This window comes from Gopherus evgoodei, chromosome 3 (genome assembly GCF_007399415.2).
Source record: "Gopherus evgoodei ecotype Sinaloan lineage chromosome 3, rGopEvg1_v1.p, whole genome shotgun sequence".
In the NCBI taxonomy this organism is placed as follows: Eukaryota; Metazoa; Chordata; order Testudines; family Testudinidae; genus Gopherus; species Gopherus evgoodei.
In genome coordinates, this window is record NC_044324.1 from 180,015 (window position 1) to 248,397 (window position 68,383).

Consider the following 68,383-nt stretch of genomic DNA (forward strand, 5'->3'; position numbering starts at 1 on the left):
CCAAAGGGGCTGGCATCCTGATTTGTTAGTGCAGGGTCTCCAGAGTGCACTGGGGCCCTGCATGCTGGGTTGTTATTGTAGCGTCGCCTGTGTGCACTGGGGCCCTTGCATGCTGGGTTGTTATTGTAGCGTCGCCTGTGTGCACTGGGGCCCTGCATGCTGGGTTATTATTGTAGGGTCACCTGTGTGCACTGGGGCCCTGCATGCTGGGTTGTTATTGTAGGGTCTCCTGTGTGCACTGAGGCCCTTGCATGCTGGGTTGTTATTGTAGAGTTGCCTGTGTGCACTGGGCCCTGCGTGCTGGGTTGTTATTGTAGGGTTGCCTGTGTGTACTGGGGCTCTGCATATTGGGTAGTTATTGTAGGGTCCCCTGTGTGCACTGGGCCCTGCGTGCTGGGTTGTTATTGTAGGGTTGCCTGTGTGCACTGAGGCCCTGAGTGCTGGGCTGTTATTGTAGGTTGCCTGTGGGGACTGGAGGTGTCAGGTTGGGTGCCTGTGCCATTTCCCTTCTTCTAACTCAGAACCGACTGGATTCCCCTGGAATTTCCCTGCAGCCAATATCACCACTGTGCTGTGAGTGGAGACATTCCAGCCTGTTGGCTGTTCTGGGGGAGTCCAGAGGTGGGGCTCACCCGCCAGCCGGGAAGCAATGGGGAAATGACTTCTAGCACAAGATTTCTGGCACTTCCTGTTTCCGAGGGGCAGGAAATAGCACAAAAGCAGCTCTGCTGCGGGCATGGTTCAGCCCTGCTGCCTCTGCCTCCCCGGCTCTGTGGGACTTTGGGGCGCATCCGGAAAGCCTGGGGCGCCTGCTCTGGGTTGTGGGTGCAAATCAGGGCAGCTTCCAGTAGCCCCAGCGTTTGGGCTCATTTTTCACCCAGCCAGCTCCCCTGATCCCTCCCAGGGTCCTTTCCCTCCCCTCCATACCCCCTGGGAGAGGCCATCATGGGCCCCTGGGTGAGGAATTCCCTTCCATTCAGCCCCTCCCAGGCTCCTGCCTTTGCTCCTTGTTCATGGGAACCAAGTGAGGGCAGGACAGGCTGCAGCTGCTGATTTCATCTGGACTGAGCCAGCATGAACAACCCTACAATAACACACCAGTGTGTGTACAAGTGACCCTGTGATAACACACCCATCTGTACAAAAACAATCCTGCAGTACCACACCTGTGGCTCCACAAGTGGCCCAACAATAACACAGCAGGAACTGACTCTTGGGTTCTTGTCCCAGTTATGAGAGAGGTGTGGGGTCCAGCAGGGCGGGCGGAACACCAGGACTCCTGGGTTCTGTTCCCAGCTCCTATTGCTGAGAATTCAAGCAATCACTGACATTAACTTTTGCATGTCTCCCACTTTGTTCTCCTCCCTGTTTCACACCCTCCTTCCCTGGCTGTGAGGGCTAATTGTTGTTTGTGCCAGTGGTGGAGCCTGGGGGGGAGGCAGGGGCTGGAGGGCTGGGCTCCCTGCCCCACACTGACTCAGGGCGGCTGGAGTGGGATGTCAGTGGAAAGCTAATGGGGTGGTGGAGGCCTGGCGAGCGCTGGCCTCAGGGCGTTTCTCACCCTGGCCTCCTGTACTGGGATATTGTGTGAGATTTCCAAGGCTTTTGCCTAAGCAAATGTTTTGCACATTGCAGGGTCACCTCTTTCCATGAGCTCAGCCGGGCCGGAGCCGCTAGGACGTGCCCCCAGTGGCCATTCCAGGGGGGCTGGCAAGTAGAGAGGCCACTGGGCTGGGAGCCAAGAGACCTGGCCTCTACCCTACTTCTGATGCGTGCAGTGGTGGGTGTGTAAGTGGCCCCCACGCTGCAGCTGTCTCTGGGCATCGCCCCAAACCTGGCTGGGGCAGATCCTTAGCCCCACACTACAGCTGGGAACTGAGGCCCAGAGAAATGCAGTGGCCTGCCCAGCGCACACAGGAGGCTGTTGTCTGCAATGTTGCTGTAGCAGGCTGGTCCCAGGATGAGAGAGAGGATGGGGCACGTAATTGCTTTTGTTGGACCCACTTCTGCTGAGGCCAGGGGCCAGCCTCTGAGCTACCCAGAGCTCTTTCTCGGGTACCCGGGAGGCTGTGGCAGAGCCGAGAATCGAGCCCCGTGCAGGGCCTCAGTTTCCCTGTCTGTGACATAGGATAATGACCCCAGGGGAGCCACCAGAGATAAAGTCAAGGGGCTTTTCCTCCTCTCTGCCTCCTGCCAGCCTCTTCCTGCCTTCTGCAAAGGGCCTTTCCAGGGAGCAGCCCTGGGAGGGGCCCAGCTAGCTGCAGAACCACCCCCAGTCCCAGACACGCTTCCGTGGGGCAGGGGGGTCAGGTTCTTGCTCACTGGGGGTGGCTGCTGTTCCCCACGAGTGTGAGTTCCCCCTTTTGTCTCTTGCATAGAAGCCCCGCTATTGCTGAACTCAAGAGCCCGAAGCCGGGCCCGCCGCTCTGACCCTCCCCGGCCCATCGCCGGGGTCTCGGGCTTGCCCCCGGCCCGGTCCGCGCCAGCGGTGTCGTGTTCTCCAAAACCGCCCCATCTTCGCTCCGCGAGATCCACCCCGCAGGCAGGGGGTGGGCGCAGCCGCGGCTGGTGACTCCTCCCTTTGTGGGGGGGTGGAAACACCCTGCGGGCGCTTCCAGGAGGGGTCTCGGAGCCCTGCTCCCGCAAGGTCCTGCCTGCGCGTCGGGAGCGGGGCAGCCAGCGCGCCGGGCTCCGCCATGCCGCCCCCCGGGACCCTGCTGCCGCTGCTGCTGCTCGCCCTGCCGCCCGCCCGCGCCTTCAACCTGGACGTGGCCGAGCCGGCGCTGTTCCGCGGAGCCCCGGGCAGCCTCTTCGGCTTCGCCGTGGATTTCTACCTCCCGGAGCCCCAGAGGTGAGCGAGCGGCGGGGCCGCCCCCCACCCCCGGGCTTCAGAGTCTTGGCACCTTGTTGAAGAACAAATTGTATCAAAGGGTCGGTGGAGAGGGGGGTGTTCGCGGCCCCCTGTGGGCGGGGGATATGGGGGGGGGGTGTCACGGCCCCCTGTTAGCGCCGGAGCGGGGAGTGGGGGCTTCGCGGCCCCCTGTTAGCTCCGGGGCGGGGGTGTTCGCGGCCCCCTGTTAGCGCCGGGGGGGGGAGTGGAGGCTTCGCGGCCCCCTGTGGGCAGGGAATATGGGGGGGATCGCGGCCCCCTGTTAGCGCCGGGGGGGGACTGGGGGCTTCGCGGCCCCCTGTGGGCGGGGTATATGGGGGGTCACGGCCCCCTGTTGCCCCGTGTGTGTTGGAGGGGGGACGTTTGCTCTTAGCCCAGCTCTGACTTTCCGGGCTCTGCTCCCAGTCCCCTCGGCGGGACCCCGCCTCTTTCCGCCGGTCTGGACACGCGGCTCCGGCGCTGTTTGCACCGTTATCCGTCCGGTCCCGGCTAGTTCCTTGGAGCCACGGCCGCGGCGCTTTGGTCCCCCCGAGCTCCCCGCCTGCATTCCTCGCGCTCCCGGGCCCGATCCCGTTCGCGGGATCCCCCCACGAGAAGGGCGCGCGTGGGGACCCGGGGCCGGGTGGGCGACGCTGCAGCCCGAGCCCCGCGCTCCGGTGGGATCCCCCGCCCCTCGGCCCCGCACAAAACAGGCTAGGAACGGAGCGTTTCCTGTAATCGGAGCTGGAGATCGGCTCCTTCCCTTGTAACTCGGAGCAGGCGGAATTCCAGCGCTGGAGGCGCAGGGACCGGTGTGTGTGTGTGTGTATGCGGGGGGGCTCCTGGGAGAGGGCAGCTGGGCGGAACATGGTTGGGCTGGGGAGGTCATTCGTGCCCCCCCCACGTGGCAGCCCCGAGGGGGGCATAGGAGCTGCGAACACTCGGGGGGCTGAAGTCCCTGGCCGAGCTGCTAACACGCAGCGATGGGGGGGGGGGGCTGGAGGTGGCGTCTCCCGGACCAGGGCTGAACCGCCCCTGCATTTCCCCATCCCCCTCCTGAGCTGGCCCGTGGTCCACGCCCATCAGAGTGGGGGCGAATCTGTCTCCCCTGAGGTCCTGCTGGGCTGCGTGCGGAGGAAGCAACCAAGGGCTGAAAGTGCCAGGGATCGGGGCCCTCCTGCCAGTGAACGTGGCAGGATTGAAGGCAGGACCCCTCCAGAGCAGGACTGCCGGGGGGGGGCAAGTGGGGCAATTTTCCCCAGGCCCCAAAGAGCCCCTCACAATAACATAGTATTCTATGTATTGCAACTTTTTTTTAATGGAAGGGGCCCCTGAAACTGCCTTGCCCCAGGCCCCCTGAATCCTCTGGGTGGCCCTGTTCCAGAGCTCAGTCGGCTCTGGTTCATGGTGCTGTGGAATCAGGGCCCAGGGGAGTGGGTGACACTGGGTGTCTTGACACCTAGCCGTGTGGGGTGAGCCACAGCCAGAGCAGTGTTCCCAGGTTAAGGGAGTTAGGGTTTGTCTACACTGGCACTTTACGGCGCTGCTACTTTGTTGCTCAGGGGTGTGAAAAAACACCCCCCTAAGCACTGCAAGTTTCAGCGCTGTAACATGCCAGTGTAGATGGTACACCAGTGCTGGGAGCTACGCCCCTTGTAGAGATGGGTTTTTTAGAGCGCTGTGAGACTCCTACACAAGTCACGTTAAAGCACCGGTGTGCTTAATGTTGCCACTGTAGACAAGCCCTTAGTCAGTTCTTCTCAATGCCAGTCAGCTCTGACTAGAACCCAGGCGTCCTGGCTCCCACCCCCACTAGACAGGGGATAGACCTGTCCTCCTCCAGAGACAAGAACAGAACCCAGGAGTCCTGCCTCACAACTCTGCTGCTTCAACCCTGAGACCCCACTCCCCTCCTAGAGCTGGGGAGAGAACCCAGGAGTCCTGACTCCCATGCCCCTGCTCTAACCCCCAGACCACACTCCCCTCCCAAAACTGGGGATAGAACCCAGGAGTCCTGCTTCCAAGATGCTGCTCCTGGGAATACCACTTATCAAAGCCCCTTTCTTTTCTGCCCTGGCGGTGCTGAGTGGGTGTGGGGCCTGGTGGCTCTGATCCAGTGGGGAGGGTGGAGTTGGGGAGAACTGTGTCCCGTGGCCTGTGGCAGGCAGCCAACCCAGGGAGGTTTCTTGTGGAGATGCCCCTTGTGAGTGTGCTCTGTTCCATTCATGGTCCCTACTTGCTCTGACTCCAGGAGCTCCCAGCACCGGTCAGGCTGAGCTTGCTAAAGCCCCAGCATGCATGAGCCAAGGGGCAGCTGAGAGGGTAAAGCCCAACCCCCCTTCCCAAAAAGGCAGTTGTTGCCATTTGATCCTATCGGCTTAACCACCCTGTCCCCTCCCCCCCCATCTATTGGCCAGGAAAGTGCCTCCAGCCCCTGGTTTCACTGGGTGATTGGCCTGAGGATCTGCCCTGTCCAGCCCTGCCCTGGTGGCTCATCCCCTGTAGCAGGGGCTGGGGCTGTAAGAGCCACTTCCCCTCTTGCGTGGTGTTCACCTTTTCAGCTGCCAAGCAAACTGCTTGGAACCCACAGTGCGATTACTGGGATGGGGCATGTTGGGACACCAGGCGCAGACCTCGGGGTGCTGTCAGGGCGAGTAGCAGTCTAGCCCCCATTGTCTTCAGCCGAAATCCCTGCCCAGTGGCTGGCAGGTGTGCTGGCTATTGTGCTCTACTCCAGAGGTGGCTGCATTAGAATGGTGCTGGGTGGGTTCCTTTTGGGCCTTGTCCCAGCATTCTGCGATGAGAGAGCAGCCCCCAGCATGACCTGAATTTGCAGGCTGCTGTGCACCTAACTCCCCGTCTGCTCATGGGGTCAGAGGGCCCAATCCAACACCCCACCTCTGAAACAGCCAACACTCACAGGCTAAAATCACATCCACCTCTGATCATTCCCAGAGACGGTGCTTGGTTCCTTAGGAGCACATGATCTGGTAGCTAAAAGTACAGTGGGCTGGGAGTCAGGACTCCTGGGTTTGTTTCTGCGTCTGGGTGGAGTGGGGTCTAGCAGGTAGATTAGAGCAGGGGGGCTGGGAGTGGTGTCTAGTGGGTTAGAGCAGGGGACTGGGACTCAGGACTTCTGGGTTTGTTTCTGGCTCGGGGTGAGTGTGTGTCTAGTGGGTTAGAGCAGGGGGCCTGGGAGTCAGGATGCCAGGGTTCTGTCCCCAGCTCAGCTCCTGACTCCCTGTGTAAATCATTCTTCTGGGCATGTTTTCCTCCTCTGTGCTGTGGGGCTATTGGTACTGGCTGAGGTAGGGGGCTGGCTGATTGTGAGGCTCAGTTCTTCCTGGCTGATGCGCCTTGGGTGGCAAGCGCATTGTCATCCTGAGGTCTGGTTTGTGGATTCCAGGGTTCTGTGATTTTTTTTTTTGGGTGGGTCCCATGTCCGGTGCAGCCAATTCTCCACCCCCTTTGTACGCAGTGCCACTGTTTCCCAACCCCCTTACAGCCAAATTGGTGCATCCTGTAATGAAACCTCACAAATGTCACTGATTTCCTTTCCTCGCTCAACACGTCATCTCTTTCCTGGCCTGGACGTCCTGGTCCCTTACGCAGCGCTGATCTGGGCACCGCCTGATACAGGGGAGGCAGAACTGTCACCTGGCTCGCTATTTTCCCCTCCTCCTATTGAAGGGGCTGCCAGAGGCTGCCCGTGGCACTAGGTCTGGGGGAGGGTGTGGGGCTGGAAGCGACTGGCAAGGGGATGCTCTGTCCCGGGCGCTGGTTTCCAGAGAGGGGGGAGGTCTCTGGTAGCATTTCTGCTTCACAGCCCTGGGTAATTGTCCCACTTAACAGAAGAGGAAAGTGAATCACAGAGCTGGGAAGGGACTCGTTCAGGGTTACCCAGCAAGGCAGTGCCAGAGCTGGGAGCAGAACCCAGGAGTCCTGGTTCCCAGTCCTGCTTTGCTCTAACTAGAGCTCGCTGCAGAAAGCAGCAACCAGCTCTGTTAGGTCCCAGCAGCTCTGCCAGGGGAGGGCCTCTGCGTGGGGATCCCAGGAAGAGGCCTTGTCGGGCTTGGCTGCAGCAGACATTAGTGCTCCTGACAGCAGGGAACAGATTTCACAAGGTTGGTCTGCTGGATTAGCTGGGAGGCAGAACTCCTTGGTTCTGTCCCCTGCTCTGCCAGTGACCCCACCCCATGCCTCAGTTTCCTCATCTATTATGGGGGATAATGGTACTGCCCAGTGCAGTGAAATTGTGGCCTCCCAACCTTGCTGTCCTTCCTGTGTTCCCTGGGGGTGGCGGCAGCAAGCAACGCACCCTGCCCCCTTGGAATGGGGGGGCATCAGCTGGCTATGCCGGGGGGGGGGGGGTTAGCCCACAGCTCCCTGCTACAGAAAGGGGCTGCCCACTTAGCACAGCTCTGGGCACCAAAGGGTTACATACACAACCATAAATAAGCCATTAGCTGATTGCCCAAGAGCTCTGCCTGGCCACGGGCCAGTCCATGCCAGTCAGATTTCATAATCCATGTGGCCGTCCAGCCTGACCTGCACAGCACAGGCTGCTGGACTGTGTGGGCCTAGCTCCTGCTTGAGCTAGTCCAAACGATTTAAAATGGCCAGTGATGGAGAATCCACCATTCACACTTTATTGCCAGTCTGAGCTGATCTGGCTTCAGCGGCCAGGCACTGCCATCCGTTAGACTTTCTCTGCCAGACTGCAGAGGCCATTGTAGAGACCGGGACCGTCAGCCCTGAACCTTCTCTTTGCTAGACTCATACATTGAGCTCCCAGAGCCTCTCGCTTTCGGGCCCCCGAGGCAGCCCAGAAATGGGGCCCTTGTCCAGGCTCCTGCAGGGAGAGGGACGCAGGGTCTGGGAACCCCCCAGGCAGAAAAGGCGGGTGCAGGACCCAGCTGCAGGCAGGGTGGGGGCTCTCCTTGATCTTCCAACCCAGAGCAGCTGAGCCCGGAGCTCAGCCAATCTCTGCTCTGGTGTTCGCACCCCCTCCCACGTGGGGGGTGCTTCCTGACTGACCATTACACCCCAGCAGAGCCTATTCTGAATCACTCACAGCCCCTCAGCTCCTGGCTGGAGAGCCCCTGTCTCTCTCCATGGACCATAGAGCCCCCATAGCCAGTGCTGGCCTCTCTGCTCTCTCCCAGGCAGGGTGGATACTCTGGCATCATTCCCAGCATGCCTTGCTGCCCTGCATGGTGCCCAGCTGATGGCAGCCTGCTCCTCCCCAGCACAATATGCCTCTGGACAGAGTGGGTTTACCTGCTGGCCCCTGCAGATGGGGAGAGCAGGTCAGTCTGCCAGCCCCTGTGGAAGAAGGGTTGGGATTAAGCTCAGCTGGTAACCCACAAGGTCCCAGCTGGGGACTGGGTCAGCTGATTCAGAGCAGAGGCTGTGCGGCATCCGGGCTGGGATTCTCCTGGGAAAGCAGCATTCGCTCACACAGTGCTCTTGCTCCATGGTTTGGGCCGGCTGGGAGCCAGGGCTCCGGCAACAGCCTGACTCACTGCGCGGCTTCTGCTGCCAGCCAGAGTGCACAGAGACGGGAAGAGGGAGAGACAGACAGGAAAGGGATTGCACTGGGGACCCGTGCCATGGGCAGTTCTGGCCGCTCGGCGATTCCTGTGGGCAGCAAGGAGAGAATCAGAATCCCCCTGCTCTGAAAGCCCCAGTCCCGAGAGCTGGACTAAGGGAGAATCCCACCCTAGGATGGAGTCAGGGTGAGCGGTGCCACGCCAGGCAGCGAGGGGCAGTGGCACACACAGGCACACCCAAGCGCTACAAGCCAGACTTTTCCTAAACCCAGGCAAGACCCTGATGGCTGCATCCTGGTCAGCTCTTTCCACCCCCACATGCCGGGATCAGCAGGCCCATCCCTAGATATCACAGCTTGCTCCACACAGCAATGCCCAGCGGCCATGGATAAGGAGCCCACCCCACTGGGCACACCCAAAGAGTGGAGGTGGAGGCAGGGTGGGGGGCGGGGGGCTGACAGCCACAACCCTGAAGCTGAATGAGCCAACATCAGCTCCCAATGCTGCCTCAGTCCCTGGGAAGCTCACCTCCCTGGAAGATTGGAGGTGGGGGATGTCAGGGGGACGTCACACAGGAGCTCTCTGGGGTCTCAACCCTCCCTGTGTTCTAGGGGGTGGGTGTGTATGTAAGGCAGGCCTGCACAACATGCTGCCCGTGTGGGCTCACGGGGAGTGAGTAGGCAAGTGGTGAGGGAGGGAGGGGGGCTGAAGAGGCAGGTGGGCAGTGGTGGGGGGTGAGGAGGCGAGCTGGGGGGGGGCAGGTGAGCCAGCGGTGGGGGAGAGGGGGCTGAGGAGGCGGGCAGGTGGGCAGTGGCCAGGGCTGAGGAGGCGAGCCGGAGGGGTGGGGGGCTGAGGAGGCGAGCGAGGGTCAGTGGCTGACCTGTTCTACTGATCTGGTCTTGCTCCCATCCCCTCTCCAAGGGGTGCCTGGAGGTGCTGCCTTCCCGCCTTCCTCAGTCACACTCAGTCATTCAACAGGGCCATTGATTACAAAGTGGGGGGGAAGATCTTATTCTACTTCTAGTAAAAAGACATTTTTCTTTTACCTTAATTATACTACCTTAGGGGCCCGCTATAACTTATTACCAAGGTTCAATACCGCTGTTTCAGTGGGGCAGCGCTGGGGAAGGAGGGTTTGTTTCCGCGGGGTGGGCGGTGCTGGGGGAGATGTGTTTGAGGGGGCTTAGCAGGGCCGGGGAGGTTCGGCCCTCAGCTGTTTTCTTTGCAGTAATATGGCCCTCGCCACTTTACGAGTTGTGCAGGCCTGATGTAGGGTCTGTTCTGGGGTCAGGGTGGGCGCTGTCTAGGGTCCCACTATTCAACATGCTGCTCCCATGGCCCAGCTGGTCTAAGCTGCCCCACATGGGATCCGGACCCTCTGCCCAGGTCTTGGCTGGTCATTTGCCCTCTGGGGCTTTCCACCCTCTACTGAGCTTCTGGCACCCCTGAGTGCTGTTGCCAACCCATGAAGCATTCTCTGGTCCCTTCCTGCCAGCTTTGTGTAGATGTAGATATTTCCCCAGTGCTGCTGGGGAGGGGAGGGGATCTGTGCCTGGGCATGAATGGGCTAATAGGCGGTAGGACTTGGAGCAGTGGAAGAGGCAGAGAGGCCAGCTGGTCTGATAAATAGTCTGGCAAGGAGGGGAAGTTGGGGTAGTAGCCCCACCCCACGGGGGCTGCCTGACAGGAGAGGTGCGTGCAGGGTTACCGTGATGCTCTGAGGGTATCTGGTGTGTCTTGTGTTCACATTGATCTTCCAGCTCTCATGAATCCTCCAGCCCATCAGGGAAGGGGAGGGTGAGGGTTATCAGCTCTACTTCAGAGAGGAAACTGAGGCATGGAGTGGCAGGGACTTTCCCAGGCTATGAGTTGATTCCGTGTCAAGAGTCAGGATCAGAACCCAGGAGTCCTAACACCCGCCCCCACCATTCTGCACTAGCCCACCAGACCTCACTTCCCTCTCTCTCCTCTCCACAAATGGGAGATCAGGCCCAAAGCAGAACCATGGTTCTGGTCCTGGATCTCCTGTAAGCTGGGATCCGTGACAGGCGCCTCCCAGGGTGCTGGGTCTGGTTGGGCTGGGGCTCCCCGTGTGTCAGCATGGGCAGAGCCTGGTTCTGGTGAGTCCCATTCCAGGCAGCTGAAGCCTGGATCCTGGGCTTGGTTTGGGCTGTGGGGCAGTCCTGGGCCCCTGTAGAGCCCCATGGTGAGGACATGCCCAGGGGCGGCTCTGTGGTTTTTGCTGCTCCAAGCACGGCAGTCAGGGAGCCTTTGGCGGCGTTTCTGTGGAAGGTCTGCCCCAGTCATGCAGATTTGGTGGCGGTTCTGCAGGTGATCTGCCGGTCTCATGCCTATGGCGTACCCGCTGCTGAATTGCCACTGAAACCGCGGGACCGGCAGACGTCCTGCAGAAACGCCGCCAAAGGCTGCCAGACTGCCATCCCCTGCGGTTTGCCGCTCTAGGTATGCCCCAGGCACGCGCTTGCTGTGCTGGTGCCTGGAGCCGCCCCTGGACGTGCTGCTTGTTAGCAGGGGACATGAGCTGGTGGGCAGAGAGAAGCGGGCCTGGGTAAGAGCCCAGATGGGGGGTGTAACATCCCCCCCACCCCCAGGCTGCAGCACAGGAGCCCAGCCTGGCGCCCATGGGTCGGCTGTAGGGTCCAGGCCCTGGAACTCTGCTCCCCAAACCCAAAGGTGCTGCACAATCTGGGCCTGAGCCCCCGACCCCCCCATCTGTGGGTGCTGGGGGGCAGCTCTGTCTCTCGCCCCCATGGTGCCCGTACCTCTCAGTTCAGGGATCCTGCCTCTTGCCCCTTCCACGTCCCCATCCCCTTGGCCTGCCTCTCTCCCACCAGTCCCTGGAGTGAGGATGTGGGGGCCAGCAAGAGCTTGGGCTGCCTTTGTTCTCCAGGCTAGCTCATTCCCGGGGGTGGGGGAGGGGGCTCCAGGGAAAGAAACAACAGGTGCCCCCTCCCCCTTCATAGACATGCGGAGGGCTCAGTCCGGGCCTTTGATGGCTTAGCCCCCCTGCCCCCGCCCCCTTGCTGTGCCCAGCCTCTGCTCTGCTGGAGCTCCTGCCTTGGCCAGGCCTCCGGGGCCTTCCCCTCCTTTCCCAGTCAGGGAGGCTCAGCCCAGCTCCCCTGGCTGGGGGAGAGTGGGGGGACAGGCTCCCCAACCCCTGCCTGTCCCGAGCCAGGTTCCAGAGCCGCTGTGCTGCCTGCAGCCACCCTGGGACAGCTGGGCTGAGCCCCCCGCAGGCTGCGGGGCAGGAGGGGCTGCGTCCCCCAACACAGTGCCACAAAGGTTCTGGCGCCCGTGGGTCGCCCTCTGTAACTTCCCCAAAGCCACTGCTGGGGGCCCCTGGCTGCTCTTTGAGAGGGTTTTACTCTGAGGGGGGCGGGTCTCAGTCCAGGTCCAATTCCCCCCGGGACCTGCAGAGCTGGTAGGGCTGGCGCCTGGGCTGGACTTGTGGCATCCTGGGCCAGGAAAGGCAGCAGAGGCCTCTCCCCTTCCCTTCTCAGCTTTGGTTCATTTTGTCACCTGTTGTCTCTCCCCCCACCCCCCAAACCCGCATCTGTCTCAACCCTGCTGTACCCTGTCTGCCCTGTGCATTGCAAACCCTCGGGCAGGGACTGTCTGTGCAGCCCTTGGCACCGTAACCCCGGTGCTGATAGCAATGCCAGGCAGTGTGTGTGCAGACTTGGGCACGTCCCTTTAGCTCCTTGGGTGACAAACGTTCTCTACGTGCATCACCTCAATTTGCTGCTTCCTGGTTACTGCGTGAGGCCCTGATCTGGAGGCTGGGGGAGTTAGGACTAAAGGGCATTGGCAGGGCTGTATTTTCGTAGCCAGCACAGGAACTCTGTCATGGGGCAGGATCCCTGTTGGCAGAGTGACCAGCTCCTGCGCTACTTGCCTTGGCTCTGTGCGGGAGGGACCCCTGTAAAGCACAGGAGGGCGTGGCAGGGCCTGTGGTCCATGTGCTGCCAGGAACTCTGCTGGGCCCTCCCTGTCTTGGAGGGACTAGCTGAGGGTGCAGCATGTGGCAGGGACATAGGGGAGAGTGGCTGGGGTGGGCTGGGCCTGGTTAGCTGCTGTGGACGGGAGCTGTTCTCCAGGGGCTGAGGGTCCTGTTTGCAGCGTGCTCAGGAAGGCTCAGTCCACTGTGACCTGGTCTCCCTGCCAGCCCCTTGATCCGTTGTGGGAGCAGTGGGGGAGCTGCCTGCCCAGGGTGATGCCAGAGCATAGGTGCCAACTTCTCCTGGTGCTGGTGGGTGCTCGACCCCGACTCTGCCCCACCCCTATTCCAACCCCTTCCCCAAAGTCCCTGTCCCAACTCTGCCCCCTCCCTGCCCCTATTGGACTCCTTCCCCAAATCCCCACCCCAGCCCTGCCTCTTCCCTGCCTCCTCCCCTGAGCATGCTGCGTTCCCGCTCTTCCCCCCTCCCTCCCTCACCTTGTTACGCCTCGATACAGCTGTTTTGCGGCAGCAAGCGCTGGGCGGAGAAGCAGGGACGCAGCGTGCTCCGGGGAGGAGGCAGAGGTGAGGTGAGCTGGGGTGGCGGTCGGGGTGCTTGGCTGCTGGTGGGTGTAGAGCACCCACCAATTTTTCCTCATGGGTGCTCCAGTCCTGAAGAACCCACAGAGTCGGTGCCTATGTGCCAGAGCACCCCCCATCTACACCGGGTGTGAACAGGCCAAGCTCTGGGGCTCCCTGAGGCCTCCAGCTCATCCCATGTGCCTCGGGGGACGGCAGGGCTGAGTCGCACCCACTGGGATTCGAACCTTTGTCTGCTTCAAAGCAGTTCCTTAGCCCATGAGGCTGCCACGGCCTGGTTCCCAGCCTGAGGGGGAGGGACAATGGGGCTCCAAGGCACATGGGTCGAGATCTCTGCCTGTGGGGGCCAGCAGCACTGCCCAGCCCTGCACCACCCTGAGCAGAGTGTGGGTGCTGGTGCCATCGCCGCGGGGCGGGGGCAGGGCCTCGTTCTGATGGGTTCAGGTAGCCGCCTGGCTCGCTCCGTACAGGGTCCCTGCGGCCGGCAGAGGCCTGGGAGCACCAGATGAAAGAACCATCCACTGGTATCCTCAGCCGCAGGGCCCTGGGCCGGCTCCAGCTAACATTGTCTCTCCCTGGTAAAGCTCTGGATATAGTCAATGAAATGCCAATTCAGGATGCTTTACATTACTGCAGATTCAAAGAAATAGTTTTGAAACAATTTCAGATCACATTTGAAATGCAGAGGGTGAAATTTAGAAACCTTCAGAGGGGTGCTGGTCTGATTAATGGGGAATATATTCACAGGATGAAAGATCTGATTGGAAAATGGGTGAGAGGAAAAGATGCTGAAATTTTTGAACAAGAGTTTGACCCTGTTGCTCAGGAGCGTTTCCTAAGCATATGTGAAGATGATGTGAAACAGCGTCTGTGGGACAACAGTATAAAAACTGAATGAGATGGCGTCTCTAGCTGATGCCTTTGAGCAGACCCAGGCATCTGTTGAGAAAGAGGATGTTTACAAGTATCTTTGGTGCTACTGTTAGACCTCATGATAAAAAAATGTGTTGTTAATGTTAAACCTGATGACAAAAACACTGGCACTGATATAAAACCTTAGAAAAAGGGTGCAATATGCATGATTTTTGGGGAAAGATTTTGCACATGCTAGGAGTGGTAAATAAGATCTCACCCCGTGTGAAGAGGCCATATGGTAACGGTGCTTTTCAGCTAGTACCTGTAAAAAGGCTTGAAGCTTATCACAGCAGAGAAGCCATAATAAACCTGGTCTGCTGCATGGAAGGGAAAACTGAGGCACATCATCTCATCGCAGGCGGTGGGGGTACGCAGTTGGGTGTTTACAAAGATGTTTAGACTGGCTGGTTTGTTCAATACCCCTTGTGTCTTCCAGCTCCTTCGTGAACCTTAGCATGTGTTCAGTCACTGGTTTTTCTTTCCCCTCGGTGTTCCCTTCAGTACTGGTTCTCAAGCCCATCGCGCCTTTGGGGATTTGGTACTGCAGGGTCTGGTGAAGTAAGGATGTAGGACATTCTGCATATTGGCTGGCCCTCTGTGGAGATGTCTCCCAACGCCAGGACTGTACATATGAAAGGAATCCATCTCCCCTCTCGGGCTTACCCTGTGTTCCCCACTCCCAGCACGGAGACCTCCCCCCCCCCTTTTCCTATGGGGTTGGGATCTGTGCTTTCTGGGTTCACCCATTGGTCAGACACACCTTTTCCTAGCAGCTCTCCCCCAGCTGCTTTTTGTGTCTTACAAGCCTCACAGGGGCTTGCGGGCTGGGGTTGGTTTCAGCTCTGTCCCAGGCCCGGCTGGGTCCCGGCGGGTGAATCGCAGCCATGCAACTGCTCTGTGCACACCTGGATGCCCACAACAAGGGCCCATTGTCCCAGGCACTGAAAAGGGTTGGCTGCAGACCCTGCAGCTGAGCATGGGGGCCCCATGGGGAGGGAGTGTGGAGAGGGCAGTAGAGCTGCGTCTTCTCACAAGAGCCCTTCCGCCCTACCCCTAGAGCCACCTGGTCACTGCAGCGGTTCAGCCCTGTTTCAAAGCAGGAGTCTGGGCCCTTGTCGATGCTGCTGTCCCCCAGTGGTCCTGCTTCTCCAGACCCTAGCGAGTACCTGTGCTGCTCTGGTGCAACAATTCTCTCCCCTCTCTTAAGAGCAAGTCCCTTTTTAAACAGCTCTGGTCCTTCTGCTTTCTGGTCCTGTGCCCTCCTGGCCTTATCAGGAACAGGCAGCCAGGGTTTGCGGAGACCGTGGCTGTTTGTTTCTTTCCTGACGCTTTTCCTTAATGAACAAACCCCGTCACTTTCCCATGGGAGTGTCCCAAGGACCAGCCCCCCACAGCACTGCTTGATCCCTGCGGCGCAGCTCTGACACCCCCCTCCCAGCACTGCTTGGTCCCTGCTGCGCAGCTCCGACACCCCCCACAGCACAGCTCCGACACCCCTCCCCACAGCACTACTTGGTCCCTGCAGTGGAGCTCCAACACCCCCACACAGTGCTGCTCCGATGCCCCCCACAGCGCTGCCTCGTTGTTGCAGCACAGTTCCAATCCTCCCCCCCAGCGCTGCTTGGTTGCTGCGGCGCAGCTCCAACACCCCCCCCCACAGCGTTGCTTGGTCTTTGCGGCGCAGCTCTGACATCCCCCCACAGCGCTGCTCTAACGCTCTCCACAGCACTGCTCGGTCATTGCGGTGCAGCTCTGACACCCCCCAGTGCTGCTCGGTCGCTGCGGCTTAGCTCTGACGCCCGCCACAGCGCTGCTCCAACGCCCCTCACAGTGCTGCTCAGTTGCTGCGGCGCAGCTCAGACGCTCCTACAGTGCTGCTCTGACACCCCCCACCAACACTGGTCGGTCGGCAGTGCATCTCAGATGCCCCTACAGTGCTGCTCGGTTGCTGCGGCGCTGCTCCGACTCCCCCACAGCGCTGCTGAATCACTGCAGCGCTGCTCCGACTCCCCCCACAGTGCTGCTTGGTTGCTGTGGCGCAGCTCTGACACCCCCCAGCGCTGCTCGGTTGCTGCAGCGCAGCTCCAACACCCCACCAGCGCGCTCGGCCGCTGCAGCACAGCTCAAACACCCCCCACAGCGCTGTTTGGTCACTGTGGTGCAGCTCAGGCACTCCTACAGTGCTGCTCTGACACCCCACCACCACCACTGCTCGGCCGGTGGTGCATCTCTGATGCCCCTACAGTGCTGCTCGGTCGCTGCAGCGCTGCACCGACTCCTCCACAGCGCTGCTGAATCACTGCAGTGCTGCTCCGATGCCCCCCACAACATTGCTCTGACGCCCCCTTCAGTGCTGCTTGGTCGCTGTGTCGCAGCTCCAATCCCCCACAGTGCTGCTCAGTCACTGCAGCTCTGATGCCCCCCACAGCGCTGGGGCCAGGGAGCTGGCGCCATAGCCGTGCTGAGGGGCGGTATCAGTCTCCTGGGGGGAAGGTGGGTGGTGCAGATGGCATCCCAGGAGAGGGGCGTCATTGACATGCAGTGGGTCTGCAGCTGGAGCCCAGTGAGGCAGCCCCAGCCCTTGAGGGAGCAGGGGAAGAGATGGGGCATCCCCAGCCCCTGTGCTCTCAGCTTGGTTATGCTAATTCCTGGGGGCTCACAGTGGGGATACGGGGGTCTCAGACATGCAGACAGCGATCTCATCTGCAGAACAATCACCAGCGATCTGCAGACAGCTCCCACAATCCCTTTTACCAACCATGTCCATGGAGCATTAGGGGGGCACGGCGGGTGCTGGAGTGGCTGCTCATGGTCCATCTGCGGGCAGCCTGGGAACTGGGAAGGGACCCTGGGGTGGCTGGGGGAGAGGGGCCCAGCTCAGCTGCCATCTCCGACTCATGGCTCTTTCCTCCTCCTTTCCCTAGCAGTATCAGCATCCTCGTCGGAGCTCCCAAGGCCAACACAAGCCAGGCCAATGTCACGCAGGGTGGGTCCGTCTACTACTGCCCCTGGCACCGGGGCAACAGCAGCTGCACCCCTATTGAATTTGACCAGACAGGTAAGGGGAGTATCAGCCTCATGTGGGTAGGGGCCAGTATGTTCAATCCAGCAGCGGGGGGCGGGGGGGCTGTCAGCTATGCTCCTCCCCTTGGGCAGTCTCCTGTCAAACAACTGATGGACATCAGCAGAGCTGGGTGTGGGGGAGCCCAGGGCTGGGATAGCAAGGGCTTGTGGGTTGGGATTGAGGGGCATCAGCAGAGCTGGGTGTGGGGGAGCCCAGGGCTGGGGTAGCAGGGGGCTGCGGGTCAGGACTGAGGGGCACTGGCAGAACTGGGGGTGGAGCCCAGGGCTGGGATAGCAGGGGGCTGAGGGTCAGGATTGAGGGGCATCAGCAGAGCTGGGGGGAGCCCAGGGCTGGGATAACAGGGGGCTGCAGGTCAGGATTGAGGAGCACCAGCAGAGTTGGGATGTGGAGCCCAGGGCTGGGACAGCTGGGGGCTGCGGGTCATGACTGAGAGGCACTGGCAAGGCTGGGGGGTGGAGCTGAGGGCTGGGATGTGGGGGCTGTGGGTCAGGATTGAGATTCTCTATTGTCCATCCGATGACTTATGTAGGGGTGGTGCCCTGAGGCCCTAGGCAGGATTGCGGGATCCCATGGGGCTGGGGCATGGAGAATTTCCCTCCTCCACAGGGTTTGTGCCCTGTTGCCTAGGTCAACACCCTCTGGGTTTGAAAGCTGCCACAGGAGACTCCCCAGCCCCGGCCCGCCTCCTCCCTCCCCAGCAGGCGGTTTCGGTTGTTACCCAGCTCAGCGGCGGTGCCGAGGGGGATCGGGCCCCATTCTGCTGGGTGCCCTGGCCTGCCTGCACAATGGAGATGAGAGCTGAGGGCTGGTTCTTGCTCTGGGTGAGCTCCATGTGGGGCCAGGAGCCGGCCTGCAAGCTGCTGTTGCACCCAGAGCTGACCTGGGACTGAGCCCCTGCGACCCCCACGGGCCTGTCAGAGACTTTCTGCCTTGGAGAAACCTGAGCAGGGGGGAACCTGCTACCATCTCCCTGCCCCCTCCGTTGGCTGGACCCAGGGACCCTACAGTGCAGCCCCACCCTGGGGCCATGGCACCCAGCCCCCATCCCAGTGCCATCTGCCATGCATTCCCATCCAGTCTCACAGCACCCCCTGGTGGAGAGGCTGGGCTGGGGTAGTTGGGAACTCCCCCCACAGCAGGTGCTCCTGCTCCGCTCCCCACAGCGCCTCCTGCTGGATCAGCCAGGATCTCCCCTCACAGTCAGTGTTCCCACCCCACTCCCCCACAGCGCCCCCTGCTGGATCAACCGGGAGCTCCTGGTGGGGACCAGGGGAGGCTGAGCAGCCTGACAGTCAGTGGCCCTGGTAGGGGAGAGACCAGATGAGCTGTAATCCCAGCCACAGGAGGTGGCTCCTCTAGCCAGCCCAGCCCCCCAGCGCTGCCAGGATAGGCTGTGCTGGGGGGGTGCTGGCCCCTCCCAGCTTAGATGTTTCCTGTGGCCCCCCCCACCTTTTCCCCCCACTATGTGTTTCCTCGCCACTTCCTTTCCCAAATGGCCATCTGCTGTCACCGCGCCCCGCTAAGCATCCCACGCACCCCCCTCCAGAGGCGGCTGCATTTCCATGGCAGCCATCCTGTTCCCAGCATCCTCCTGGTTTTAACTGGGTGATCCCAGCTCAGGCCCTGGCATCACTTTGCGTGGGGACAGGTGGGGTGCAAAGTCCTGGTCTCGCCCTTGTGATGGGCACATCCATCCTGTCGCTCCCCCAGGGTGATGCGCTGGGTCTCACAGCAATGATCAGTGCAAGGCTGGGGGACCAAGCCATGGGCCGGGGGGGGGGCAGGAGGGGAGCTCCTGGCACAGTCAGTGCCATCATGGGGAGCTGGGATCCTGGGCTACAGACTGTGCAGGGTGGAGGGGACCCTCTGCTCCCACCCACGTGGGCAGGGCTCTGGCTCTGGCTGCCTCTCACTCTGGCCCAGGACAAATATTTACCCAGCTTTGCAAAGGGAAGCGAGGGCTTTGCGGCTGGATTGCAGAGCTGGCGCCTGGCTGGGTGACCTGGAGCGGGGTTTCCCCGGCTGCAGGGATGCCGGTGCCCTGGAGGGGCCGGCTTGGATGGGGCCCTGGCTGGCTCGCAGCCAGGGGATTTTCCTTGGCTCGTTGGTCGGGCCGATCGCGTTACGGCCGGAGAGCAGTACGCAGCCCGACGGGAGCTGTCACCCCACGCAGCTTGCACCAAACGTTGTTCTCGCTCCAGCCAGACGTGACCCGTCTGGCTCCCGGTCCTGCTGGCCGATCAGTCTCCAGAGGCTCTCCTGGCTCTGCTCCCCGTCGGCACCCTGCCAGCAGCTGGAGCCACATGGCCTCCTGCTCTGGGGCCCTGATCCCTCACCCTGAGATAAGTAGTTAATAATGAACCAGGTGTCTCTGGGCTCATCCACCCCCTGGAGCCAAGATAAGGCAGGGCCCAGGGGAAAGAAGGGGGGATGCAGGAGACGTGGGATGGGATTGGGGATGGCTCCCCCCTCGAGGCACTGTGGCAATGTGGGGGTCAGTGTGCAAAGGCAGGGGGTGCACTGCAGGGGAAGAGGGGTTTGAGAGGGGGAACAGGGCAGATGGGGGGAGGAGTCCTGGGGGTTACAGTACAGGAGGTGGGGGGTAGTGTGGGGCTGAGGGGGCAGAGTGAGTTGCAGCACAGGTTGTGGGGGGCAGTGGGTAGAGGTACGGGCGGAGGGGAGGGGGCCAGGGGTTGCTGTGGGTGGGGGCAAAGGTGCAGTGGGGTGTTGCAGTGTGAGCTGTGGGTGGGAGCAGGGGTGAAGTGCTGGGGTGGGGTTGCTGTGTGGGCTGTGGGTGGGGGCAGGGGAGCAGTACGGGGGTGGGAATTGCAGTGTGGACTGTGGATGGGGTAAGGGTGCAGTGCTGGGGTGGGGTTGCAGTGTGGGCTGTGGGTGGGAGCAGGGGTGCGGGGGGTGGGGTTGCAGTGTGAGCTGTGGGTGGGGGCAGGGGTGCAGTGCGGGGTGGGGTTGCAGTGTGGGCTGTGGGTGGGAGCAGGGGTGCAGTGCGGGGGTGGGGTTGCAGTGTGGGCTGTGGGTGGGAGCAGGGGTGCAGTGCGGGGGTGGGGTTGCAGTGTGGGCTGTGGGTGGGGGCAGGGGAGCAGTACAGGGGTGGGAATTGCAGTGTGCGCTGTGGGTGGGGGCAGGGGTGCAGTGCGGGGGCGGGGTTGCAGTGTGAGCTGTGGGTGGGGACAGGGGTGCAGTGCGGGGGCGGGGTTGCAGTGTGGGCTGTGGGTGGGAGCAGGGGTGCAGTGCAGGGGGTGGGGTTGCAGTGTGGGCTGTGGGTGGGAGCAGGGGTGCAGTGCAGGGGTGGGGTTGCAGTGTGGGCTGTGGGTGGGGGCAGGCATGCAGTTCGGTTGTGGGGTTGCAGTGTGAGCTGTGGGAGGGGGCAGGGGTGCAGTGCGGGGGTGGGGTTGCAGTGTGGGCTGTGGGTGGGGGCAGGGGGCAGTGCGGGGGTGGGGTTGCAGTGTGGGCTGTGGGACGGAGCAGGGGTGCAGTGCGGGGGTGGGGTTGCAGTGTGAACTGTGGGTGGGGGCAGGGGTGCAGTGTGGAGGTGGGGTTGGAGTGTGGGCTGTGGGTGGGGGCAGAGGTACAGTGCAGGTAGTGGAGGGTACATGTAGTGGAAGATGGGGAGTTCTTGCTCTTCCAAGAATTCATCTCTGCTTGTGTTTTCCCTTAGAGCAAAGCTGAGCGAAGCCCCCAGCATGTGAGACCCACCCAGGGGAAAAGGGGGGGCTGCGGGCAGCAGGTGGGACCTGCCTAGGCGGGAGAGGGGCTGCAGGTGACAGGCGGGGCCCACCTTGGGGGGAGAGGGGCTGTGGGCAGCAGGCAGGAGCTGCCGGGGGCTTGCAAAGGCTGGTGGGAGGGGAGAGACTATCCCTTCCTGGGACACTTTGGCCAAATGCCCTCTTTCGAGATAGGTCGGAACACGCTGCCCCCTCCCCCACGGTATTTGCAAGGGGGCTCCCCCATGCCAGCAGCTCCCTCCCGGGTGACAGGGCCCCTGGGGCCTCAGGACTGTGCTGTCCCCCACAGGGTTTGCACCCGTGAGCTGGCTGGCATGTTGGGTCAGCGCTGCCCTCTGCAGGGCCGAGCTGGCAGCTCAGCCATGTGTCCTAGGCCCCCCGCGGGGGCAGCAGCTGGTGCCAGTTGTCGGGCCCGGCAGTGACCACACTCCTCCCTGCAGGGTCCCGCCAACACGACTTCAGTGGGAATGGCACGGATGGGCTGACACCGGTGGAGTTCAAATCCCTGCAATGGTTCGGAGCGACAGTGCGGTCCCACGGCAGCTCCATCCTGGTGAGAATGGCACAGGGGGACCTGGCTGGGTAGTGCCCGCCGAGGGGTGGGTTGGGGCTGATTCTCTGCGTGGCTATGGGATAGGGGGGTTCCCGCCTGGCCCCACACTGTGCTGGGGTAGCTAGTAGGTGGGTGGACGCCATCAGGTACCAGGGCCTCCTATGCCTTGGTCGCTCGGTCTCCCCTGTCCCCAACTGCTGCTCACCCGCTGTTCTGTACCTGCCCAGGCTTGCGCCCCCCTGTACAGCTGGCGCACCCTCAAGGAAGAATCTGGCCGAGACCCAGTTGGCACCTGCTACCTGTCTGTCAGCAACTTCACCAAGTTTGTGGAGTATTCGCCCTGCCGCTCAGGTACCGGCTCAGGGAACGGGGGGAGAGTCCCTTAGTGCTCTTTCCTGGGGCTGGGCTAGGGGGCAGTGGGCAGGAGACCCCAAACTCCTTGGCTCCCCCAGCAGCAGATAACCCCTTCTTTGAGGGGTCACCAGGAAATCTTTCCGCCTCGGGCCTCCCTCACAGCCCCAGTGCTGGGCTGGGCACACATTCCCAGGGGATGGCGTCAGAGTGGGTGGGGACAGCATTACCAGGAAGGCGGGGAGAAGATACTAGTGGCTAGTGCAGGGGACTGGGAGCCACCCTAGGGTGCTGGTGTCCAGGGTCAGAGCCCCCTGCCCTCCTCCCAGTCCTGCTTGTCCTCCCGCCCCCCGAGTCCCTGGCCCCCATCCCACCACTCCCTCTTCACTGGTGTTTCTCTCTGCAGATCTAAACTCAGCGGCTGGGCAGGGTTACTGCCAGGGTGGCTTTAGCGCTGAGTTCACCAAGGTGAGAGGCCCTGATGCCATGCAGCTGCGTCCCTGAGCTCTGCAGTCAGACCCCCCTGAGCGGCGCTGGGTCCTGAACTGTAGGCTCTGGTACCTCCCGCCCCACAGAGCTGCTCCTTGAACCCAGACCCACAAACAGGCACCTCCTATGGGAGCGCTCCCCTAGCTGGTAGCAGTTGCAGGTCCCTTATCCTCTCTGTGGGCCCCCCCCCCCCTAGAGGGAGCATGTTCTTATGTGCAACACCTTGCATGTTGGGAGCTGCTGGATGCTGCGAGTGGGGCCTTGTGAGGAACCCTCCCCAATACCTCCAGCCCATCCCGGTCGCATCTCCCGTGCCCCACAAGCGGGGCATTGCCCTGTTGGGCCAGCTGGGTGGGTCTCTGCCTGCTCCCCCCCTCCCACCTGGTGCCAGGGCAGATCTCCGGCGGTATCACTCATTCCCACGGGGACACAGAGAGCAATAGCCCTTTCCATGTCTCCCCGACTCCTAGGGGGGCAGCATGGGGCCCCTCTCTGCCCGTTGCAGCTGGGCCTGCAGAGACCAGCCCTGCCCCCACTCTGCTACCCCCCTGGGGAGCTCTCCCTCCCCAGCTCTGGGGTGGAGGGACACTGAACTTGCTCAGCCCAGCTGCCTCCCTTGTGGCCAAGGGGGGAGCAGTAGGGGTTTGGTGGGGAAGGGGTGAACCTAGTGACACCCCTCTGGGGATAGTCTCTCCCCCGCCCCCCGACTCCCAGGCAGGATCTCGCCTTGTGGCTCTGACTGGGCTCTTTGCTCTGCAGACGGGGCGAGTGCTGCTGGGAGGCCCTGGAAGCTATTTCTGGCAAGGTAAGTGCCCCCACCCCCTGCCATTGCCCTACCCCACTGTCTTTCCCCTCTCCCCACCTGCTACCGCTCTCCCCATCTTTTCCCTGTTCTGCCCTTCCGTGGGGTACCACTCCTTCCCCTGCCCCCCCCCAGTGCTGGACTCTCAGCTACCTGCCCCATCTCCCCACAGGCCAGGTGATCTCAGCCACCCAGGAGCAGATCAAGAAGGCCTATTACCCCGAGTATTTAATCCTGGGCACCCAGGGGCAGCTGCAGACACGCCAGGCTGCCCCCATTTATGATGACAGCTATCTGGGTGAGTGCCCCGGCTGATGGGGGAAGGTACATTCTGGGTGAGAGAGGGGATCGCTAACTGTAGAGCGAGGGCCCCCAGTATTTGGCGGGTTACCCCTTCTAGGTGCCTGTGGGAAGCGAGCTGGGGATCTTGGCCCAGCTCCCAGCAGACCGAGGCGCCTCTCTTGCAGGTTCATGGGCAGTCTCGGGCGGGGAAGATGGGGAACTGGGCCTGCTCCCCAGGCCTGGGCATAGGCACTGCACCTGGCCATGCTGCCGGCTTCAGGGGCTGAGACTCGAGTGCTGCTCCCCAGTACCAAACGGAGAGATGTTCCCAAAGCCAGTCTCACTCGCCAAGTGCCCTACCCGCAGGGGTGCATTGTGATATCTGCCGTGGGCAAGGGAGATGGGGCAGGGGTATTCCTCGTGGGGGGGCATGGGGGCGTTTCTGTTTATAGCTGGGGAAATGGAAGCTGTATTACTCCCAAGGACACGCAACAAAGTCAGGAATAGAACCCGGGAGTCCTGCCTCCCGGCACCTCCCACAGCTCCATCCACTAGATCCTACTCCCTGCCCAGAACTGGCAATAGAACCCAGGAGTCCTGACTCCCAGCCCCACCCTGATCCAACTACTAGATACCAGTCCCTGCCTCCCAGCCCTCTGCTGCTCCCTGGCGCTTTACAGACAGTAACTAAGGGAACGGCTCCGGGGAGCCCCTCTAATGCAGACTCGGCCTATGCCTTGTCGCAGATGGGTGAGTGAGGCATGGAGAGGGACTGAGGCTTTCCAAGGTCACGGAGCCCCCGACCCCGTCACCCAGTGCCCCATCCCAGGAACTAACCCCTCTCTGGGGCAGAGCAAAGCAGCTGAGGAATGTTTCTGTGTGGTTCCCTTTTAATCCATCAGCCTGTCATTGAGAAGCCAGATCCTCTTGCCCAGTGTTGATATAGGGCCTAACCAAAACAATGGGGACAGAAAGGCCAGGGGCTGAGTGGTGCCGGAGCCAAACCCCTCTGCTCCTCTCCCCATGCAGGATATTCTGTGGCCGTTGGTGAGTTCAGCGGGGATTCCACTGAAGGTACTGCCATTCTTGGCTCTCTGAATGGGGGGAAGGGAGAGTAAATGCTGCAGCCCCCCCCCAAGTTCTGCCCCTATTCTAACATCCTGTAGACATGGCAAGGTCAGTCCTGGGCCAGAACAAGTGCTGGTTGGAGCCCAGGTGCTCTGAAGAAGCAGCTGCTATGGAGGAGGCTGAGCTGACGCTCCTGGGTTTGGCCAGCTGGGATAGGAAGCTGCATAGGGCAGGCTAGCTCCCACCGTGGGGCCTGGCTGGGCCCAGCGTAAATGGCAGAAGTGAGCATAACATGCCACCCTGGGTGGGGTTCGAATCCAGCACCTCCAGGGCCCTGCCCTTGAGCAACCGGGTAGGCTGTTACCCTGGTGGGCAGCCACTATTACATGCTAACCCCATGTTACATGAGAAATAGCCGGATAGCTGAGCTGGGGGAGGCTTAGGGGTTGGCTCTGGTTCGATCTGCCAGTCCTCCCGCATTGAGACAGTGAACTAGCCACCAGTGGGTGCAGGGTGGCCGATGGATTGTTGGACTCTGCAGATCTGAACCCCGGCTGGGCTGGGACTGGAGTTTGGGCTCTAGAATTCTCCCCCCACCACGCCCCCCATGTGGGTGAACTGCTTTACCCTGGGATGTGGCGTTGGACAGCCCAGGGTCACACCTGCCTGGGGTGCTGGCCTGGCTTTGTCTGTGTTTCCATCCCACCCCAGCATCCCACAGGCTGAGCTGCCCCCAGGGACCCGCCCGGAGCTAACGGACCCGAATCTCTTTGCTCCTTTGCAGACTTTGTGGCTGGCGTTCCCAAGGGAAACCTGACCTACGGCTACGTAAGATCCTGAGCTGGGGCAGTAGGGTGGGGTTCCTCCCCTGGGGCCAGGGGAGTCCCCCGTCTCTCCAGCTGGCTGCACCCAAATACCCCAGGTCTCTTCTTTTCCAACTACATCTCTGCTAGACTGGGCCCTCCCTCCGTTTGCCCTGGGAGCCCCTCACACTAGGCTGGCTCGGGCTGTGGCTCCCAGTGCTGCTGCACCCCCCAGAAGTGAATGGTTTGGCCCCATTCTCCTACCCCTGCTCTAACCAGCTTGGCTTTGCCCCACCCACCAGGGGTGTCAGCAGGGTGGGGGGGGGGAGCGGGGCGGGACCCACGGTACAAGCTCCCCTACCCCCAAGCATGGACCTTGCTAAGCCCCACAGTCCTGCTGATTCGGTCATTTCCATAGTAACTAACACACTGCCCCGGGCAGGGCTGAGGGCACGTCTACACTGCGATTAACCACCCAGGGCTGGCCAGGCTGGCTGACTCAGACTAAGGGGCTCTTTAATTGTAGGGTAGATGCTGAGCCCTCCCACCTTACTGGGTCAGACATCTGGGTGCCACCCCAAGCCCTGAGGTCTGCCCTACAGTTAAACAGGTCAGCTGGCCTGGCAGCCACAAGTGCAACATAAACGTACTGTGACTGGGCGAAGCCTGAGCCAAGGCCAGGGGTGAAGAAACGGAGGGTGGAGATGGCGTGGAGGAAGTAGCGGCCCGGTTCACCCAGGGCTGTGTGGTCACTCCCACGCATGTGACCCCATCGTCCGCTCTGTCGACATCACAGGCCGTTCCTGTGACCTGCCCGGGAATCCTACTGTGCCACAGAGTGACTGCCCAAGCAGCTCCCGAGTCCTGCCCCTCCCCAAACTCGCATGGCTTAAAGATGACAGGGGAGGTTTTAGAGGAGAAATGAGACTTAGCACCCTGGATTCTGCTCTCTGCTCTGGGGGGAGTGGGGTCTAGTGGTTAGAGGGTGCATGCATGTGTGTATGTGTGGGTGTGTGCGCGCCAGGACTCAGGACCCCTGGATTCTGCTCTCTGCTCTGGGGGGAGTGGGGTCTAGTGGTTAGAGGGTGCATGCATGTGTGTATGTGTGGGTGTGTGCGCGCCAGGACTCAGGACCCCTGGATTCTGCTCTCTGCTCTGGGAGGAGTGAGGTCTAGTGGTTAGAGTGGGGGTGGGGCCGAGAGCCCAGGACTTCTCTCAGACGTGGTTTCCCATCTATAACGTGGGGAGGACGCTTAGCTGCTGTGGGCATCGCCCATAGAGCCCCTCAGAGAGGAGGTGCCAGAGAAGTGGGAATAGGATTTTTACCTGACGAAGTTGCAAACACCGAGTGAGGTCCCCCAGCTAGGCTCTGGGTCAGCAGAGCAGTGGAGTGAGCAGGAGCCACCTGGGCCAGAACTGTCCAGAGGAAGTGAATAGAAACCACCTGGGGGCTGGGACGGGAGTGAGTCCTGGTCAGAGCAGTTCTGCACTGCGGGCTTGGGACGGGGACTCGGCAGCCAAGCTGTGACCTGGGTTTTCTCTTGCCAGGTCACTCTCCTGAATGGATCAGACATGAAGTCCCTGTATAACTTCTCTGGAGAGCAGGTGAGCAGGATGCACCAGCCACATAGGCCAGGTCCCTGTGCTTGGCAGGGCTCTTCTGTCGTCTGAGCAGGGCTTTGGAACAAGGCCACCCCGAGGGAACGAACGAGCCTCATGGGCAGTGGGTGACAGGTGATGCCCGCTAGGCTACTTGCTGGATGGGAGCTGCTAGCTCTTCCCAGGGGGAGGGGCACGGCCCTTACCCAGACCGTGTGTCACTGTCCCGGAGGCGCCCCTCGGTAGTACCATGGGGGTGCTAGAAGTGCTTCCATGTTGGAAATAACCCTGTCAGCAAGGAGAGGAGGGTGAATAATCTCCTGCAGCATGGGAAAAAGCCCCTTCCCCAGCATTTGTGCCAGTGCCCGAGAAACAGCAGACGTGCCTCCCGAGCCAGCCGGCAAGGGGCCCGTTGCTTTCTTGGCGCGTGGGCGGTGTGTTAATAGAAAGATGGTCTCGGGATCACTCTCCCTGGGCTGGTGGCCTCATGGCCCCAGCAGCATCAGCTGCCTCTGTAGAGGGGTGACTTTGGCTGCATCCCTGGCTGCAAGGGGCAGAGCTCAGGGCAGCGATACTGACTGCAGCAGCTGGGCCCTGGCCCTTCGCACGGCCCTTAGCAGCTGGGGATGAGATGGGGAGCTGGCGCCGTGCGGCGTTGGGTCCCCGAAGGCTCGGGGTGTCTGCACCAACACTGGGGGGGAGGGGGAATTTGCCCCCTTGAAGGGGGTGGGGGACTAGAAAGGGAAGTTTTGAAAATCCCTTTGTCATCCTGGCAGCGTCCCTGTCTCAGGCCAAGATCGGACACACCAGCTCCCTGCCCCAGCCCCCTGCTCACCACGGGGAATCAGCCCGGAGCCCCTGCTTCACCCCGCCTGCTGCAGAGTCAGGACCAGCCCATGGCTAGGCCCAACTGGCCCCCAGCTCCTGGCCCCCAGCCTCTCATGTGGGCCCCGCCCTGGGAGGTTTCCCCACTTTGGGAGGGCAGGGAGTGGGGGGAGAATCCATCCGGAATCTGTAGCCTAACTGCTGAACCCGGTGCTCCCTTTCTCCCCCCTAGATGGCAGCCTACTTCGGCTACGCGGTGGCTGCTGCTGACGTGAACGGTGACGGGTGAGTGCAGGGTCCTGCTAGCCGGGGTGTGTTGGTGCTGTTACTGGGAGGTTTAAGGGGGGCAGTTGGGTCAAGCAGGGAAGGTCTGGGCTGTGTTAAGGGGGTGGGGATCCGGCATCGGAGGCATAGCAGTGTGTGGGGAAGGGGAGGCACATGGGGGCCTATGTAGTGCATGGAGGGAGGGGGCAGGACTTGGAGCCCGCTAACCCACTAGCATCTCCTGTCTTAGGGGATGGGACAGAGCAGCATCCCTGAGCCCAGTTCCTCCCCACACACACATTCTGGGTCACACATTGGGAGAACCCCCTCCACCCCCAAAACCCTTCCGCTTCATTGCAAGATATGGCCAGCTGAGAGACATCCTCTCCCCCACCATGGCCATACAGTCACTACCGGAGCTGCTGCGGGTCTAATGGAGCAGGGGCTGGGAGGCAGTGGGGCCAGGGGGCTGTGTGTTAGCAGGGACCAGGGTGTGTGTGAGTGGGAGCAGGACCTGGAGGGGTGTGTGAGCGAGAGCCTGGGGTGCTGCATGGGAGCGGGGGCAGGAGCGGTGCCAGGGTTTCTGGTGCCCTAGGCAGAATTCGGGGGGTGGCATTTTGTGCGCTCCCCATGGGGCACGTGGAGCTTCTGGTTCTGCTCCCATTGCGCCGCCGAAGAAGGACCCTCCGCCGAAATGCCGCAGGCGACAGCGGCAGTCATTGAGCTGCTCAATTGCCTGCCACTGTTTTCCGTGGCGCGTCGGCAGAAGATCCTTCTTCGGCAGTGCAACAGGAGTGGAACCGGAAGCTCCCGTGTGCCCCGTGGGGAACGCACAAAAGGCCACCCGCTGAATCCTGGCACCCTAGGCGACCGCCTATGGTCGCCTAAATGAAGTGCTGGCCTGGAGCGGGGGCCAGGGTGTGTGTGGCCGGGAGCAGGGCCTGGGGGCTGTGTGGGAGTGGGGCGTGGGGGCTGTGTGGGCAGGAGCAGGGCCCGGGGGCTGGGCGGAAGTGGGGCCTGGGGGCTGTGTGGGAGTGGGGCCCAGGGTGTTTGTGGGCAGGAGTTGGGGCCAGGGGGCTGTGGGCAGGAGCAGGTTCCAGGGGGCTGTGTTGGAGCAGGAGCCAGAGCATGTGTAGGTGGGAGCGGGACCTGGGCGTGTGTGGGTGGGAGTGGGGCCCAGGGTATGTGTGGGTGGGGGCAGAAGTGGGGCCTGGGATGTGTGTGGGTGGAAGTGGCAGCTCCTCTCCCCTCTGAGAAAGTGGTTGACCGCAGGCCCAGATCTGATTCAAACACACACACTCTGCTCATGCACAGCCCCACCCAACTCATCCCCCTGCATGTTCACCCCCCCACACCCAACTCATCCCCCTGCATGTTCACCCCCCACCCACAACTCATCCCTCTGTGTGTTCACCCCCCACACACAACTCATCCCCCTGCGTGTGCACATATGCACCCCCCCACCCTCGCACGCACACCTATGCACACACCCTCTATGCTTACACACTCAAGGCTACAGGAGCCCCAGAGGATCCTAGCCCCTGGGTCTCGCTAGGTGAAGGGGATAGAGTTGAGTGGCAGTGCTGAAGCCAGGGGGTCGGCTTCTCCCCAGCCTCATGGGGGAGTGGGCAGCTCAGCTGGGGCTGTGTGGCCTGTTCTTCCTAGGCCGAGCCTGCCAGCGGGTTAGCAACGCGTGTGACGGAGGGTTGGGGTTGCAGACATCTCCCTGCTGGGCTGCACCTTCTGTTCACCCCTGGCAATGACTCTGGGTTTGTCTGCACTGCAGTCCGATAACCGTCCCTGCCACTGTCTCAGGCTAAGGTGCTGGTTCACTAGCTCTGGGACTCTCCCACCTCGCAGGGCCCTAGAGTCCAGGCTCCAGCCCGAACCCCAGGGTCTAACCCTCAATGAAACAGCCCCTCAGCCTGAGCCAGCTGGCACAGGCCAGCCATGGGTGTTAATTGCAATGTAGACATACCCTGTGGGGAAAGGTGGCCCTCTCTGTCCTCTCCTGTGAGTGTTAACTGGCTGTGGAAGAGCTTTAAAAACTCACATTAAGTGGCCGTCCTTAGGTTTCAGTTAACATGACACAGATTTTTAAAAAAAAACTTTCTTCCCAGCTGTCAGGGTGAGAGGCTTTATAGCAAACAACTGTTCGGGTTCTCCAGCTTGTAGGTGGCAAGCCCTGGGACAAATGACACCTTGCCCAAGTGGGCACTGGGAAATCAGGGCTCCTGGGAGGGAGTGGGGTACAATGGCTTGGAGCAGGAGTCGTGTGGAGCGTCAGGACTCCTGGGTTCCAGTCATGTCCCTGTAGCTCCTGACACGGGTGAGTTGGGGCCAGGAGGAGGGAGGTTCTAGGTGGCTCGTGGGCCTGGTATGGGGGGAGGGATTGTAGGCGAGTGAGTGCACCCCACAGTGGCAGCTCCTCTCCCATGGGGCTGGGCTTGGCTTCCTGCTCTGGCATGTGGGGTTGCAGCAGGTTGCGAGGCCCAAAGGGGGAGCCAGGCTCAGCCTTTGGGGCAGGAGCCCCCACTGTGGGGTGAGTGTGAGGTGGTCTCACTCTCCAAACACCCATGCACACCCCAGGCTCCTCTCCGCCCAGGGCCAGAAACAGGGCTGTGGACGAGCTGGCTGCTGGAGCATCAGTGTGCTGTGACTGTGGCCCTTGGCTGAACATGTCGTGGAAGGGCGAGTTACCCACTGGCTTGGGAGCCCTCGGTGCCCCTCTGGGCCTGTCGACTGCTCTAGCACAAGCCCAGATTCTAAGCCCCCGGTCTCTCTCTCTCTCTCTCTCTCTCTCTCTCTCTCTCTCTCTCTCTCTCTCTCTCTCTCTCTCTCTCCCCTCTACCTGAAGCCTGGACGACCTGCTGGTGGGCGCCCCGCTATTCATGGAGAAGACAGAGGACGGGCGGGTGCAGGAGGTGGGCAGAGTCTACATCTACCTGCAGCAGCCCCACGGCATGGAGCCCAATGCCTCCATGGTGTTGACCGGGCACCAGGAGTTCGGCCGGTTTGGGAGCACCATCGCCCCGCTGGGAGACTTGGATCAGGATGGCTATAACGGTTAGCGCACACGTGTGTGATTGTCGCCCCCTGCTGGCTGCAGCCGATGTAGGATTTAAGCTAGGCGTGTGTGCCGGGTTAGTTTGACCACTCCCTGCCACGTGTCAGGGGCCCGGTGCTGGAGCCAGAGCGTGCAGGGTCTGGCTTCTGGGATGACGTGCCCCCTGCAGGGTGGAATTACCAACTCTCCTGTTATTTCAGCCCCGTCAGTAGCTACCAGAGGCAAAAATAGCTCAGGGAAAATCGTAAACGCAAGTGCAGACACAGGGGCCTGAATGCCAAGCCCCTTGGGATGGGGGGGCAGCAGCTGCTGGGGGGTGTAACAGTCCTGCTAACCTCGGAATCCTTTGCAGGTCCCCGCTGGTGGAGCATCAGCCACACGTTGCAGCTGATGCTGGGGGTTCATTTTGTTAGGTCCTGAAGGGGCTGCTCACCCCATGTGAGGGATGGGATGGGAGTGGGCACCTGGCTGGGCAGTGGCTGGTCCTGCTCGGCGTGGCTGGCCTGCTCTGCTAGGCTATGAATGTACAGGAATCTGGGTACCTGATGCCCACTAGCCTGGAAAGGAGATACTGCTGGCCTGAGCCCCACGGGGCGTGGCAGGGGCTGGCCTCCAGGTGCTGTTGTTCTGAGTACGTGAGCTTCCTGGGCCACCTTAGACGAGCAGCTGTCAGGGGTGAACTAGTTCTGCCGAGCACTGGCCTAGGCGACCTAGTGAGGTCCCTTCCAGCCCTGTGCTTCCAGGAGGCTAGGGGTTGAAAAGCTACTTATCACACACTGAGCTGTTCCACTGCCCGTGCTGCACTCCTGAGCCGCCCCTCACCTGGGGGCCAGGCTGGGAGCTAGATCTGGTCTGTGGTGACTGGAAGTCCCTCCCCAGCCAGCTGTTCAGGGTCCCCCGGGTCTCAGCCTTGTTCTCTTCCATGGCAGCCTCAGCGCCCTGTGGAGACCCAGCAGCCCTCGCCCACCACGGGCTGGGCAGGGAGGGCAGGCTTGTTAGATAGAAACCAGAGGAAGGGTCGGTCCCTGCAGCCCTCACTGCCCAGCATTGAAAGGGACGGCTCCACGGATGAGCTTGGCTCCTCGTGGCTGGTTGTCTTTCCCAGCCGTGAACCCCTGGGTCTGTTTCCCTGCTGCCTGCACTGGGGGTGACGGATGGGAGCGGGGTCTGGCTCTTCCAGGGTGCCTCACGCCCTTCTGTTGACCTTGGTGTTTGCCTCCCCCTAGACGTTGGCATTGGGGCTCCCTTTGGCGAGGACGCACAGCAGGGCACGGTGTACGTGTACAACGGCCAGGCAGGCGGGGTGAACGCCCAACCCTCCCAGGTCCTGCAGGGGCACTGGCCGCACAGCCGCTCGCCCGACTTCTTCGGGTTCGCCCTCCGCGGAGCCAAGGACCTGGACGGAAATGGCTACCCAGGTGAGGGCTGGTCCAGGGGAGATTTGGCACCGCCCCCTGTGACTGCCTGGCTCTCCAAGTGCCCACGGGAGGTGAGGTGTCAGCCACCTGGTCCCTGGGAGACGTGGCCAGCATCATGGCCCTGAACACAGATCGTGCCCAGTGCCTGAGATGGCTGCTTGGAGGCTGCACTGCTCCCTGACTCCAAGAGGAGGTGCTGTTTCTGGCAGGCTCCATTCCCTTGCCAGCCTGTCTGTCTCTCCATCCCAGGTTGCCTCTGGGCTCCCCATTCTTGCCTCCTGCACCCTCCCCTCTCCCAGTTCTAGCACTCAGTGTGCATCTGGGACGAGTGCTGCTTCTAGTGCCTCCTGCTGGGATGCGATGCCTGGCTCTCCCTAGGGGAGAGAATCCAACTGAGATCTGCTGGGCTAGCGCAGCTGGGTGGGTCCCTGGGCCAGTCTGAGGTGCTGGGGGAAATCTTAGTGCCAGTTGGAATGGTGCTGAGTGCTTTGGGATAACCTGCCACTCGCCTGCCCCACTTCCTCCCATCCCCCTGGCAGCGAGCTCCCTGCTCGCTTCCCCTGGAGAATACCTCGCCCAATCCCCCTGGCAGTGAGCTCCCTGCTCACTTACCCTGGTGCAGACCCTGTCCCGTCCCCCTGGCAGCGAGCTCCCTGCTCGCTTCCCCTGGAGAATACCTCGCCCAATCCCCCTGGCAGTGAGCTCCCTGCTCACTTACCCTGGTGCAGACCCTGTCCCGTCCCCCTGGCAGCGAGCTCCCTGCTCGCTTCCCCTGGAGAATACCTCGCCCAATCCCCCTGGCAGTGAGCTCCCTGCTCACTTACCCTGGTGCAGACCCTGTCCCGTCCTCCTGGCAGCGAGCTCCCTGCTCACTTCCCCTGGAGAATACCTCGCCCAATCCCCCTGGCAGTGAGCTCCCTGCTCACTTACCCTGGTGCAGACCCTGTCCCGTCCCCCTGGCAGCGAGCTCCCTGCTCGCTTCCCCTGGAGAATACCTCGCCCAATCCCCCTGGCAGTGAGCTCCCTGCTCACTTACCCTGGTGCAGACCCTGTCCCGTCCCCCTGGCAGCGAGCTCCCTGTTAGCTCCCCTCTGGTGCACATCTACTGTCCCCCTAGCAGTGAGCTCCTGCTCGCTCCCCTGGCACAGGGGATGCACAGTGCTGATGGAGTCCTGCCCGTATGCTGCTTCCCCTTCTCTGTGGGCTCTGACTCCTAGGGGGGATGTCCTGCCGCGGGGTCCAGCTCATCTGTGTGTGTATTTGCCCTGCAGACCTGATTGTGGGCGCATTCGGAGTGGATACGGCCGTGGTGTACCGGTAGGTGCTGTTCCTCTCTGTGGGCTCTTTCCTGGGGATTTCGGGGCTGGTTCCGGGAGCCCACATTGCAAGGGTCAGCAATGCCAGGCCTGCCCTCAGCCATGGGTTGTGGGAATCTAAAGGCACCACTGCCCCAGCTCACCATGGTGTTTCTGCACACCGGGGCCCTGTGCCCACCTGAACTTCTGTCCCTGCCCCCGGCTGGAGGTTACCCAAGTGGCGGTCCTCTCCAGCCAGCTTGGAACTTGTTTGCTAGAGTGTCAGTAACATTGGGGGATGGCATGGGAGCCAGCCTGAGCTACGGGCATCCTCGGCTCCTGGCTGGCATTGCTTTGGGCATGGTGGGGAGGGGAAGCAGCTGCTCTGGAGAATTCTTGGCCCAAGTGGAGCAATCTGGGGCCAGATCCTCTCTGGTGTGAATGGCCCAGCCCCATAGAAGCATGGGGCTGATTGAAGCCAGCCAGGGAGCCAGCCTCTCTGCAGGCAGAAGAGGCAGCATCCAAGCTCTCTGGCCCCATTTCCCGCCATCCCTTTGGGGTCAGCCCAGTCCCGACCCTGCTTCGGTCCCTCCAGGCTGTGAATGTAGCATGTGACCATCTTCCCTGTCGTTCCTGGCCCCTACCGCCCCACACAGAGGTCGCCCCATCGTCTACGCCAGTGCCTCCCTCAACATTTTCCCCGCCATGTTCAACCCTGAAGAGCGATCCTGCACGCTGGAGGGCACCGACACCCACGTGGCCTGGTAGGTAACGCGCCTCCTTCGAGATCTGCCCTGCCGGCGGGGGGCAGAGAGCACTGGGTGGGGCTCAGGGCCTCCCTCCGAACAAGTGTCGCTTCCATAGACTTCTGACGCAGCTTGCCTGGCTGTGAGTCCCAGCTGAGGTGACTGGCTGTTGGGTTCTCCTTCTCTTCTTGTCCTGCACAGCTGTGTCTGTGGTTAAATAGCTGCTGCATCCCACCCCAGCGGTGGCCGCACTGCAGCTTGGGGTGGCGGGGGGGAGCGTTCCCTGTGCGTACCGTGCATGAGAATCCGGCAAGGCAGACGGCCCCAGCCCCGTCGGAGGAGCTAAATGGGTGGCAGGCGAATAGCGTCTGCTTTTAGCCTGTTTTATGAACTCAGCTGCTGGAGCTGGGCTCACTGAAACACTGCCAATGAACTCAGCTCTGAGGGGACGCCCCCCCGCGACAGGCCCCTGGGTGTAACCCCATGTAGCTGGATGTGGCGTGTGTGAGTTGCCCCCTGCGGCTTGTTGGTCTCACTCCAGAGGGCTGGGGGGGGGGGGTTATGGGGCCTGGGCCTGCTGGGGGTTTGTTTATAGCAAGCTATTTATCCGTTGCTCAGCAACAGGGGCTGATGGCCGCCTGCCCTCCCTTTCCATGAATGAGCGATTGTGAGGCTCTTGCAGCCGGCTGGAGGGAGCTGGGAGGCTGGCTGTCCCGGCCAGGAACTGGGGCTGCAGGCGGGGCAGCTAGGGGGAGGCAGCGGCAGGCACTGAGGTAGGGGCGGATGGGGGGAGAAGGTGGGGAGGGGGATCGGCACTGGGGGTGGGGAGGGTTGGGGGGGATCAGCATTACAAGGGGTAGGGCGGCAGGAATGCCTCAAGGGGCCAGTCAGGTGCTGCTCCTGAGACCCCCTCTGTGCTGTAGCAGCCTCCCACCCCTGCACCCTGGGAAGGATTTGACCTGAAGAATCCCCCAGCTCTGATTATGATCTTGCTCCCACCTCCGGGATTGCTTGCCTTGGTGTTAACTATTAACCGAGGGTTGCTGGTGGTTGCTGCTCACACCTGCACTGAGGGAAGGGTACGAGACAGGGATAGTTCAGTAACTTCAAGGGGGGGGGGGTTTGCTGGAAGCAGGTGTAGGGATAGGTCAGTAACTCCATGGGGGGGCTGGGAGTGGGTGTAGAGATAGGTCAGTAACTCCATGGGGGGGCTGGGAGCGGGTGTCGGGATAGGTCAGTAACTCCATGGGTGGGGGACTGGAAGCGGGTGTAGGGATAGGTCAGTAACTCCATGGGGTGGGGGACTGGGAGCGGGTGTCGGGATAGGTCAGTAACTCCATGGGTGGGGGACTGGAAGCGGGTGTAGGGATAGGTCAGTAACTCCATGGGTGGGGGGCTGGGAGCGGGTGTAGGGATAGGTCAGTAACTCCATGGGTGGGGGACTGGAAGCGGGTGTAGGGATAGGTCAGTAACTCCATGGGGGGGGGACTGGAAGCGGGTGTAGGGATAGGTCAGTAACTCCATGGAGGGGGCTGGGAGCGGGTATAGAGATAGGTCAGTAACTCCAAGGGGGGGCTGGGAGCGGGTGTCGGGATAGGTCAGTAACTCCATGGGGGGGGGACTGGAAGCGGGTGTAGGGATAGGTCAGTAACTCCATGGGGGGGGCTGGAAGCGGGTGTAGGGATAGGTCAGTAACTCCATGGGGGGGCTGGGAGCGGGTATAGAGATAGGTCAGTAACTCCATGGGGGGGGGGACTGGAAGCGGGTGTAGGGATAGGTCAGTAACTCCATGGGGGGGGGACTGGAAGCGGGTGTAGGGATAGGTCAGTAACTCCATGGAGGGGGCTGGAAGCGGGTGTAGGGATAGGTCAGTAACTCCAGTGGGGGGGCTGGAAGCGGGTGTAGGGATAGGTCAGGAACTCCAGTGGGGGGGCTGGAAGCGGGTGTAGGGATAGGTCAGTAACTCCATGGAGGGGGCTGGAAGCGGGTGTAGGGATAGGTCAGTAACTCCATGGAGGGGGCTGGAAGCAGGTGTAGGGATAGGTCAGTAACTCCATGGGGGGGGGGGGCTGGAATCTAAGGGCTATTTGGAAGCAGGTGGGTCCCACTGGGAGGCGGCAGCCCTGGAGCTGTCACTGGCTCTGGGGTAACTGAAGATCTCAGGGTCTGGGTTCAGGAATCCAAGACTCTCCCCCTTGGGTCTAGCTGTTGCCATCCTTGGGGCAGCCCAGGCCTGGTAGGAGCACAGCTTGTGGCCATAGCCCCCGTGCCCATTCCCAGCCCTGCCAGTGACTCTGGCTAGATCAGTTCCCTGCTCGGTGCCTCAGTTTCCCTGTTGCACCATGGGGAGGGCATCTCTCTCCCTCCACCTTCCCAGAGGGGTGGGTAACTAAGGGAGGGCAGAGCATGGGACTTGGGGTCAGGACTCCTACGTCCTGCTCCTGGCTCTGCCACTGACCACCTACGCTGACAGTGAGTTGCCAGGTCCGTGCAGGCTCCCGCGCCATTGCCCCCATAGTGGGTCAGCCCTGCCCCTGCGCTGGGTCTGGCAGGGCCCTGCCAGGCGTTGGCCTGCCCCCCGCTCATTGCATGTCTGTCTCTTCCGTCTCGGCAGCATAAACCTGAGCTTCTGCCTCAACGCCTCAGGGAAGCACGTGCCTGACTCCATCGGTGAGTAGCGAGCTCGGGCTCTGGTCAGAGCAGCCAGGAGCCCAGTGCTGCTCCCGATCTTCCCAGAATCCCCTGGTCTGGGGAGTCTCACTGTCCCGGGGCACGGGGGAGCCAGTGGGGGCATGTCCGTCCTATTGTGGGATAGGTGAGTGGAGCAAGGTGAGGGCGTGGGTGAGAACACAGGATTCATCTTTACTTCCTAACCTACTTTGTAAGGTTTCTGTGCGCTGTTAAACAGCTGCTGAGCCCTGCCCCAGAGCTGGCTGCATGTCAGTGGTGGGTGAAGGGCTCCCTTCTGAGGCCAGCTGGTGCCTCCGTGAAGCGGGGAGGGAGTTAGTGGGATGCTGCCGAGGCCTGGAGCCAAGACTGCAGCGCTGCCCTGGCCCCTGGGCTTTCCACTCACCCTGGCCTCTCCTCCCCCCGACAGGTTTCACTGTGGAGCTGCACCTGGACCACCTGAAGCAGAAGGGGGCCGTCAAGCGGGCGCTGTTCCTGCACTCCCGCCAGCCCCACCTGGCGCAGACCATCCAGGTGCACAACGGCGCCCTGGAGGAGTGCAGGGAGATGAAAATCTACCTCCGGGTAAGTGGGGCAGCACAGCTGAGAGCCGCAGCCCTGCACTGGGGTGACCCACCTGATCTCCAAGGGGTGCAGAGCCAGTCCTCGCCCGTGAGGAGGGTACAGGGGGTTCGTTGGGGAGGCTGGCAGACCTGTGGTTCTCTCTGGCTCCCCAGCCCACCCTGCCCAGTGTCCCGAGCTCTCACGGCCACGGAAGGTCTGCGCTGGCCAGGCTGCCATGGCAGTGGGGTGCCCCGGGGATCCCGGCCAGCACCAGTCTGTGCTGCTCCTGAGCACTCTCTTGTCTCCCCAGAATGAGTCGGAGTTCCGCGACAAGCTGTCCTCCATCCACGTGGCGCTGAGCTTCGGCCTGGACCCGCAGGCCCCAGCAGACGCCCATGGGCTGCAGCCCATTCTCAACTACCTCACCAAGAGCTACATCGAGCGGAAGGTGTGGAGGGGGGTGAGGGGGGCAGAGACTTGCTGTTGCCTCCCGGGGGGCTGGTGCCGCAGTGCCCCGGCTCTTCTGTGGCGGGTGCTGAGGGCTCCTTGTGGGAGGCTGGCATGGTGGCAGGGCCTGGCCAGGGGTAGGGGAGCCCCAGCTTGGATCTCAGAGCCGGATTGCCAGCCTGGCTTTGTCAGCAGGGCCAGGTCCTGAGAGGGAGGGATCAAATCGGCATCCCCAGGGCCGTTTCCCTGGGGCTTTTCTGCCTCCTGTGCCCCTGGGAGGTTCCCTGGAGCCAATCTCACCACGAGAAGGTGCCTCTCCCCAGGCTGCAGGCTCCTTAGCACCCCCCTTTGGAGCCCGCAAACCGGAGCCCAAGTGCTTCCCGCCCTGTTCTTTCTCTGACTGGCCCTGGCATTGGGGGTAGGGTAGGCAGAAATGGACACCCCCCACCCCCACCACTCTGCTTCTAGCACTGCCATCCTCACCCCCTGATCAGGAGCCTGATGCACTAGTGGAAGTGATGGGGCCCAGGAGGTTCCCCATGTGTGTGCACCAGGGGTCTTGGCTTTGTGGTCCCCCAGCTCTCTGTGGGGCCCTGGCTGGCTGTGCTGTCCCATCTCCTCTCCCACCCCCCCATGCCCCAGGAGCTGAGGGGCAGAGCACTGGGGCAGGGCTTGGAGTGCTAAGCTGAGCAGCTCCGTGGTCTGCACCATGCTCTGGGGTTCACCCTGTGCTGCCTCGGGAGGGGCAGTCCTGGGGCATGGAGGCTGCTGTCACTATAAAGACAGCAGCGGAGGGATAGCTCAGTGATTTGAACATTAGCCTGCTAAACCCAGGGTTGTGAGTTCAATCCTTGAGGGGGCCACTTAGGGATCTGGAGCAAAATCAGTACTTGGCCCTGCTAGTGAAGGCAGGGGGCTGGACTTGCTGATCTTTTGGGGTCCCTTCCAGCTCTGTGAGATAGGTGTATATCTCCCCTGACCAAGGGACACAGGTTGGAAGGCTGCTCACGCAGACCCCCACCCCTTCTCTGACCCCCAGGCCCAGATCCAGCTGGACTGTGGTGAGGACAATATCTGCGTCCCCGATTTGCAGCTTGATGTCTTTGGGTAAGGCTGGCGGGAGGCGCCTTGGGCAGGGGCAATGCCGAGGGGGCTTCTGCGGTGACCAGCTCAGAGCGTGGAGTGAGCTGTGAGCAGCAGTCTGCCCAGGGGGAGCAGCCCTGCACTGGGGGTCTAGTGGTGCTGGCTGGCAGGGACAACTGGTGCCTGCTGATGGCGGGGCACAAGTTAAAAGTCCCCCCACCCACCTAACAACTTGAGTCATGCCCCCTCCCAGCCTAGTGGCCCCTCCCAGCTGTTTGCTGCTCCCTTTCCCCACGGCCACAGCTACCAGCTCCAGAAGCTGCCTCACAGGGGAGTGGCCTGGCTGGCAAACCCTGGAAGAAATCAGGGGGGCACATGGGGCCCCCCACGCATCACTTCTACAGGCTGGAAGCTAGGGCTCCTGGGTTACAGCCCTAGTCTCCAGCACCCTGCCCAAGGCCCAGTGAAGGGTCCATGCTGGGACCGGCGCTGAGGATGCTCTGGGAAGCCTGGGCATAGGGTAGCCCCCAGCAACCCCCCTCAGGCCGAGGGTGTGGATGACTGGGAGTGAGGACCAAGGCCAGCAGCTGCCCAGGTGGATGAGAGCGGGGCACATGAGTTGCCAGTGGGGTGGGGCAGGGAGGGGGCACAGTTAGGGTAAGGGAGAGGCCGTTAGCGCTGGGGGCAGGGAAGGGGCCATGAGTGATGCTGCTCCCCTGAGCTGGGTTTCTGAGCTGCAGCTCCATCTTTTCTGGGTGCTTGCATGTGGCAGAGGCCCTGGGGAGTCTCTTTTCCCCACCACAAGGTGGGACTGTTCCTCAGGGCACCCGCTCCCTTACAGCTTTGGGGCAAGCCTGCCCAAATCTGGCTGGGACAGCGCAGGAGCGGTGTCTGGGGGGCATGGCTCAGGTACCTACAGTAGGGTGCCATCCCCGGCCCCCCATCAGCTTCCTTTCCTTCCATCTCCCTCCCTCTCCCCTCTCCTGCTGCCCAGGGCACCCAACAGCCGATGGTGCCCTGCTCTCTGGATCATGGGTTGTGAGAGGAGAGCTTCCCCCTGGGGGTGGGGCTGAGCAGTCCCCAGAGGCCCCAGGTCAGTGGGGTGGGTTGGGGATCGCCTCTGTCTAGAGCGGGATGGGAACCTGGGGACGCTGCCTGGAGTGTCCCCCTCTGCTCTGGACTTGCTCCAGTTCTTCCCATCCCCATGGGCCTGAGGCGGCTGGGTCTGGTGTGGTGCTCACCCTCCTCCAGGCAAGGCCCAGATGTGGTGAGAGGAGGGCAGGCGCTGATGCCAGCCCCTCCATTGCAGAGCTCTGAGCCCGGCCTGGAGGAGGCTGTTGCAGTACCCCAGCTGCGTGGGCGACGTGACTTCCCCGCCCCCTCCACACACACATGGCCTAACGCAAAGCAGCTGCGTCCGCATATGGAAGCCCTTAGCCTGGCGCTGTGTGTAAGCAGAGCTGGGCGGAGCTCAGGCAGCGCTGGCACAGCTGTGTGACCAGCAGGGCCACCCCCACTAGCTGGTGAATGGGGGCTCTGGCTGGGAGGCGCTGTGCAGGCGAGTCCTGGCCGTGCCATGCCGGGGCGGGAGGGGCTGTGTCTCCGGCTGTGGGCAGCGCCAAGATTGGGATGTGCCCGCTGGCTCTCATGCCTGTTGTGCCTTGCAGGGAGCACAGCGTGGTGTACCTGGGGGACAAGAACGCCCTGAACCTGACCTTCAATGCCCGCAATCGCGGGGAGGGTGGCGCCTACGAAGCCGAGCTCTACGTCATCCTGCCCGCTGAGGCTGACTACTCCGGGGTGATCCGCAACCATGGGGTAGGTGGCAGAGACGCCTGGGGGTCGGAGCACCCCGCGAGCAGGCCCTCTGCTCTGGGAGTGATGCAGGCTCCAGGGACGTTGCTCCTGGATGCTCCCTCGCAGTGCCGTGGGGCCCAAGTCCCTGGCTCCGGGCTGCGGCTCCTTGGCATAAGCCCCTCAGTTCCAGTCTCAGCCCCCGGAACAGGGTGGCCAGGCGTGTGCTGCCTGCTGTAAGGGGACCTCTGAGGACGGGACTCCTGCAGGGGAGCTCAAGGGTGCCAGCGCTCCCCACAGCAGGGTGGTACAGGCAGAGGGGCCAGGTGTCTCCTGTCCCCTCCAGTCCCCCTCCCATGCAGACCCCCTCCCCCTGCAGCCCTGCTCTGATCCCAGCTTCCTTCCCCTCCCCGGCAGAACTTCACCAATCTGAGCTGCGCCTACAACTCGGTGAACCGGACCCGCATGGTGATCTGTGACCTCGGCAACCCCATGAAGTCGGGCACCAGTGTGAGTAGCTGTCCCACACCTGGAGCACCGGCCACTGCGGCCCTCACTGGGCAGTGCCCTCTGCCCCCGGCAGTGGCCACCTATCCGAGACCTGCTCTGCTGAGAGGCCAGGCAGGACTGCTGGGTGCCAGGGCACTGAGGCGTCTGGCCATTTCCAGTGGACATTGGGGAGGGTTGGGTGTTGGGGTGCCAGGCCTGGGGAAGCCCCCAGGTGTGGGTGTGGTTGGGTGCTAGGGCAGGTGGGTGTTGGAGTGGGTGACTGGGGCAGCTGGGGAATGGGGGTGCGGTGCCAGGGCAGCAGGGGGCTGGGGCAGGCAGGGAATGACCGTGGGAAATTTCCCTTTGTCCACAGTAAATCTGCTGCTGGGAAATGCCAACTAGCCCAGCAGGGCGACTCATCACAGTCGTCCTAGCCAAGGCCAGCAGGGGTGTAATTTCCCCCAGGTTTTGTGGTAGCTGGCTGCATGTGTTGGAGTTGCTGAAGGTCTAGCACCCATGTGCCCAGGGGCCATGGGCATGTCAGGAGTGGGCAGAGAGCTGGGCTGTCATGGGGCACACTGGGGCAGAGGGGAGGGCAGGGAGCTGAGCTGTCACGGAGCGGGGGACACATTGGGGCAGAGGGGAGGGCAGGGAACTTGGCTGTCATGGGGGAGGGGACACATTGGGGCAGCTAGGTCCTTCAAGGGAGCTGGGAGAATAGAGCCATTAACCCTCCTCTGTCCTCCAGCTCTGGGGGGGCCTGCGCTTCACCGTCCCCCACCTTCGTGACAAGAAGACCATCCAGTTTGAGTTCCAGATCCGGAGGTAATGCCAGGAATCCTCATCCCCTCCGTCCCCCACACACACGCTCTGGGACCTGCCCTCCCCAGCTATGGGGTGGGGTCAGGGCTCCCCCCTCCCATAGCCTCATTGTTCCTTCAGGGAGGATCCCAGGCTGGGCCACCCCCACGCAGGAGCCCAGATGCATTCAGTGCTTAATGTTTTTACATTCTTAACTGATGTGGCAAGTCCAGAGGTGGTGGGGCTCTGACCGGCCAGGCCTGGAGGTGGTGGGGCTCTGACCGGCCGGGCCTGGAGGTGGTGGGGCTCTGACCGGCTGGGCCTGGAGGTGGTGGGGCTCTGACTGGTGCCAGGGCTCTCCCCACGGAGTGGAGCAGGGAGCCGGGCAGGGGAGCAGGCTGCTCCATGACGCGCTGTGCTCTCTCCACAGCAAGAACGAGAACAACTCCCACAGTGAAGTGGTGGCGTTCCCGCTCCGCGTCGAGGCCTCCGCCAGGGTCTCCTCCCACGGGTGAGTGTGCCGAGCCCCAGCCTCCCTGCAGTGCCACAGCCCGAAGCCAAGGGGACCTGGCCTTGGGTGGGGGGCCCAGCACTCAGTCCAGGTCCTGCTAGCTGCTCCTCTGTAGCCCCTCCAGTTCCCCTCCAGCAAACACCCCCCTCCCCCAGTCACTAATTCACATCCTGCCCAGGCCGGCAGGGAAGCCATGGCCCAGCTGTGGCTGTTCTGTGGCCCCTGCAAGAGGCGAGCTCAGCGGCTCTCAGCGCAGCTCACCAGTGGCCCCTCGCTGCAGAGGCTGTCTGAGCTGTGGGGACTGATCCCCAGGGCCAGCAGCCAGTGACTGTCTGCACCTGCCTGCAGGGTCTCCAAGCCTGAGGCCGTGTCCTTCCCCGTCTCGGGCTGGAAGCCTGCCAGGAGTCCGGAGAAGGAGCAGGATGTGGGCCCTGAGGTGCAGCATGTGTATGAGGTGGGTGTCATACGCAGCGCAGCTCCCCTGGCTGGCAGCATCGGGGCAGGGAGCAGCGCTATCCCCCCTGCAGGCTGGGTAGGAGCAGTCCAATCTTCCAGCCCCTCTGCTGGGGGATATTGGGGGGTCGTGGGGCCAGGACAGGTTGGGGAGGGGGGTTCTTTGGGGCCAGTATGGGAGCAGAGGGGGCTGCCTGTGGCTTGCCCTGGGGGCCCATACTGAGAGGGGATTTTTTTGGGGGGGAGGGGGGGTGGCGCACTCCACCGGGGCACTCCATCCAGGCCAGCTGGAATGCCCCACTCCCTGCTTTCTCCTCTCCTCTCACTTGTGGGGTCACGGGCACCGAGGCCACTGCACAGCCAGATGGGCTGCCCCATTCCTGGTGAGCCCGTCACCCCATGAGACATTGCAGACTGGCACAGACTCTCCCTCTCCCTCCTCCCCTGCAGCTGGTGAATGAGGGTCCCAGCACCATCAGCCACGGGGTCCTGGAGCTGAGCTGCCCTATGAGCTTCCAAGGGAAACCGGTGATGTACGTGACTCGCTACTCAGTGCCGGCCAACTGCACCTCCAGCCAGCCCGTCAACCCACTGAAGCTGCAGGTGACTGGGACACAGGGCTGGCCCCGGCCAGGGCGAGCCTCTGGGTGCTGCGATGGGCTGGGGCTCTCCACTACAGGGCAGTCCCCTAACCACCCTGTCTGCACAGGGTCCCATGGCCACGGGCTGAGTCCGGGCTTCCAGGGGCTGGTGGTTGGGTGGGGGTGGAGTTTGTGTCGGGAATCACAAAAATTAGTGAGTTGGGAGGGGCAAGCACAGAGGAGGTGAGAACTGCTGGGAAACCTGCTAATGCCCCAGTCCGGCCCCGCAGCCCCTGCTCTAGCAATGACCGATGGAGTTGAATTGTGTTGTGTGTTTCTGTGAGGGGGATGCCACCCCATGCCGCTTCCTGGCTCCTGTTGCCGTTGTCACGTTGCCTGGAGCGGCTCATGACTGTGAGTGCTGAGTCAGGGCAGACTGTCAGAAGCAGGGCAGACGCCCCAAGCGGGTGATATGTTCTGTAATTCAATTTCACCAAGCCAGTAACAACTGTGAACTCCTAGATTGCTGTACTGTACCATGGAGTCACAAACGGTCCCCTGAGACTCTCCAGTCTGTCTTGCCACTGGACTTAATGATCACACACCCCAAAAATCCCACCACATTCAGGTTGGGTCCAGCCCCAAGAGACCAGTCACTTACCCTAGATCAACTGGTGCTCTGGCTCCTACTCCAAAGACAACAGCTGTAGCCAGTTCTTTACTTAACTCTCTAAAGATTGATTAACTAGGAAAAAGCAATAAGAGATATTTACAGGTTAAAGCAAGCAAATGTACACACCCCACGAGTTACCATCTCAGTCCTAAGAGTGATAGAATTGTAGTGTCTTTTCCAAGCGTCTTTGAATCCCCTCGGGATCTCTGGCCTCAGTTTAAAGTCTCTGGCTCTTCAGAGTTCAAATGGCCAAAAAGATGCCTTTTCTTCTTGTCAGGAATGTCGATACCCTTCCCCCAGAGTTCAAGAGGATGGGATGAGTCCATGTGCATGTCTTCTCTTCCTGGGTGAAGGGGAATGATCAGCAAAGTCTTTTGTCCTCTGACTTACCGCAGTGGTTGACAGTTTAAAAGCAAACACTTTTACATTACAGAGCAGCCACTGAAATCTTACCTTATACCGTGGGACCCAGACATTATCAGTGAGATGAATACATGACTCCTGGGGGAATTCAGCGCCAAAAAAATTAAAATTCTGCGCAGAATATTCTAAAATTTCTGCAAAATTTATTTGTCAAAATAACATAGTATAATCAGATTAGTTCCACTATGTTGGTAATTTATTCCAAAACACCTGTCAGCAAGTCTGTCTAACAATACAGACAACAACAAAACATTTCCTGAATATTTTTTGACAAACAGATGCCTTACTAGGCATATTAATACAGAACTCTGAGTTATAATTCATTTCAGCTACAATACAGAACTGTATTTCCTGCCCTCCTAAGAAGCAGTGCAAAGGCTGGGGGGAGTCACAGAGGAGCTGAGGGAGAGGGAATTGCTGCGAAGGAGCCTGGATGTGAACTTGGAGGGTTGTTAGGTGTGGGTAGGAAAATTATGGGATAGGGGTTTTTTTCTAGGGGGAAGGGGGATTGTTAGGGAGCCTTCCCCATGCAGACACTGGCTGACCCCTTCCCCCCATGTGTCCTTGCACCCTTTGTCCACACATGTCCCTGCGCCCTCACTCAGTCACCCCTACTCCCATTCAGCCCCTGCTCCAGTCTTCCCCTCCACTAGCCCTTCTGAATCCCAGTCTGTGGGCCCCACCCAGCAGCCGCGTGTGCCACACACTGGCCATCTCCCCATAGCCCATGCCTCCTGACCTGGCCCCATAGGCAGGGCGCTAGTGGAATGCAGCCTCTTCTCTTCCCTATCTGTAGCTGGGGTTGCTCCCGCCCCGGAGTGGCTGCTCTGTTCTGGTGCCGCAGCGGCCCCTGGTGGGAAAAAGGTGTAACTGCAGCACTTCTCAGCAGAATGTATTTTCAGCTGAGAACAAAAATCTGCGTGGCACATGAATTCTGCGCATGTGCAGTGGCGCAGAATTCCCCCAGAAGTAATACATGCAGCCACATACAAGCATTTCATAGAGTCTAGACACTAAAAACATTCTTATAAGACTAATAACTATTTTCAGCAAAACTAACGTGCAGGTGACCTGGTCTGGTCTCCAGCTACAAGGCCGTCAGTCAGTGCGTGCAGCCTGGGCAAGGGCTGGCATCTCTCTTGCAAGGGTCAAAGCTGGATTGCAGTCAGAGGGGTTGGCAGCTGAGGGGCAGGTTAGAAGTGCTTGCCTTTACCAGTGGGGGTGGGATCTAGCGCGGGCCCTGCAGGTCGGGCATCCCCCCCCGCTCCTCCCTTGCACAGGACATGTGGGGGGCCACGCGAAGGTGACTCTCTCTCCTTGGAATGTGTTTGCAGCTGGAGAAGAGTCCCACCACCTCTCCCAGCCTGGAGCAGCATTACCTGCAGAGACGGGATGCGGCGCGGAGCAGTGGGGCCTCCGGGAGCCCCCACACCCTGGTCAGTGCTTCTCTGACCCCAGGCCAGGGGTCGTTGATCTCCGCGTGCAGCTGCGACAAGGGTGCCCTGTGACTGCTGGGGCCACAGTGCACAAGAGTCAGTCTCTGCCCGGCCCTGGGAGTGGAGAGTCATCAGTAGCCACCCACTCCCCAGGGCCTACAGGCCTGGCACGCATGGGCAGAGTGTTACCCGTGTCCTTGCCCTGTTCTAATTCAGGAGCGTTTGGTGCACCTAGTCCCCTGCCATTGCACCTGGTTTCAGATACTCCTCCCATTCCCACGCAGCACTGCTGTGTGCTGCCCTGCCCCAGAAGTGACTGCATTCTGGTTCTGCCATTGCTACCAGCCTCCTTTTCCATGCAGAGCCTGGCGCCAGCGATGGTCACTCTGCCTTTCAGAATGCCGAGGCTAACCCCAGTCATTGGGCTCTCAGCCTGGGCTGTCTCTGCCGAGCCCCCATTCCTGGGGCTGCTTGCCAGTGGCCCAAGATCTAATGTTAGAGATGGTCACTTCTATTCTGCTGGGCCCCAACCCCTGCTGTGTCACTGACCCTCTGTCCAATGGCCTCTCCCCACAGAAGTGCCCCGAGGCTGAGTGCTTCCAGCTGACCTGTCAAGTGGGGACGCTGCAGAGGCAGCAGCGGGTCAGCCTTTGGCTTTACTTCCGGATATGGGCCAAAACTTTCCAGCAGGTGAGTGTTGCTCTGCCCCCTCCCACCTCCATCCCCCAGTTCCCTGCCCCTAGGGCAGCCGTGTCTGGGAGGCCCCACACATGCTCCCCATGCAGGCCTGGCCTGGGGCCTCACCTTTCCTGTCAGCAGGGGTCTCCTGCATCGCTGCAGCCAGCCCTTCTTTAGCCCATCAGTCCCCTCCGGCCCTGGGTGTCGGTGTGGCTCCCCCGTTCGCCAGCGTTTGGCAGGCTGGGGTGGGGCTCCCTTTCCCTGCTCTGGGCAGGTGGGCTCTGCCGTCTGTCTGTCTGCACGGAGGCCCCACGTTGCAGCTCCCACTGGCTCGGCCCTGCCCTGCCCTGGGGTCTCTCTAGGATTCTCCTCAAGCCCCCAGGAGAGCCGTGACCCGGATAAGCTCCCCGAGTCTCTGCAGCATCCCAGAGCACCTGTTGCTCCCTCCCCACCAGGCTCTTTGCTCAGACCCTCCTACCTGGGCAGGGTAAATGGGGTCTCGCCCCCTCCATTCTTCCAGACCAACTCGCGAGAATCACCCTGGGTGGCATCAGCTACTTCCAAGGATTGCAGCAATGTGTGGGTGGCACACGGCACCAGCCTGCCCAGCCCCCCCAGCCCCCCAGCAATGCACCTGCCTGCCCAGCCCCCCAGCAATACACCAGCCTGCCTAGCCCCCCCAGCCCCCCAGCAATGCACCTGCCTGTCCAGCCCCCCAGCAATGCACCTCCCTGCCCAGCCCCCCCAGCCCCCCAGCAATGCACCTGCCTGCCCAGCCCTCACCCAGCCCCCCAGCAATACACCAGCCTGCCCAGCCACCCCCAGCCCCCCAGCAATGCACCTGCCTGCCCAGCCCCCCCAGCCCCCCAGCAATGCACCTGCCTGCCCAGCCCCCCAGCAATACACCAGCCTGCCCAGCCACCCCCAGCCCCCCAGCAATGCACCTGCCTGCCCAGCCCCCCCAGCCTCCCAGCAATGCACCTGCCTGCCGGCCCCCCAGCAATGCACCTGCCTGCCCAGCCCCCCAGCAATGCACCTACCTGCCCAGACCCCCAGCAATACACCAGCCTGCCCAGCCACCCCCAGCCTCCCAGTAATGCACCTGCCTGCCCAGCCCCCCAGCAATACACCAGCCTGCCCAGCCCCCCCCAGCCCCCCAGCAATGTACCTGCCTGCCCAGCCCCCGCTCAGCCCCCCAGCAATGCACCTGCCTGCCCAGCCCCCACCCAGCCCCCCCAGCAATACACCAGCCTGCCCAGCCACCCCCAGAAATACACCTGCCTGCCCAGCCCCCGCCCAGCCCCCCAGCAATGCACCTGCCTGCCCAGCCTCCCAGCAATGCACCTGCCTCCCCAGCCCCCCAGCAATACACCAGCCTGCCCAGCCACCCAGCAATGCACCTGCCTGCCCAGCCCCCCAGCAATACACCAGCCTGCCCAGCCACCCCCAGCCTCCCAGCAATGCACCTGCCTGCCCAGCCACCCCCAGCCCCCCAGCAATGCACCTGCCTGCCCAGCCCCCCCAGCCTCCCAGCAATGCACCTGCCTGCCGGCCCACCAGCAATGCACCTGCCTGCCCAGCCCAGCAATGCACTGGCCAGCCCAGCCCCCGCCCATCCCCCCAGCAATGCACTTGCCTGCCCAGCCCCCCAGCAATGCACCTGCCTGCCCAGCCACCCCCAGCCCCCCAGCAATGCACCTGCCTGCCCAGACCCCACCCAGCCCTCCAGCAATGCACCTGCCTGCCCAGCCCAGCAATGCACCTACCTGCCCAGCCCTCACCCAGCCCCCCAGCAATGCACCTGCCTGCCCAGCCCAGCAATGCACCTACCTGCCCAGCCCCCACCCAGCCCCCCAGCAATGCACCTACCTGCCCAGCCCCCACCCAGCCCCCTAGCAATGCACCTACCTGCCCAGCCCCCACCCAGCCCCCTAGCAATGCACCTGCCTGCCCGGACCCCCAGCAATGCACCTGCCTGCCCAGCCCAGCAATGCACTGGCCTGCCCAGCCCCCAGCAAGCGCCAGCTGGGCTTCTTTCTGCCAGCCTGTGTCCAGATGTGAGGCCATATCACCCCCTGGTGGCCATCCCAACCCCTGCGCTCTCCCAGCTCCATTGCCTGCTGCAGCCATAAATTCACATCTGTTTGCCCAGGCCAGAGCCCAGAGGCCCCTGACTGCAGCCTGGCCAGCTCGTCCTCTCCCTTCTCCTAACTGGAGCCGGGACCCCTTGGCTGTGCCTGCATCTGGAGTCACTCGTCACAGCTCTCTCCGGTGCGGCCCCAGCCCTGCCGTTGTGGCAGCCCCACGGCTGGGGGCTCAGAGCTGAGCTGGAGCTGTTGTCTGCTGCCCTTGGTGCCCGTTGGGCCTTTCCAGCCAAGCAGGGTCAGTCCTGGTCAGTGCTGAGATGGGAGCCCAGCAGAGAGCACCCAGGATGTGCAGGAAGCCCTGGGGGCTGCTCTCCCCTTACTCAGTGCTGACCCCAGTGCAGCAGGGGGGGGGTCTAGGCTGCAGTGTGCTTGCCCCCAGGGTGGGCATGGCTGTGCTGCAGGGGCAGGCTGGGTGCCAGGTGGTGCGGGACTGATGGCAGTAGGGTAATGGGGGGAAAGGTGTGAAACCGGGGGCCTGGCCATTCAGGTGGGGCCCCTGCTGGCCTGGCCACTAGGGCTGCTCCAAATGCCTTGTGGTACCAGCTAAATGCAGGATTCTTCTCCATGCCATGCCCTGCCCTGTGGGGTGGGTCATCTCCCCACCCTAGAGGTAGCTGCATCTCACAAAGCCCCCCCAGGGCTGTTAGCTGTTACCAGCTCCCACAGGGCTTACTGGATCTGAGGCCGACAGAAGCAAATTGCCCCAACATCTGGGCCATGCGTGAGCTCCAGGGGCTGATTGCTGGCAGTGCCCAGCACTGTCCTGAGCCAGCCCTTGCCCAGCTGCGCCAAAACGTCCGACCTCTGCCCGCGGCCCTTGCCCAACCGTGCCAGGACGCCTGCCCTCAGCCCTCACCCAGCCGCGCCAGGGCGCCTGCTACTCTCCCCGCAGCTCTCGCCCAGCCACGCCGAGGTGCCCGCTACTCTCCCCATGGCCCTCGCCCGGCTCTCCAGGATGCCTGCCCTCTTCCCGCAGCCCTCACTCAGCCGTGCCGGGGCACCCGCCCTCTGCCCGCGGCCCTCAGCTGCACCGGGGTGTCCGTCCTCTGCCCGTGGCCCTCGCCAAGCCGCACTGGGGCGCCCGCCTTCTCCCTGTGGCCCTCATCTGGCTCACCGGGGCGCCCACTACCCTCCCCACGGCCCTCGCCCAGCCCGTCAGGGTGCCCGCCCTCTCCCCGTGGCCCTCACCCAGCTCGCTGGGGTGCCCGCTATTCTCCCCGCGGCCCTTGCCCTGCCACGCCGGGGCACCCGTCCTCTGCCCGCGGCCCTCGTCCAGCCGCACCGGGGCGCCTGCCCTCTCCCTGTGGCCCTCGCCTGGCTCACCGGGGCACCCGTTCTCTCCCCACGGCTCTCGCCCAGCCACATCGGGGCACCTGCTACTCTCCAGATTCTGTTGCTGTATGTTGCCAACCTGCCCTTCTGGGTTTCCCTGCAGAAAGAGAACCAGCCCCAGGCCCTGCAGTGCGAGGCCGTGTACCAGGTCCACAGGATGCCCTACAAGATCCAGCCCAAGGATTACCCCAGTGAGGCCTTAAAGGTCAGTGGCTGCCCGTGGGTCATGCAGAGCAGGTGGGGCTGAGGGGAGCACACGGGGGGCGCCTGGGGCAGAGTCAAAGCTCAGCCCAGTCCCAGGTGAGAGGAGCCTGCAGCAGGACCCCCCGCAGGCCCAGTGACCAGCTGAGTGTGTGTGTGGGAGAGCTCCTTACCCTGCTGCTCCAGGCCAGTCCGCTGTCTGGGCCTGACCGCTCAGCTCTGTAGCCCAGGGCGTGGGAACAAACTCTGGGCCCACTTGGGGGTCAGGAGAGCAAGCTGCTGCAGGCAGGGGGAAGCAGGAGGGTGTGGGGGGAGCCCAGCCCCCGGCTGCTGTCTCACCCTCCCTGTCTCACGGCGTTGGCAGGTGTCCACAGCGATTCAGTGGGTGAAACCGGAGAGCAGCCACGGGGTCCCGCTGTGGATCATCATCCTGGCCATCCTGCTGGGGCTGCTGCTGCTGGCACTGCTCATCTACGTGCTGTACAAGGTGAGTGCACGGGGCCGGAGCTAGAGAGCGCCTGGGCTGGGGTCGGAGCACAGGCCTGGCTGTGCCCTGTGGGCATGCTGCACCGGGCTGGCAGGCATCCCTCAGCTCATCAATCTCACTGCAACATGGGCCATCAGTGCCAGCTTCCCCGAGCATGCAGCTGGGGAGCAGGCACCTCTCACTGCCCATGGGCATCTGTCCCTCCCCAGGCAGGGAGCAGGCACTAGCACCATGCAGGTCCTGAGCCAGCGGGCTGGGGTCTCAGCACCTGTGAACAGCCACCAGCCTCCGGTGTGGGGCCTGCCCTCTGCGAGGAGGGAGCTCTCTGCGGGCTGGGATAGAGGGGCAGTGCCAGCAGGGACAGGGCAGGCGAGGGTCTCCCAGAAATAACTCCACCCAGGAGTGGAGTTCAGCTCTGTAGCTTGGGGATCAGTGGTTACAGTCAGGGCGGCTGGGAGTCAGGACTCCTGGGTTCTAAGCCCAGCTCTGTGGGGGAAGTGGGGTCGAGTGGCTGGAGCAGGGGGCCTGGTAGACGGGGCAGGAGCTCTCAGGGCCGTTGGGGAGTGCGGCTGGTGCCAGTGCTGCCTTGTGCGCTCACTGCCCTGCGTCTCTGCCTCTTGTCTCTGCAGCTGGGGTTCTTCAAACGCTCCCTGCCCTACGGCACGGCCATGGAGAAGGCTCAGCTCAAGCCACAGGCGGCCTCAGAGGCATAGTGGGGCCAGGGCCGCCCAGCTGCTCTGCGCGTCTGGGCTCTGTCTGTCTGTCTGTCTTGTTTGCTTTTGCCGGCGTGACCGCCTCGGAGCGGCATCGGGGAGGGGCGGCGCGGCCTGGCACAGCAAGGACGGGCCGCTCCCAGCAAGCTCGCCAGCGGGGCAGAGACGGACCCAAGGAAGCCCCCACCGTGGGGGGCCATGAGCTGAGCCCCCAGGACTTCAGCAGCAACTGGAGAACGCCCTGCCTGCTCTGTGCCCACAGAGGTGGCATCTCTGCCTCCCCTCGGCACCAGACCCCGCCAGCCGCCCACTGCCCTCGGCGGGCGCCCCAGCGGGTGAGATGCTGAGGGCTGCGCTCTCCAGCCACGGGCAATACTTGAAGGCTGCTGGGAGGCCCTGCTGGGCTCTGCGGAGCCGTGGACTCCTCCCGCGGCACAGCGTGACGTGCCGTCCCTCTGTCCGGCCGGCCGGGGCTGGCACAGGATCATGGAGTCTGAACTGGACAGTTTACAAGCTGCCCGTCCACTCAGACATGCCGGAGCTAGGCCGGATAAGCACAATCGCCCCATGCAGCCACTGCCATGGAGCTGGGTGGGACTTCCTGCCTTCCCCAGCCCACTTCCTGTCTGAGGCAGCTCCCCCGAGGACATGATGGACACTTCCAGCCAGGGGTTCTCGGGGTCACACTCAGCGATGCCAAAGATTGCAGCATAGGAAGCCAAAGCCATGGCCCGCCAGCTGCGCCTGCACCAGCCCTGAGCTCACAGCCCAGCAGTGGGGCAGGGTGGCCCCGGGGCTGCGGCCAGGATTCTGGGCTCTAATTTAAAGTCTCTCCAAGTGCAATAAACCCTTCGACGTCAGTATTAATCTTCTTAATTATGATCAGGAATTTTCTCGTGTGGTTGGAGGTCTGGTCCAGGTGCTCCCTGCTTTGCACTGACCCCATGCTGTAGGGCCAGCCCCCTCTCCCGTCCCATGCCCCCTCCCCTCCAGCCCCGCTCGCAGCGTCTCTAAGTTATTATGTTATGTCTCCTGTCTGAAATCCGGGGGTAGCCCCGAGCTGGCCCTGCGCTGCCCTCCAATGCTGGCCCTCAGGGATGGCCAGGCTGCATTGGGCGTAGCCTGGCAGGACCCCCACGGAGAGTGCTGGTTTTGCCTGGCGTTCCTGTGCAGCTGTCCGCAGGCTGGGCAGACTCCATCATAGAGAGGGGGTGCCAGAGCAGCCTACTCCATGGGCTCTGCCCCATTGCCCCCTGGGCTGGCTGCCCCATGTGCTGCTGCCTAGCTGGGAACCTGATCTCGCGCCCAGACGGCTCTAGCTGTTCTCGGGGGAGGGGGCACTGTGGAGAGGGCAGCTGTTGCCCTGGCGGACCATCCCAGATGCCAGGTGCCAGCAAACAGGACAGTCAGGCTGCTGGAAGGGCCGGGACGTGAGCTACCATGCAGCCGAACCCTCGCCCGGAGCCCCCATCCTGTCACTGGGATCCCGGGCAGCGCACTTTTCTCAGGGCTGGGTACCCCTCGCTCTGCTGGGCTGAGCCAGAGCCCTGGGTCCTGACCCTACCTCTCCCGGGGCTGGGGGGGCTCAGGTGAGACTGAAGCTTGAGCTGTGACTCGTGCTCCCGCGGCCGCTCGGGGGTCCAGGCCTGGCCGTTGGTGCCCCAGGGCTCGAGAGCTGGGGACCAAGTCTTCATTCTTCTGTCTCGCAGGCCATGGGCAGGGGATCGAGGGTGGGGTCCTGGTGCTGGGGGTGGGGCTCTGGCAGCTGCTGGATTCTCACTGGAGCGTGGCCCATTGGGATCAGGGCTCCGCAGCCACTCCCAGGGCAGGTGCAGCAGCCGAGAGTCGAAATTGCACTACAGCCAGCAGCCCCTGCCCAGCTGGGTGTGTGTGGGTGTGTGTGTCCCCTTCTTGGAATTTATCCTTCCACTTTATATTGGCTGTTCCAAACAGCCCCCCATCTCTCTCTCTCTCTCTCTCTCTCACACACACACACACACACACACACACACACACCCACACACCCACCATGGAGGCAGATCCCAGCTCAGGAGGCCATAGCCCTGGTGCCCCTTGGTGCTGTGTACTAGGGGGACGGTCCTTGGGACTGGGGCCCTCCCTGTGGTGGACACTTTCCCCCCTTTGTTCAGTTTGATTTGCAGTTGGTTTGAGAGAAGTAGGCGGGGAGGGTTGGAAATTTTTGGTGAATGGGGGAAAAAAATAGGTCGTTCCCCCCTCTGCTCGAGGGAAAGTGAGCAGGGGGTGGGGGAGCTGTTGTCACTAATTGGTTGGAGGGGATCCAGCTTCCTGCCTCAGGGAGACGCTCACTCTCTCTTGTTATTTTATTATTAAATGTGTTCTAAAGACCCTTCCTCGCCTGGTCATTGATGGCTGCGCCTTGGTCACCCTCGATCACGATTAGTGGGTGCGTGTGTGTATGTGCGCGCACACTCGCTACCGCCCCCTGCTGGTCAGGATGGGAACCTGTGTGTGCATATGCACCAGTGCCCCCTGCTGGAGCACATGGGACTGCTGTGTGCCACTGCACCCTGCTGAACAGGATGGGACTTATGTGTGTGGCTGCATGTGCTACTGCCCCTGCTGGAGAGTGTGGGACTTGTGACACCGTGTGCACCAGGCACTCAGCAGCCCTGGCTCCCTGTACAATCCACGTGGGGAGAGAGGAGCCTAAGAACGAGCTCCCCAAATGCCAGCCTGCTAGTCAGCTAAGCCAGCCAATAGCAGAGACCAGCGAGGGCAGGGGGGTCCTCTCAGGTGCCCAGATCAGGCTGCAGGGGGTGCCTGTCTCTGTTGGCCACTGCCCAGCACCCCTCTCCTGAAGTCCAGCCCCAAGCCGGGTCTTGCAGGAACAGCAGCAGCACCTGCATCACTCCAGCTTTAAACTCTCAGCCCCAGGACTTCGCACATTCACCCTGGGTGTGGGAGACCCTGGTTCAATTCCCTGCTCTGACAGGGACCCCAATCCCATTCCTTCTCCCCATCACCCAGGTGAGGGTCCTAGCCCCTAGGCTATGGGGTGTTCAGGGTGCTCTCATTCTCCTCCCCACTCTACAGCCCAGTCACTCAGGGCAATCATTTGGGCAGTGGGATGTCCCTGTTCAAATCCCGTCTCATCAGGCCGAGGGGGTCTCCTATAGCACTGGGCTAAAGCTTAGATCTACAAATGTAGGGCTGGAAAGGCCTTGAGCTGCCAGCTAGAGCAGCGTCCAGCTGCAGCAGGACCAAGGGAATCTAGAGCTTTCCTTTCTAAACCTTCGATCCTTCTTGTTTCTCTGCTCTGGACTCCCCTGTTTGCATCTTTTCTGAAGTACAGCACCCAGAACTGGACACAGGACTCCAACTGAGGCCTCACCCACCCCCCCCGAGCAGGACAGTCATCTCCTGTGTCTTACATACAACACTTCTGTTCATACGCCCCAGACCGACGTTAGCTTTGTCCCAACTGCATCGTGGTGCTGACTCTTATTCAGCTTTTGATCCACGCTAACCTGCAGGCCCATTGCAGCGGTACCACCACCAAGCCAGTTGCTCCCTATTTTGTAGAGGTGCATAAGTTTTCCTTCCTAAGTGAAGTACTTTTGCTCCTGGGGAAATTCTGCACCACTGCAGACATGCATAATTCACGTGTCCCGCAGAATTTCCCCCCCTCCCCTCCCCTCCCCAAAAAGACATGCAGTTCTACCTTTCGCCCCCCGGAGGTCACTGTGGTGCCAGAACAGCCAGCAGCAGGAACCACAGTGGCCTCTGGTGGGAAAAATGTGGAACTGCAGTACTTCGCATTTTCTGGGGAGGGAAGAATATTCTGTGCATGCAAGGGCTGCAGACTTCTCCCAGGCCAGGAGTAACATCACAGCACCCTGCCCGCAGAGCCGGGTTTGGACAGACTGGGGTACACGGGGCTGCTGGGGGAAGCACAGGTGGGTTCAGAATGGCTAGTGGGGCGGGGGTTAAGCTGGAGTGCACACTCAGAAGCTGATGGGGTGTGCGTTGACCCTAGGGACGGGGGATAGGGGCTGCAGGGACACATGTACCTGACTGAATGGAAAAGGCTTTTACCAGATCCTCTTTTTTTTTGGGCTGTATTGTTACAGACATACTTGCTGACAGGTATTTTGAAAGAAACTACCAAAATAATTGAAAGTGGTGTGATTATATGGTTATTTTGACAAATAAACTGCAGAATTTCACCGAATTTTAAAATATTGCAGAATTTTTAATGTTTTGGCCCAGAATTCCCCCAGGAGCATACTTTGCACTCGTCTATTAAATTTCGTCTTGTTCATTTCAGACTGTCTCCAATTTATCATGGTCAGTTTGAATTCTAATCCTGCCCTCCCAAGTCCTTGCAGCTCCTCCCAGCTTGGTGGCATCTGCAGATTTCATATGCATCTTCTCTCTTCCTTTAGCCAAGTCATTAAGGAAAATATTGATTAGTTCTGGACCCAGGACAGACCCCACAGGACTCCCCTATGTATGTTCTCGCAGTTTAATAGCAAATTCTTTATGTTTAGGCTTTTAACCAGTTGTTTGGCCACTCTCATAGTTTCAGGGTAACTGCACCTGCATTCCTCCTCAGTGCTCCCTCGTGGGAACCCTCTCAAGATGTCGTTTGCAGTTCTCTTCCTCCTGACAGGGGTTTTACAGATGTGCAGCTTCCAACCTTACCCTGTGATATCCCCAGCCAAGGGCTATGTGCTGTGTTCTCTCCCAGACCACTCAGCGCTTCTAAGCAAGCACATTAATTCTTACATAAAAGCACTCCAGAGAAACCCTGTGCAAACAGTCAAAGTGCCTACGCCCATGCTGAGTGCTCCCGGAGGTCCCCATCAGTCTTACGGGGCCCTCGTAAGCCAGAGTCTTTCAAACCTGCACAGGTTGGGCCTCCGTGGGCAGAAGGTCCTGCTGGTTGCTGGGCCAGACAGAAAGCCTGCATCAATTCGAACCAAGTCTTGTTATAGCAAAAGCCCTTTTGTCGGTTGGGCTCTGAAAAGCCCAGTTTGAACCAGGCATTCCCAGGATGGCACCTCTCTGGTGGTGTCTACAACCCAATTGATTCTCCTCTGTGTGTCTCTCTCTCTCTCTCTCACACACACACACTCTGCAGGCCGCGAAGCTCCTGCAGCAGGTGCAAGGACTGTCATGCCCACCCTGCCAGCCAGGCCACTGTCCGAGTTTGCTTCAGAGAACAGCACAGGGGGCTGGGTCAAAAGCCGACCTAAAGCCCAGATCGACGACAGCTCCAGTTCATGCGTGGCGGGGGCTCCAGCCACCTTTGCCAGCCGCTGTCTGTGGAGCTGGGCGAGCTCAGAGCACACCCACTGGCTGGGCCCATTTGTGGCTCACGCTGGGGCTTGGGCAGGAGCGAGGCACCCAGACAGCTCGAGGGAGGTGCAGGGCACAGGCCTAGAGCCAAGAACATAGGCACCCAGGAGTGTTCACAGTCAGAACTGAGGCACCAACATCCATTTGTGGGTCTGGGCCTCTCGCCTTGCTGTGTGGGTGGGAAACAAGGTGCAGCGAGCCCAGGGGTGCACACGGTGTCTGCGGCAGAACTGGGAAGGGAACCCAGGTGTCCCGCATGCTAGGCCAGTGCCTTGATCCCACCTGCCCTGTGAGCAGCACTGCCTGCTGCTGGGCCTGGCCATGCCAAGAGCCCCTGTTGGCAGGCCGAGCTGCGGTGTAAAGACAAGCCCAGCCCTGGGGTCTGGCAGAATGGGTCTGAGTCTGAATCACACACTGACCCCCCTGGGCCCTTTGTCATTGTTCCATGGGGTCTGGCTCCATGTTGGCTGGGACGGCCATGGGTGTCCCCTCATCACCGTCCCTGAGAGTCTGAGGAACAGTCTGGAGCCCTCATACCTGGGCCGCTGGATGAGACATTTCCCCAGGCAGGTGGCCTAGGGGAGGGAGGGGTTTGTGTGTGCCTAGGCCTGTTCCCCCCTGCCGGCGGGCACAGGGCCTGCTCTGTGTGTGTAATTAAACCTCAGGTGTGTGACCTGCCCTATTCTCATGTGCACGTGCCCAGCTGCCCTGTGCTGAGGGGAAAGACGTGCAAAGCCTCCGGATTTCACTGGCTGCCATCAGCCCTCTCTGCCGCTGTAGATCGGTGCAGGCCCACAGAGGCCACGATCCCAGCCTAGCTGCCATAGATGGGGATCACCAGCACTGGGGCCATTCCCAATGGCTGCGCCATGGGCCCCTGCCAGGGATCATCAGTGCTGGTTCCCCATGGCCATGCTGCGGGCCCCAGCCAAGGATCACCAGCACTGGGCCTGTCCCCATGGCCGTGCCGCGGGCCTGTACCAGGGATCACCAGTGCTGGGCCCGTTCCCCATGGCCGTGCCGCAGGCCCCTGCCAGGGATCACCAGCCCTGGGCCCGTTCCCCATGGCCGTGCCGCAGGCCCCTGCCAGGGATCACCAGTGCTGGGCCCGTTCCCCTTGGCCATGCCCAGGCCCCTGCCAGAGATCACCGGCACTGGGCCCGTTCCCCATGGCCATGCACAGGCCCCTGCCAGAGATCACCGGCACTGGGCCCGTTCCCCATGGCCATGCACCCCCTGCCAGAGATCACCAGCGCTGGGCCCGTTCCCCATGGCCATGCGCAGGCCCCTGCCAGAGATCACCAGCGCTGGGCCGGTTCCTCATAGCTGTGCTGAAGGCCCCTGCCAGGAACTGCCACCGCTTTGCCCGTCCCCCATGGCTGTGCCGCGGGCCCCTGCCAGGGATCACCAGTGCTGGGCCTGTTCTCCACGGCCATGCCGCAGGCCTGTGACCAGGGAACACCCCAGCAGTGCTGCGATGAGCCCTGCAGAGCCCGGGTCTTTTAGTAGCTTCCTCTGGTTCCAAGGGCCTGAGTTGAACTTTGGGCACCGGGAGGCTTGCAGCCGGTGTCTGCCCCGCAGGGTCTCGCTGGCCCCATTCAGACTCTTGCACGAAGCTTGTGCAGCATGTCACTGACTGCCCTGCAAGGCCGGGGGGTGTATCACATATCCATGTGCATCATGTCCCAGCGATTCCTGTGATGGCAGCATCACACCCAGGATCACTCCCGCCACCCCCAGGGCCCACTGCAGCCAAGCACCTCCCGCTCACTGAACAGAAGCCACCTGAGCTGCTCCCACTCACCAGGGCAGGGCTGGGAAACCCAGGTGTCCTGTGGCCCAAGGGCATTCAAGAGGGATGGGCATGGATGTGGCACTGCATGGATCTCCTGCCATGTGTGCGTGGGGCAGGAAGGGGGCTGGATGTGAGCAGAGCCAGGGATCTGACCCCTGACCCCCTATGCTGCAGCCTGGGAAGCTCTGCCCCAGGCATCCCGCCCCACCAGGATCCAGAGTTAAACCCTGGAGCTGGCTCTAAGCGCCCAGCACAGACTTGGTGGCTATAGCAGGACACAGCCACCAGAGGGTGCCACGTCATCACAAATACACAGTGAGTCCCAGAGCTCCAGCCCCAGGGGGGGGGGGGCGGGAGCGGCTGGGGGGAGGATGCTCTTCGCCAGAGACAAGGGGGACGTTTTACCCCTGCCTCCCCCATCCGATGTGAATGACGGTGCCCCTCAATCCCGTCTCTCTTCGTCGCCCCCTGCACATCCAACCAGAGACTGGGTTTTTCCTTCACTTCCTGTCCTGAATGTTTGTGCCAGGTTGCTGGGCACCCTGCCCAGGCGATGGCTGCATCTCAGTACAGGGTGATTGATCCCTGCATAGCATGGCTTTGGGAATGTTACATACAGCTGTGCCCTGCCCCAGAGGTGGCTGCAACACAGTGGTAGGTGGTAGCAGTGGGGTGTGGTTGAAGTGAGAAGGGACCACTATGTCTCAGCTGGCCATGTGGGTGTTTGCAACCAGCAGGGTGGGTGACGGGTGCCTGTCAGGGTTGCCAGGTGTCTGGTTTTTTACCAGAACGCCAGGACCAAAAGGGACCCTAACGGCTCCGGTCATGTGCCTTTAAAACGCTGGTTGGTAGCGCAGAGGAGCTAAGGCAGGCTCCCTGCCGGCTGTGACTCTGTGCGGCTCCCCGGAAGCGGCCAGCACGTCTGGTCCCTAGGCGCAGGAGTGATCAGGGAAGTTCTGTGTGCTGCCCCCACCCCTAGCGCCAGCTCCACAGCTCCCACTAGCCGGGAAGCACCAACGGGGCCAATGGGAGCTGCGAGGGCGGTGCCTGCCGTGCACAGAGCCCCCTGGCCGTTCCACCTTGGCCCTGCTGCACCACCAACTGGGAGCCGCCTGACATAAGGACTGCCTGGCTGGAGCCTGCACCTCACCCCCTCCCACACCCTAACCCCCTGCCCCAGGTCAGAACCCCCTCCTGCACCCTAACTCTGTCCCACAGCCCTGAGCCCCCCACACACACCCAAACTTCCTCCCAAAGCTTGCACGCCGTCCCACACTCCAAACCCCTCCGTCCCAGCCTGGAGCCCCCTCCTACATCTCAATCCTCTCATCTCCTGCCCAGCCCCTGATCCTGCACTCCCAGCTGCAGCCCTCAGCCCCTCCTGCACCCTAACCCCCTGCCCCAGCCTGGACCCCCCTCCCACACCCTGAACCCCTCATTTCTGGCCCCACCCCAGAACCCACAACCCCAGCTGGTGCCTTTACCCCCTCCCACCCCAGCCCCTGCCCCAGCCCAGTGAAAGTGAGTGCAGGTGGGGGAGAGTGAGTGATGGCAAGGGGGGGCTGGAGCAAGGGGGGGGGGCCTCAAAGAAGGGACGGGGCCTCATGCCAGGGGGCCAGGCAAGGGTGTTTGGTTTTGTGCCATTAGAAAGTTGGCGACCCCAGCGCCTGTGCCCCTCATGCTCAATGTGACCAGGCGACAGTGGCATAAACTCATATTCCTGCTCTCCAGCACTGGCCCCAAACCCGCCCTTCCTCCAGCCTGACCCTGCAGCCCTGGTCCCTGGGTGTGATGGAAGGGCGGCCTGGTGTGAGGGTGCAGGCCTGGTGCTGCAGAGACCCTCTCCCCACTCAGGTGTGTGTCCTTGGGCAAGTTCAGCGTCTCTGTGCCGAACTCGGTCCCCCAATGCCCAGTGGGGATGACAGCACGGCCTGGCTGCATGGAGAGGGAGGGGAACCCTGATACTAGGGGGATGGGCACCAGGGCACTGCCTGAGCTACCGACTGTGTGTTGTTAGGGCTCCGTGCCATGGCTGGATTTGGCTCATGAGCCCCTGTGAGCTGGATGGGGGGGGGGCGGCTCAGTGCTGGGGGTGGACAATGAGGGAGGTGGGTGCAGTGGGCAGGAGGCTGTGCCACCAGCCCGGTGCCCTTGGGGAATAACGGGAGCTTCCTGAATCCCCTGCCCTGGGCTGGAGGGGGTGCGGGGAGAGGGGCGCTGGGGTGAGATCTCAGGCACACGGGAGGTGCACAGAGGGGAAGGGGGTGTCAGTGTAAGCAGATAACGCCCCTAGCGCTGAGACCAGGTGAGCTGCAGAGGAGAGCTGGGGGGGTCCTATGGCCCCAGGCAACCGCCACACATTGCATCAGCCACTTCTTTAGTCCGTGAACTTTGCCTCTTTGGGGAAGCTCCAGGCCCCGAACGCTGTGGCCAGTTTCCTTTGCAGCACCGCATGGGAGCGATGCCACTTTGTGATTGGTCACCTCAGTACAGGTGGCTTTGGCTCTGTGTCCTGACTGGAGGGATGTGATGTTTCTGATCAAGGTTCTGGTGTGAATGATCAGAGGAAGCAGATTCCCAATTTGACCTACATGAGGATCCGGGTGCGAGAACTGAGAACTCGTGTTCCACGAGAATCCAGGTGTGAGAGCTGAGAACTCGTGTTCCATGAGTATCCAGGCTTAAGAGCTCAGAACTCGTGTTTGTCACAGAGTGTGGGGGAGATAAGACCCTGCACCCCCGACTTCCTGCGATTCACCGTGACTCTCAGCCAGCCTGTAAAACAGAAGGTTTATTTAGATGACAGGAACACAGTCCAAGACAGGTCTTGCAGGACCCACCTCAGTTAGGTCCATGGGGAGGGGGGAGGGGGCAGGGAGGCCAGAGCCCCGTTGGGAGGCCAGGCCCATCTGAGCTCCCCTCCATTTCCCCAGCCAGCTCCAAACTGAAACTCCCTCCAGCCGTCTCACCCAGCCTCCCCCCGGCTCCTCCCCCAGCCTTTGTCCAGTTTCCCGGGCAGAGGTGTCAACTGACCTCCAACTCCCTTCCTGGGTTCTCATGTTACGTGCTCAGGTATCCTCCCTCAAGGAAAGTCTCCCACCCCCCAATGCAGACAATCCCAGCAAAACTCCCCTGAAACCTTCCTGGGTCAATACTCCCCACTCAGTATTCAAAGAACACACTAAGGACATTCTCACTTCGTCACAGTGTTCCACAAGGATCCGGGCCTGAGAGCTCAGAACTTGCATTCCATGAGGATCTGGGTGCAAGAGCTCGAACTCATGTTCTGCAAGAATTAGGCCCAAGAGCTGAGAACTTGTGTCCCACGAGGATCCAGGCACGAGAGCTGAGAACTTGTGTTCCATGAGGATCCAGGCACAAGAGTTCAGAACCCGCATTTCACAAGGATCCAGGCATGAGAGCTCAGAACTTGTGTTCCACGAGGATCCAAGTGAGAGCGCTCAGAACTCACATTCCATGAGGATCTAGGTGTGAGAATTCAGTACACATGTCCCACAAGAATCTGGGCCTAACAGCTGAGAACTCGTGTTCCATGAGGATCCAGACCTAAGAGCTCAGAACTTATGTTCCAAGAGAATCTGGGCTGGAGAACTCAGAACTTCCGTTCCACAAGGATCTGGGTGCAAGAGCTCAGAACTCATGTTCCAAGAGAATCTGGGTACGAGGGCTCAGGACTTGTGTTCCACCAGGAGCCAGGTATGAGGATCTGGAAATTCAGTTCCACAAATGTTTCCAGGAAGTCGGACAAGGGGAGCATCACTGTGGATGACGTGACTCTGCTGAAACATTTATTGCTCACTCACAGACCCTCTCTGCAAGGTTCCACGTGGCCATTGTGCCCCTGGCTCTGTCCATGAAACATGGGCCATCAGTTGGGTGAGTGTAAGCTCCTCGTTCTGACCCTGCAGTCCCCTCCTGGGATGGCACTGATCCCTGCATCCTAGACGTGCTAGTGCCGACTTTCCTGATATGCTCCTGGTGAGCAGGGGCTGCATCTGGCATCCTCCTTTCATCTGGGAGCAAGCACTTCCCCTCCTCCCTCCGGAACTCTCTGACACTAGAAATGAGGAATCTTCAGCAGCTCTGACGCCTTTGAAGTCAAGATGAGACGTTGTTTCCTGGCATTCACCTGCCACTTTGCCTCTTGATTGCTGTATTGCCGAGTTTCTTGCAGCTAGGGAATGATGGCAGCGAAACTTTTCTCCTGCGCCAGCGCCTGTCAAGTGGGGCACCCAGCTCCTCAGTGAAATGAGGTCAGCTTCGCCCAGGAGATGATACCGTGGCAGGGGTGGCTCAGCAAGATGCACTGGGGCAGGGCAGGTGGCCCAGCAAGGGGTCCTGTGGCAAGGTGGGTGGCCCAGCAGGAGGTGCCGTCCCCTGGATGGGATAGACAGCCAGGGCCAGAGTCCTGACAATGCTTTTCCCAAGAGAAGGGGCCCGCCCGGTAAGTGGGGTGAATCCCAACAGGGTGAGTCCATCACTGCCCCCAGCTCCCACCTTCCTGCTACCCCAGGATCATGTACCACACAGGGCCTGGTGCTGCATCTTCCGCCCCCCGAGCATTTCCTGCGCTGCTCTGAGATAATGGGGTTCTTCTGACCAGTGTCCTTCCCCCTTACAGACCAGTGCCCCTCCCCCACATGCACAGACCAACCCCCACAATGACCAGTCCCCTCCCACCAAGACCAATCGCCTCCCGGAGGCCCCCCAGGCAATGCTGTCCCTCTTCCCCATAGCAGGCCTGAGGTGCTGCTCCCCCAGCATCACAGCCCCGTGGGAGATTCCACACCAGGGAGCCTCTGGCTGCCCACAGCTCCCGCCCCCATCCTCACCCTGGTGCCAGATTCCTGCCAAGCAGCCAGGAGCCCAGCTGCACCATGCTCCGGGAGCAGGCTCCAGGGGCTCCCTGCTATCCTTGTGCTGTGCTGCCTAGGAAGGGGCCAAGGGGCTGGGTGCCTGCAACCTCTGACCACAGAATGCTCCCAGCTTTGATGTGGGGAAACTCCCACAGGTGTGGGGGGTGGGGGGGGGGGGGGAAGCTCCTAAATCGGCCTGCAAATGCAAGGGAGGAGGGTCCTTCTGGAGACTCCTGAGGCTTTCTGCCATTGTCAAAGGCTGGAATGCAGAGAGAGTCCTGGGACTCTGGGGCCTTCTGGCGTGTGCATGAGTGTGAGTGCTGTGAGCTGTGCGTGTGTGTGCACACGCGTCACACCCAGAGTATGGTTTCACTGTCCAATGGGGCGTGCAAATCACCTGCATTTCTGCCCAGTGCCTGCTGCCCCGGACCTACTGGGAGGGGGGAAGGAAGGGGAGAGGATCAGCAGAACCCTCCGAGCAGGTTCCCTGGGAGTGGGGGGCCCAGCTGGGCGGCGTTGCCTGCAGGGGGATCCCAGCAGGGCACTCAAGGCTGCTCCCCAGGCCACGCGCAGGGAGCAGGGGAGTTGTTTGTCTGGGCCGGACAAGGCACTGCCACAACCTGCTGAGGATAGTGGGGTCCTGAGAGAGAGCTACCCCTGCACCACCCTACCCCCCCCAGATCACCATGCGCCCCCTTCCCCTCTGTGCACAGCTTGCCCCATACCACTCTGTGCCGACCCTGCCTGCATATCACCCTGACCCCCACAGCCACCCTGCCCCAATATGACCCTATGCCTACCCTGCTCCCATATCACCCTGCCCGCCCCCACCCCCCCAGATCACCATGCACCCCCTTCCCCTCTGTGCACAGCTTGCCCCATATCACTCTGTGCCGACCCTGCCCGCATATTACCCTGACCTCCACATCCACCCTGCCAGCCCCCACCCCCCCAGATTACCGTGTGCCCCCTTCCCCTCTGTTCACAGCTTGCCCCATACCACTCTGTGCCGACCCTGCCCGCACATCAACCTGGCCCCACATCCACCCTGCCTCGATATCTCCCTGCTCGCCCCCTTCCCCTCTGTGCACAGCTTGCCCCATGCCACTCTGTGCCAACCCTGCCCGCATATCACCCTGACCCCCACATCCACCCTGCCAGCCCCCACCCCCAGATCACCGTGCGCCCCCTTCCCCTCTGTTCACAGCTTGCCTCATACCACTCAGTGCCGACCCTGCCCGCATATCACCCTGCCCCCCACATCCACCCTGCCCCCATATCACCCTGCCCCCCCACCTCCCCAGATCACCGTGCACCCCCTTCCCCTCTGTGCACAGCTTGCCCCATACCACTCTGTGATGACCCTGCCTGCATATCACCCTGTCCCCTACACCACCCTGCCTGCCCCACCCCCCCGATCACCATGCGGCCCCTTCCCCTCTGTGCACAGCTTGCCCCATAACACTGTGTGCCGACCATGCCTGCATATCACCCTGCCCCCACACCACTCTGCCCGCCCCACACCCCCAGATCACCATGTGCCCCCTTCCCCTCTGTGTACAGCTTGCCCCATACCACTCTGTGCCGACCCTGCCCCATAGCTCCCTGCCCCCATGCCTACCCTGCTCCCATATCATCCTGCCCCACTGCACCTATCCTGCCCCAGTATCCCCCTGCTCCCATCCTACACCAAATCACCCTGAACTTCCCCTACCTCCCTGCGCCCAGCTTCCCCCATACCACCCTGTGTCTACCCTGCCCCCATATCACCCTGCCCCCGCACCCCACTCTGCCCCGATATTGCCTTGTGCCTACCCTGCCCCAAATCACCTGCCCTCCATCCCCACCCTGCCCTCATACCACCCTCTGCCTACCCTGCCCCAACACCTGCCCTGCTCCCCGTCCCCACCCTGCCCACCCCACCCCGATATCAACCTGCTTCCCCCCCACATCCTCCTTGCCTCTCTTTTGCCCATATCCCCTCCCCGCCTGTTCCCTTCCCTCTGCCTCCCCACCCCCGTTCCCTGCTCCCGCACCCCTGCAGGATTGGCAGGGACATTCCCGGGATGTGGGGGGCACTGCTCTTCCCCACAAGCAGTGTTAACCTTTCCTGTGCTGCCCCAGATGGTGGGTTGGGGACTGGGAATCAGGACTGAACAAAGACCAGCCAGAATCTTCACCTGCCAGAGCCTGGAGGTTCAGCCAGGGACACCTCAACCCCATCTCCTCTGCTTCTTCTGGGTATATTGGGGCTTAAACCCCAACCAGCTTGGGGGCAGAAGCCCCAGTGTGGCTGCTTCACATGGGCAACCTGCCATTGCGGGAGGTGGGGCCTCTTGAACTCAGACCCACCTTCTGGAGGGCCAGGCCACCCCCCCCAATAATCCCCAGCCCTCCGGGTCACAGAGCCCCTGCCACCCTGCATTGCCCTGGGGCTGCTGTCGGAGCAGGTGCTGGGGTTTCTCACACCACATCCCGGCTAGCTGACGAGGGTCCCGCCGCCTCCCCAGTGCACCCCCTCCTGGGAACCCTCTCCCCGAGCCTAGCAGCACAGCCCTGGCTGCCCAGAGGCCCCAGACAGGGGTGAAAGGCCGGGGAGCAGGAACTAGCCTGGGGGCAAAGCAGGGCTGCCAGGGGGGGAGGGGGCAAGTGGGGCAATAGGCCCCGGGCCCTGCAGGGGCCCCGCGAGCCCTGGACCTGCGACGGTCTGGGTCTTCAGCAGCATTTTGTCAGCGAGGGCCCTTCAGTGCTGCCAAAGACGTGGAGCAACTGAAGGGCCCCCCCACTGCTGAAATGCTGCCGAAGACTCGGAATGCCGCCGCCAGCTGAGTACAAGCGCTGCAGCTCCCCCACTTTGCCCCAGGCCCCCTGAATCCACTGGGCGGCCCTGGGGCTGAGCTGCAGGCAGGGGAGCAGCCAAGTGAGGGTTGGGGTCAGGCATGTTCTCTGGTGTGGCCCAGCCTGGAGCAGCCAGGAATCGCTGGCCCTGGGGGAAGCAGCTACTGTGACTTTTAAATAGCACAGGGAGACTGGCATGGAGGGGGGAGGAGGGGCCTCTCCTGCTGCCCCTGCCCCCCACATCAGGTGAAATCAGTGGCCTCCTCCTCCAAATTACTACCCCACTGAGAAAGGCCCAGACAAAACCTGACTGGCCCGTGGCCTCTGGGGCAGCTCCAGGCACCTGGGGGAACCTCCCTGCCATGGGCGTAGGTCTGCCAGGGGTGGGAGGCCGGGTCTGGGGCAGATCAGTGGGTTTAGGCAGTTGGGGACTGGGGGCTGTGCCACTCCTTTGGGGTGGAGTGAGGAGGGGGCTGGCTGTGTTGTGGGAGGGCAGGGACCAAACAGATTTGTAACCCAAAGGGAATCTCAGCTGACACCAAGGGTGAGAGCATCCCCCCGCCACTGAGCCCCTGCCCCCCTGTCTGCAGCACAGCACCCCCTGCTGAGCCCCCTACTCCCTGCAGCACAGTGCCCCACACTGAGCCCCTGCCCCACTGCCAGCAGCACAGCGCCCCCTAGCATCACGAGGGGGCATTGGGGTGAGCACTGGTTGAGTGAGAGGCATACCCCCTACTGCCCCTCTACCCCACCTGGCTTGAGAGCCCTGACGAGATGTTTGTCCAGCTGCAGAGTCTATGTTACACTCTCTCCCACTGGGGGGGGGGTCCTCCTGTGTGGGGGGCATGCATTTTGGGGGGCTCACCTGCTTGCCAGGTGCAGGACACCATGTGCCAGGGCTGCCAGCCAAGCCCCTCCCCCCCACACAAACCCTTCCTGGCTCATGAAAAGAGCAGCCAGACATCGGAACAGGAGCTAGGATGGGACCAATGAGCTGACGGGCTGGATGGATGCAGGGACACAGGGCTGGCATGACACAGGGGGCTCCTGGCAGAGCTGTGCCTCCTTGCATGGAGGGCTGGCGGTGCTGGACAAGGGGCTTGTGGGCTGAGCACAGCGTTAGCACCTGCTGAGCAGCTCTGGGGCTAGCAGGGCAAAGCAAGCAGCACATCCCTCTGCCCATCTCTCTGTCCGCCCGCTCGCTGGTTTGCTGCTCTCCCTGGTGCCTACAGAGAGGCAGGCTTGGGAGCCGGCCTGAGCCCGCTGGGGAGCAGTCACTGCTCGGAGGGTGGCTGCTCTTGTGGTTAAGGACCAGGGTTGGAAGCCAGGACTCCTGGGTTCTCTTTGCCGCCTGGAGAGGAAAAGTCATCCTATGGTTAATGGCACTGAGGTCTCGGTGTCTGGACTCCTGGGTTCTATCCCCATCTCCAGGAGGGGAGTGGGGACTAGGAGTTAGAGTGGGAGGACTGAGAGTCCAGACTCCTGGGTTCGATCCCTGACTCTGGGATAGGAGTGGGGGCTAGTTATTACAGTGATGGGGGAGGGGAGTCCGGACTCCTGGGCTCTGGCTCTGGGAGGGGTGTGGGGCCTAGTGGCTAGAGCATAGCGCTGCCTGGGGTTGGAGTGAGGACTCCTGGGTTCTAGTCCCAGCTTTGGGTGGGGGGCAGGGGGACTTGGCAGCACACTCTGCACCGGTGTCTCCTCGCTTTTCCATCATTTCCTCCCACCTCACCCTCTGCCAGCTGCACAGGGCTCCTAGCCAGTTC

At 61.7% G+C, this 68,383-nt stretch overlaps 1 protein-coding gene across 2 annotated transcripts; it reads left to right on the forward strand.

Annotated features, from left to right (window-relative positions):
- Positions 1-2,695: 2,695 nt before the first annotated feature.
- Positions 2,696-52,627, forward strand: ITGA5 (integrin subunit alpha 5). Of its 2 annotated transcripts, none has more exons than XM_030554385.1 (30): positions 2,696-2,851; positions 16,819-16,952; positions 21,163-21,275; positions 21,503-21,626; positions 22,033-22,094; positions 22,875-22,920; positions 23,090-23,215; positions 24,229-24,273; positions 25,052-25,095; positions 26,619-26,675; positions 27,727-27,779; positions 30,616-30,824; positions 32,052-32,243; positions 33,515-33,560; positions 34,195-34,302; positions 36,899-36,954; positions 37,382-37,536; positions 37,826-37,963; positions 39,002-39,069; positions 40,713-40,863; positions 41,257-41,349; positions 42,077-42,153; positions 42,560-42,640; positions 42,989-43,094; positions 43,544-43,696; positions 46,105-46,206; positions 46,783-46,896; positions 50,467-50,568; positions 50,929-51,051; positions 51,681-52,627. In XM_030554385.1, the coding sequence occupies exons 1-30, from the start codon at positions 2,697-2,699 to the stop codon at positions 51,762-51,764; spliced, it is 3,117 nt and encodes a 1,038-aa protein (XP_030410245.1). In that variant the 5' UTR covers position 2,696; the 3' UTR covers positions 51,765-52,627. The 2 variants fall into 2 exon arrangements, with proteins under 2 accessions (XP_030410245.1, XP_030410246.1); XM_030554386.1 differs by having other exon boundaries at positions 16,822-16,952.
- The last annotated feature ends 15,756 nt before the right edge of the window (positions 52,628-68,383 follow it).

What these genes read in the sequence shown, in the direction of transcription:
- ITGA5 (XM_030554385.1), top strand. Translation starts at nt 2,697, where the DNA reads ATGCCGCCCCCCGGGACCCTGCTGCCGCTGCTGCTGCTCGCCCTGCCG. An exon ending in GATACGGCCGTGGTGTACCG is followed by an intron (nt 33,561 to 34,194) that starts GTAGGTGCTGTT and finishes CGCCCCACACAG; the next exon opens with AGGTCGCCCCATCGTCTACG. An exon ending in ACCCCAGTGAGGCCTTAAAG is followed by an intron (nt 50,569 to 50,928) that starts GTCAGTGGCTGC and finishes CGGCGTTGGCAG; the next exon opens with GTGTCCACAGCGATTCAGTG.